We start from the raw sequence: 72,089 nt of genomic DNA on the forward strand, positions 1-72,089 counted from the left end.
CAAGCATGAGCGGGTGAGTCATGGATTTCAAACCTGGAGTAATCAAAGCAGAGGTTCTCCCACGAAGATGCGGGGCACTTGCTCAGCAAGGGAAGCATTACTTTTTTTTTTCTTTATGACCCAAGGCATCCCCCCATGCAATGCTGCACTCAGCCACCCCAGCACACACACTGGGGCCAGCGTGCTGGAGGGGACAAGAGCATGTGTGCGCACCTCTTTGGGCACAGGGGGAACATCACTGCAGCCTTTGAGTGGCTCAAACTACCTCTGCAACCATACCCTTAATAGCAGTGAGGAGTTTTTGTTCAGTTTTAAATACCACTCGTGACAGAAAGACTGCATGGATAGTCTGCAAGATTAATCTTCTGGTTGCATTTCTTTTTTGCAGAAGAAAGCTGAATCCAAGTTTCCAAGCACCTGCCACTATATTCATAGGCAAAGACCATGCACAACACAGAAGCATTATAGTTTTCTGGCACACAATTGCAAAATGCTTCAGAAGGCCAAACTTGACCTCTGTGTGGCCAGACACTGAGATTTTGCTTCAACCCAAGAATTTATTAAGACATGAAAATATTCCATCTTAACATAGTACACCTTGGTAGCATTTGAATACATATTTACAGATTTATTTGAACTTTTCTGAACTGCAATTCTACAACTGAGCAACATATCCATAAGTGTTTCATAAACTTCAAACACTTACATATTTATACATATAGTTTTTGCATATATATATAAAAAAATACTTCTGAAACTCAAGGACTGAGAATAGTCAAAAAGACATTATTGCTACATTTCCATATTTACAAAAAAAAAAAAAAAGAGCGTAAACCCATTCAAAACACCAAGCCATTGCAAAATAAGTTTCAAAATTCCCCAAATTATAAAAATATAAATTTCAAGAACGAAAAAACCTAAACCTCTTTCAGCTAAGTGTCCATAAAGTACCGAGACATCTATAATTATAATAACTAATTTGTCTACAGCTGCTCTGAAAGCCAACACATTACGAAATAGCTTTTATAGCATTAAACTGAAAATGCTCAACAAGTATGCATAAGAGTGCCTCCAAACAACTGGATTAACTTTGGAAAGGTGCAACAGTCTAAGTAAGTTCAGTGCAAATGGCTAATTTTTTACTTAACTCTGAAAAACAGATTCCTGTATCAATAAACCAAATGCACAGTCGTAGAAGGAGCGTGGTATTCAGCATAATCCAAAATATACTACCAATGTGTGTATTTACCTTGCATTTGGGCAATTAGTTACATATTTAAATTGCATGTAAACTCAACCAAAATTCTGGTAAAGTATAAATTACAGAGTGCTTAAGTGCATTGTAAATAAATAGGTACTTAACTAGTACTCTGCTTCTGACAAAGGCTTCTAGCAATGCCTTTGCTAATTTCTTGGGGACAGAAACAAACGAAGAAAAGAATTAGCACTGTTTCCAATGGGAAGAAAAGGGGTTGGAAGATACAGGAACACAACCCTGGGCTCAGCAGACACTGACCCCAGAACCCAGTTTGACAAGTCTGTCAAACAGGACTGAAATAATTATCTTTCTTTTACCCCATTTATGAATTCAGCATTTCCCCGTTAGGCTCTTCTTTGTTGTCATCTCTGGACGGGTACAGAAAGATGAAATTACTCAGGGTGAGGGAAAATAGCCCTTTCCAGTTAGCACTATCCAAGCCTGCCTGTGGGAAAGATTCACCTGGGTAGGACAAGATAAAGAAAGGGCCCCCAGGAGAGAAGTTTTTGCCTCTGTTTTTGCTTAGATAAGATGACTCGTTAAACGGCCTCTCCTCCAGACACAGTTTATGGGAAGCAGCCCTCCTCCTCCATATTGACCAACTCAGCAGGGCCAGCCTATCTTTGGTGAACACTTCTGGACATAACTATTACCAAAACAAGCATTGAAGCCCTCAGGCTCCCAAGACAGAGGGACAAGGGAACAGTTCAGACTCTGTAGTGGGGTGAGACCCAGTGATGGGCAGCTCCATCCCTGGTGGCGAACGGGCCAGTGAGAAGCAGTGGATACACCCACAGGAACCTCAGGATGGGTCTGCAAGGCTGATAGTGCAGGTAGAAAGTAAAAGATGAAGATCCACACTCCTCTGGTTCAAACCCGAGTTCCCGGTAATGTCAGTAGGCAGTGTTAAAGAGTCACAAACTGAGTGGCCATGATGAGCTCTATTTTGAAACCATAGCAACAAGAAAGGAGGGTCCCCATGGTTAGATGCCCAAAGCTGTATTTTGTGGGTAACTACTGTTTAGAAGCAGGCTCTGCAACAGGATGAAAAATTGACCAAGATTGACTAAGAACTTAGTGGTAGCTGACAGGATGAAGATACAGCCTCTAGCTACCTTAGCTAATTTTAATGCTAAAAATCACACCCCTTTGTGGATCTAATCCAGTAACCTTCCTAAATGTTTTAAACATGAGCTTAGATGCATATGTAGGAGTTAAGCATGGTAGACAAATCACTGGAAACCAATAACGTATTTTGTTGTGATTTTCCTTTGTTACCATTTCTACATAAAGCCCAGCTGTCTCCCGAAAGGTGTACTGCCCGATGGTAAATGCCTGGCACCTTACTCTGCAGACTAGAAATAAAAAGTATCTCAACTCAATGTGTTGATTGGCTTACTGCATACTGGGTGAAGAACCCAGATTTGGGACAACACCAGCAGCATTTGCTGCTGCGCAGACCAACTTTGGTGAGTTTGGAAGGATCTCTATCCTTTCACCTCTCTTGTCCAGACACATCCAGCGCTCCTACTAACCTGCGATACCCGACTGGGAAAGCTTCTCAGGCTTGGATGGACATGGAAAGGGGTTTGCAAAGCCATTAGCTTCATATTCATTTATTTCTTAAATTCAGCAAAACAAGATTTACTAGAAAATTACTGTATGCCTTTCAGGCACAGATCCAGAGAAGGATCACTGCACATTTTGTTTGATCTGCAGTTATCTTGTTCAACACCCTGGCTCAGGATTTCTTTTGTTGGTTGCTGTTTGTTTTTTTTTTTTTCTTCAGATCTGGCTCTCTACTGCAAATACACACAACATAGCAAAATATATACAGCTTCAGTTAACATTGCAATGATGCCTGTAACCGTGCTTAGCAGATTAAGTTTATGTGTAACAGTGTGTGGTAAAAGACAGTATTACAACAACATTTCAGCTACACAGTAGTAGTAGTGAGTAAAAGTAAGAGAAATTATTGAAGTCTTCCCTCTCTCACCCCCTGCACCAAACAGTTAATACATCTGGCCTCCTCTTCTTCCAGATGCCACTCAAACATCTTCACGTACCAGGAGAGGCTGAGTAGATGAAGCACTGCTACCCACCGAGTTAATCCTCACCGAATGATCTGGAGCATTTCCTTGACTGGAAGGTGGAGTTGAGAAGTTCGCATAAACCTGCAGAAGCCAAGGACATGTGTCAATGCTCAGCAGACTGCTCTCTTCATGCATGGGGAGCTCTCCTTTCCTAGCCTTTTCCACTGCGCACCACACACCACAGTGGAAGGTCTCCAGCTCAGGTGTTTCTTTGCAAATCTAAAGAGATTTTCAAAAGGTCTTGGGCTTAACTGCTCTGTTAAAGAGTTAAGAACCTCAGCCTCAGTTATTAACAACACCGCAGCTTCCAACTGCACACCAAATTTCAACTGAGCTTGAAAAAACATGGCTCAGGTTATTACTAAAATCCCCATGAAACTTCACTAATATTTCCCTCGCATTCGTGCTTTTGTTTAGTAATGTCTGTACCTGCCAAAAATATGCTACAGGATGCAATTGAACACCAGCAGCTTTCAGTTTCCTCTTTTCTCAAATTGTCAGGGAGCCATGTACTCTGTGCCCAAACAAGGCATCCAAAAGGTAAAAGGAAGCTTTATTTTTAAACCAGGTTTTAAACTTACTTTTTTAAACCCCAGTAACGCACAGTGTTCCAGCAAGAGAAAATTCAGGTTTCTAATGTGCCTCCAGTTTTTCTTTGGACTGTTCTGTCCAGTTACCCTCTCAGAAAAAGCTTTTACTAGGGAACTGTCAAAAGACCAGTGAACAGCTTGTCATGACTTACCTTCAAGGCTATATATAAATAAGGCTATGGGAAGCAAGTTAGAAGAGGCAGAAAAGCACTGAAAGCTCAATCACTTCACCCAGAAGGCTTTTTTACTAAAAGCTAAATATACTTCACTTTGGAGATATTTACTAGATTAATAAAATTTTTCTTAAATTAAGATAAGATTAATTTATGCAGTACCATTGCATTTTGTAACATTAAAACTGTTGTGCCAGGTCTATTTTGAGTGACAAACACCAACCAAGCAAAGAGTCTTCTCCAGCTGGTACGTTTTGGTTATGCCCTTAGACAGCTGATGTCTGATTACACAAATAAGTAGAAGTGAGTCACCCAGGCATCATTCCTACCACCCAAACCAATAGTACAAAGCTAAATAAAAATGATACTGGAAAATTAATGAAGCGCCCAGGCTCTATGCTCTTCACAGCTCTAGTCTGATATCTTGCTTGAAGCTGCTCTGACTCCAAAACAACTGATGATCCATAACTTACCCGGGGGGCATTATCTGAAAGCTGCTGCTCTATAAGCTGTACAATTTGTTTAAATGTGGGTCTCTGTAAAGGATCAGCATCCCAGCAACTCTTCATTATGTCATACCTGCAAAGAGACTGAAATTAAGTATTGCTCATGAAGAAATTCTTAGAGCTCTTATCTCACCTCCATTATTATTTGAAAGAAGTGTGTGAGCCAGTCCCACAGTTTACCTCCTTTAAATTATTTTTAAGAACAAAAATAATGCTGCTAACACCTGTGACAACAAAGGACTCACTACTAATGGGAGTCTCTGGACACAGTTTTATTTGACAGCTTGTTAACTGCCAATTCATTTACAAAACTTTGGATTAGGATGGCTCATAAAGAAGATCTGTAGTGCTCTTGCTGTCAGAAAGTACAGCACAAATGCCGATAATGTACAGTCTGGTGATACATCCCGCTGACTGTGTTATCTTAATTTAAAAGGTTTAATTATATTCTGTGATCTGTCAATAATTTATTGACATGGAGCAGATGTCATGACAAAGTGATCAGATGGTACAAGACGTGTATTTTCTTGCTTGTAACAACATAGGCATGTATTCTGCTAGTTAAGACTACATGAATTATTTAAAAACATGAAAAGAACTTGAAAAAAAGAAAAGGGGGCAGTGCAATGAGACTTAATGCAAGAATGGAAGCTTCCCTTCCTTTGCATCAGTGCTCATGTTTGATGATTTGAGGTGCTAGTTGCTCACTTACATTTCAGGTGGGGCACACTCAGGGCTGAACATCCTGTATCCCTCCTTGATCATTTTGTAGAACTTGGAGTCAACAGGCATCCCTGGATATGGGCTGCTTCCTGTTGAGAGATCACGTGAGCAACATGATTTCTGCATCTGGAGTAAAACCAAGATGAAAGAGAAATCCCCTGAAGTGCAGATCTTGAAGGAGCTTACCTAAAGAAAAGAGCTCCCAAAGCAATATCCCATAAGACCAGACGTCACTCTCAAAGGTGTAGACACAATTGAAAATACTTTCCGGTGCCATCCACTTCACAGGAAGACGAGCCTTTCCAGGGAAAAGGGAATAAACTCAGACAAAGGACATAAGGAATTCAAAATTTTCAAGATAAAGTTCACCTTTGCTACTTCTTACGTGCATTAGGTACTCCTTAAATCAAGAAACAGAAGTATCCAACCAAGAATGATAATCTCAGCATTTTAGAGTCTCCAAGTGCAGAATCGTTACTGATCCATCTTTCTCCAGCTCTACCAAACTCAAGCAATTCTTTGCACCCTGATTTTCTGTATAAGGTGTGATTCCTTCTGTTTTGTTTATAAGGAATGGCAGGAAGTCAGAGCAAAATAATATCTATGATCATGGCATGGTTCCTTAGGCAAATATGCAAGTCTGTTTCTATGGACTGGCTACCACAGGCACAGAGATGATATTCACATAGTCAAGGTCCTTCAAGGCTTTAATCAAGAGTTAAGACACCTACTTCAGCTCCTCTGTGTATCAGGACAAAAAAAAAATCACACGGAAGAAATATATATTGACATTTTTCTTAAGTTTCTGTGGGGACAGACAGCCCTTGAGAATGCTAACTGGAGTGCAGGAAAGGGCACAGAAAGCCTTTGGATTTGCTTCCACCTTCCTCTTCCTGCTTTGCCCTTTCCTTGCCTGACTGTAGGAGCCTGCCAGGCTTTTGCCCTTAGCAAAAGGAGCCTGCTGTGGAAGAAACTAGACCCCTTCCTTTTAAGTGGTCTTGCAACAATGTGTCCAAAGACATATTTCAACCATACTATAGAAAAGATCTTTGATGTCTTTTAAGGAAAGAAGACCCAACAGAAAAGGAGGTAAATAGAAGGGAAAATAAATGAGGTGGAGGAAAGGCAGCATTTGCTATGGGCTGGCTCACCAGAGAGGCAACCAGAGTTGTTTATTTCCTGAACAACACAGACAGCAAACACTCTTCTTGGCCAAGCCCCCAGCTGCTGTCAGCTGCACTGCCTCCCAGCAGCATCCACAGCAAGCAATGCCCAAGAAATCCTGGTCTGCTTTAAGATCAGCCCAGATGCAACTGGATGCCTCCTGCAGCCACTGCTTCCTCTCTCCCCAGGCAGCTGCAGCCTATCCTCCTCTGACCCTTTCAAACCCTATGTGAAATCCTATTGTCAGACAACTTAGGAAACTTACAGGGTAGCCTAGACATGTAAAACTTCATTACTTACTGCCCAATTCCCTCCTAAGCTGATGGTCTGCACTCCCCACTTCCAGGAGCCTGAAAGCAGCTTTCTCACACTAAATGCCACTCAGTATTTTGCCAGGACAGACATTCCTGAATTATTCTGCTCTTGTTGTTTCCTAACCTCAACTTTTAGGCACCCAGTGGCTGGTACCAACATTGGTTTTGAAGACAACCAATAAACCTGTCTCTCCTGTAGCCTAAAATAGGGATGCTGTAGGTACCTGGGACATAAGGGTCTGCTGGGTGCCAGCAGACCAGCAGAGGTATCTCAGATACCTGAGGTGCCATTGACTGACTGAGGTTAACTGAGTGTGGCAAACTGCTTTGGTGGGAAATGCACAGGTGTGGGATTTTCTCACTTCATCAGCTTGCCCAAAGCCAGGATGGTTAAGCTTCAGTTCATGGGTTGTCAAGTCCCTCACTAACAACCAGCCCCTGAGCACTCAGAGGGGCTGGGGAGGAGGGCTGTTGTGTTGAACATGGATCTTGTCTCCTTTGAAAAACTGTGCAAGTGAAATCACATGTACTCTGAAGGCAGTGGCTGCCTGTACATATCTGGCACTGACTTAAAACACTAATCCAGGCAGTGCAAATCTGTTTGAGGTGCAAAATACCTGTACTTTTTAGCACACTTCTCCAGCTTAGCCACAGACAAGCTCTATTTCTTTTGTAGTAGGGCTCCTTTTACTGCACTAGCACTTTGAAGGGGATTTCAAGTGCTGCCAAAGTAATCTGCATCACTTCAAAGTGTCTTTGTACCCCCTCCAGAGGTCTAGGAGGTTCTAGTGTTATTGGTACTCTTCTACATGGGAGATATGGACTTTTCTCATCAAAATATAGTATCTTGTTCTAACGCTGTTACAGAGTTCAAACTATAGCTGCAAGTTAAAGCTGTATTTTTTACACATACAAGGTTAAATTCTCTATATGGAATCAGAGAAAACCAAGGCTTAGTTAGATATCTAAAGATAAACTGTTTCAGAAATGGACAAATGTAGCAATGCTCAAGAAAAGTTTCAAAATAATTATTTTTAGGATTGGGGTACCAGACTATTTCAATGGCAAAACTAGCAATTACTCACAGAGCTGTAACTTTTAGTACATTCAGATATAACAGAAAGACTGGTTGCTATATTGGTACAGCAAAAACATCTCCAGTACAACATACATTCAGGCACCAGCCTGTTTTTTCTAGTATAACAACATGTGTATATGAAAGGTTTTGTCAGCGCACACATCTACATCAGGAACTGCCCCTTCTAACATTCCTGACAAGCATGGAAATATACCAAAATTAATAGAAATCTGTATTTCCATCCAAGAAAGAATTTTCTTTGCAAGGCAAGAGAACAAGAACTCCCCTAACTTAAAGCAGGTGGATAAAGCATCATATATACTTACATTTCCTTTGACCACATAATTTGAGTCATTCCTTATATCTCTTGCCAGGCCAAAGTCACAGATTTTTGTTATTCGACCATGAGTGAGAAGAATATTTCTTGCAGCCAGATCCCTATGAATGCACTAAATAACAAACAGACAAACAAACAAAGCTATTTTATAATATCCTTAATAGGCTGTTGCTTGGTTACATGTTTACTCAACTATATAACTTACTGCATTATGCATTTTATGGCAAGCTGAAAGTCGTAACAAAGCCATGTGTTAAGAAGATTACTCAGATGATTATAAACATCCTGGTGTAGTATCTTGACTATCATGACACTGATCCACACAGTTAAGGTTGTCTATGCGTTTAATTTAGAAAAGACCACTGGCAGTCACTTTGAATTTTCTAGTGTTTCACATTTGCAGTTGAATTTTAACAGACTTTTTCTCTGTATTTTTATCAAAAAATCACTGGCCTGTTTTCTAATGCAGGACAAATAAGGGGAAAATGTGGTTTATTTCTAAAATAATTCCAACCTTTTATTAAGGGTAAAGTGCTGAAAAGTTGAAAAGAGGGAAAAATATGGTAATAACTTCAAAGCACGCAAGTCTGGAAACTGAATCCCATTTCAGAAATACTCTGGAAATTTTCACATGCCAGTATCTTTCAATGAACAGTCATGCTTTCAGTGATGTAACTAGTTTATATTCCAGTTATCACCTGAGAAGTACTCATGTATTTGTAAGAGTAGCTCCAGAAGGATGCCTGAGTTTCCCAGCAATTGTGTTTTCTTCATATGTAACTGTGGAGTGTTTGTTACAGAATGGAGGTAATTCTCTAACAAAATTATCTCTTTTTCCATCTGGAAAGGACAGCACAAAGCTCCCACTTTACTGATGCCATAGAGTATAGATAACTATGAAGGCCATGGCTGTCTAAAATTAGATAAAGAGGGTTCAATTTTTCTTGTTTCCTTGAAATACAAAACTTCAGGAGTTCCCTATAATAAATTACTTAAAATATCAAGAATTATGCAGCTCAAACTCAGAAATCAACTGCAGGTTGCATAAGCAACCTTTTGCATGTGTACACAAGGAACTAGTTTTAATGACTGTGTCAAGGGACTCTCCTTCACCTCCCAATCCAACATATTCTTCACTTTGCATATGAAAATTAATGCACTGAAGCAGTGAAGTGAAGGAATGGCCAAGCATCCAGTATGTCGCTGCCTTGTTCCTCCAGCAACAGTGCAGTTTGCGCTGAACAAAAACTTTGTTAATTGGAGGAAGCCCTGTCTTGTGATTAAGGCACCGTGTGCTTAATAAGGGAATTATCCCCCCAGGACAGGCTCCTATCCCAACTCCCCCAGAGGCCTTCTAATGCCTCTGAGCCTTGACACACAAAGAAGTTGCAGAAGAGCAGATGGAAGTCTGTGCTGTGGGTCTGTGCGGGCCCTTGGTCCCCAAGGGCACAAGGCCATCTGAAGCACCTTATCCATCAGCCCACACTGCTCCTCTGCCTTTATTAGCTGGAGCTCAGAGTGCACACATACACAACTACCAGAGTTGTTGCACAGTGACATGTTAGCACAGCACAATTTAATCACGTGATAAAGCTGTTAATTCTATCTGCATTGCCAAAATGATACTGCACATTAGCACTTGACCTCATGGTGAGGTAGTGTTAGATTCATTATTGCCTTTGCTACTCAATGCCAAGGTGTCTGTTTCTATCAATGGAAAGACTGTAAAGAAAATGGTCATCAGGAATGATGCACATGGAATCCTGGGGCTATTCAGCAGCAAAATAAGAAGAAATACAGAATACGTGTGCTAAGCATTCAGTGTCCTGAATAGTGAAGAACACAGGAACCTGGTGAAAACCATTAAAATCTGTAATATATTGTGTTTGCCTCTCAGGCCTGGTTTGAAGCTGTTGATAGATGAAAAATAAACTAAAAGGTTTGGAAGGAGGAACAGTGGGGGGAAAAGGCAAGTGCAAGGGCAAATATTAACGTGGACTTCCTTTGTAGAAGAATTAGAGCCACATTTCCCCCTATTAGTACATCATAACAGGACTACCTTATTTTCCTTAAATTACCTAAGTTTATTTTTGTGCTTTAGCCACGGTGCACCTGTACAACCCTGTCTCTATCTTATTTACAAGGTTTAAATATTAAATTACATTTTTCCAATAAAATGTGAGCACAACCATAGGAAGATCATAATTATGCTAAACTTAAGACTTCTACTCATTATAAATCCCTTTCTGTTACGCAGTATCTCTACTTTGAAACCGGGCAAAATGTCTGTTATGCTCAGGGTATGACAAAGAAGATAATTTGTGGATTTATAGGCTGATTTTATCTTTCCAGAAAATGAAAAAACAAGACATACCCTGTGCATTAAGCCATACTGCTAAAAAAAAAAAAAAAGCTTACAATGTGATAGCTCCCCTGTTTAAGGCCGTAGCAAGTAGCAAGTTCACTGTTATTTAAAATTCATGCAAATAAATGGCTTTTCAGCTGCCTTCATCCTGCTCTTTAGTTTGTAAACTCTCCAGCAGTGCCACAATGAATAAATCCTAAACTCTACAGATTTCATTGTTTTTGAAAGCATCCACAGTTCTTTCATTAGTTCCATTTAATCCCCACACACCAGAGAAGCCTGAAGAAATAACTCCTCGCATTTCCTATGGGTTTCACTTTCTCCAAAGCCATCAGTTCTTATGAAACTACCTGGATGCTCCAGGAAATGAAGGGCTAAAGTTCAGAGTGGTTAGAGGCACCACACAAGCTAGGCAGGATTCAGCTGCACCTGCTGTCTCCCAGCACATGACATTGTCAATCAGTGAAGTCTGTGGTGCACCAAACACACTTCATTGCAATTCCTCTTTTCTGCCTCCTCTCTTGACATTTTTATGACTAGCTGCTGTTCACAAACAAGGCCACTGATGCTACTAGCCTGAACTGCAGACACACAGTAGCACTGCTTCAGGTTGACTGTGGTGCACCCTATATTCTGTTTTATGGGATATAAACCACAGCTTCTGACCAATCAGCACAATGCAGACCTCCAACACTAGCCGAAGCTTCAGGTATGAGAAGGAGCACATCAGCTGGCAATGCTTGTTGAAATAACGTGGAACATTTCAACATGCAGATAACATTAAAACACTGTAAGTGATGATGCCAAAAAAATCAGAAATCTACTGTTGAACTTTGACAAATTCTTAACTTACATTTTTGGAGGCAAGGAAGCTCATGCCTTTTGCCACCTGGTAAGAAAAACTTAGCAGATCTTCAACATCTAGTGCAAGTTCGTCATCTTCCAACATAGAAAGGCTAACATCCTGATCGATGTAGGATCCTATGCAATATAAATAACAACAGCTTTTGAGTAGACCAGGTATAATCATTTAGAAACAGATTTGTCTTACGTTAAACAGAACAGTGATCTTAATAAATGCCAAACTAGAGCCAGATAAACAGCCCACTGCCAAAAAGCGAAGAATAATCCTGATACTCCATTTAAATGTGGGGAAAAATCATGATGCTGTAATTTAGCATATCAGTCTTAAGCCTTCTCCTATCAGTTCAGGGGTTTTAACTGTCCCCATCCACAAGAGAAAAGCATGGTAAAAAAAAAAAATCTATTAAACCCTCCTCTCTGTACTCCCACCAGCAAAAAGAATTCTCCTTGTCACTGTACTCACCAGACTTCACTGGTCTTTTTTTATCAGGTTTTGGTGGGACTGAGTATGACACTCCTGGTTTCATGTCCATGTACTCATTGGCAACATCACTGTAGAGGCAGAAGATGAAATAAAACATCATTTAGTGAAAAAGGCCTCAGAAATGATTCAAACAAAAAGCCAAACCTACGCCAACCTTCTGAATATAATGCTTTACCAACAGTCGGTTGGAAACTTGCGGGTGTGTAACAAAGATAAGAAAAGGCCTGTACAGAAAGCAAGGTTTGTCAGTACAGCTATGAAAGGTCTCAGAGTTTGGACTTTGGCTCAGGTAAGCAAACAAAACCCTTCATAGGTATAATGTTTATACAGACCTCATTCTCTATAAATTAACATCCAAACGTTTCACAGGACCTGATAGTGCTTCCTTATTCGGCTTAGGCCAACTTCTACCAGAATATTTCAGCAGCTCAAGTAATTGAAATGCAGAAGACAAATGGTAAAAAAGGCTAAATTCAGAGATTCCCAGGTTCCAAAGGGGATTCGTATGTATTTTACAGAATCAGCTGAGGCTTGGGACAGCCATCTGCTACTTTTAAGTGTTCTTATTGCTATCTACAATACAAACGTAGGCATTTTCATACTATATGGTTTACAAATATACAGTTAAGCACCTTTAGAAATGATAGGTGTACTTTGGCATTTTTCACTTCATTGCCATTGGAACTCATGTACTTAGCCCTTCCTTAGCCAGAAATATCTGTTTAGCTTATGAATGATAAATGCAGCCACAGAGCTAACATGGAAAGGACTAATGAGATCACCAATAGCTTCAGTCACCACCACATACACATCTGAGGCATTTAGCAGCTGCAACTTTACAGTAAATACTAATGTGAGAATTTGGTAAATACTCTGCTGTTAATACCTCAGTTTACAAAATGTGCTGAAGCAGTGAGATTGAGGGCTGAAATGAGGGCACACCTCCACTGGCAAATCACAGATGCGTGTTGACCGCCTCAGGGGCCCTGATCTACCCGAGGCATCACCAGCTACCCATATGTTGCCCTAGCAAAACAGCTTCACCAGTACTACATCTGGCTGGGATAAAGGACTTTACCACCTCCTAAGGGTGTGCCTGGTTCTTCTGTGTCTGCCAACACAAAATAATGGGCCCCCTGGGGCAATAAACAGACTAAAAATAAAAATGGGCAGGTATTGTAACAGCCCCTAGGTTCGAGTAAGTTATGTCTCCCTCACTTTGCAAAGGGAAGCAGCAAGCAGGAAATCTGCTTGGAAACGTACTTGGAAAGAATGCTGGGCTTGTATCTAAAACAGAGTGGTTAAAAATATACAGATGAAGTTAACTGGAAAAAATCAAAGTACAAGAGCAATCTGAGAATCATGACATGGGTCGTGTCATCACAAAATCTAGTGAGCTATCAGTGGCAGCTTGCCTCTGATATGGTAAGGCTCTGGTTTAGTTTTTTAAGAAGTCATTTCTGAAGCCAGGAACTTAGAAGAGCTCAGAGTATTAACACCCCAACACTGGGGGAATTGTCATTCTGCTAGATGCCAGATGAGCACTGCCAGTGTTTAACAGGAACAACAAATACAAATATGTAAAGATTGGAGCCAAGGAGCTGCATGAGATAACTAAAGGAAATTTGATAAAGAAGTAGAACAGTGAGTGTATACAACCAACTGCACTCTGTTAGAATAAACCACTTGCTGTACTAATCGTCTCTTTAATTAAATTGTTTCTTTGCACAGCAAAGAATCTTCAAGGCCTGCTGCATGAAAGGTTTCTCCACATATCTTACCCCTGACAAACTTTGGTATCTCCTCCTTTCAATCCTCTAAAGAGAGAAGTTTATTTCATCAGGTTATACTTACGCTGCAGGCTCTGCCTGATGCAAAAGGTTCTCATAAACTGCTGTTTCTGTATGTTCTTCGTGTTTTGGACAAATGAATGAATCTCGTTTCCGCCTCAGAAAATTTAAAAGATCACCATAGCAGCAATATTCTGTAATGACCAGAGTGGGACCTGTAGATGTAGTTGAGTTTTAGAAAGCAGGTGAGTACTATTTTTAAAGCAGAAAACCTTACATAAAGAGAGCATTCAGCCAAGCAACAGGCTGGGCTATTAAAAATCACACTGCCTAGCACTGTCTAGGCTTGAAAAGTTATAGAAAAGTAACCCAGCATCTTTTCTTTCACAGATCAGCAACTATCGTCCAGCTAAAGCTGTGTTGCTCCCAGTTCATTCCCCCGTTCACCCACTTCAATAGCATTGCACTGTACAAAAATAAAACAAATAAGTCTTTTTCTCTTTCTTCATGTGATAATGTTTCTGGCCAGACACATCTGTTTGATTTTGCTCACTTCCTGGAGGAAGTTATTTGTTCCAAACGTAATTCAGGCTTCAAACATAAATCCTTTTGATTCACTTCTGTTTACAGAAGAGCTTCACACTCCTTCAGTAATGTTTTGGAAATGATGTAGAGTGTTATATTCTGCAGTATAATAGGAAAAATCATTCAATCAGAACAGCCTGCCGCGACAGAAAACTACATTGCACAAGGTCTTAGAATATTAAAATGAAATCAGAAAGGAGAATTAAGTCATCTCCAGCACGGATGTTTATAGATCAAATATACGTTTTCTGAGTGAATGACTCCAGCTCTAGGCCTTGAATATGTAATTACGCTACGTGCTGTTTCATCTATGCTGGGATACAATGATCTTAAAGGTCTTTTCCAACATAAATGATTCCATAATTCTAAGCAATCCTAACTGTAAGGTTATTCTGTACCCCCATTTCCTAACCTCACTAGTTTATTTCCATTTTTCTGCAGTTTAAAATTATAGCTTTTGTAATGGCAAAAGCAGTGTTTGTAGTGGGATTTTCTTACGGACACCACATTTTTTCAACTGAGGCAGACATGCAGTCAGGTCAGTGAGTCTACATTGTTGACTGCTTAAGCAAAATTATTTAATCCTATTTTTAAATCATTAAATGTGAAAGTGAGAAGTGTTTTGCCTCCATCTAAAACTGTGAATTTTTACAAGCTCCTTTAAAAAATCAAACAAAAACTTAAAGAGCAAATATTTGTGTAAGAAGCAACACCATCTTTCATATTAAATGCACATAGACTAAAAATACAGGACTGTATCACTCTGTATTGACACGGCAGCCTTTTTGTAGCTTTTGCTAATCAGGAAAACAAACTTATTAAGTTAATACTAAATATGAAACATTTGTTGTGCAATAGTTTATTTGGAAAATCCTCTTTCTCAGCTTTCTGCTGCTTAGAATTTGTAACTTCAGTGGTGCCTTAACAGGTATCTATACAGTTTATAAACAGAATTCTGGAAGACTATACAAGACAAGCCTGTTGACTTCACCTTGGATATTAACAAGGAACCCGTCCATATATCTTTTATTTGTTTCTGAGAACCAATGTGGTTGAGGAAATAACTTGCACTGTACATTTTGGCATGTCTCAGTGCACAATGGCTCACATAAAAGAGAGTAACAGCAACCTTCCTTTTTAGCTGCACCTACATGAGTCTCATCACTGCTTTTAGGATGAACCTAAAAATCTAGATTCAGGAACTCACAGGTGATAGTCATGATAATCTGCAACCTGCCTAACCTAGAAATGTATTTACAATTCCTGCGCTTAATGGCGCTGGATTATTCTTCACGAGGTTCTTCCTTCTGGCAATAAAAAAGAACAAAAATAATCAATAATCTGTTGATAACCCCACCTCCAATAGTGCAGGCTCCAAGGAGATTCACAATATTAATGTGGTTTCCAAGGTAACTCAGCACTTTAAGCTCTGACATCAAGGCTTCTCTTTCCGTTAAATGGGCACTTGCTGCAAGGCAAAGCACAGTGTTCAGTACATAACACACCGACCAGAAGGGAGTGAGGAAATATTGTACAGTATATTACAGCAACTTACGTTTCAACATCTTTACTGCTACTGTCATAGCAGCATCAGATTTAAATAGACCATAAGCTGTGGCTTCAACAACTTTTCCAAAAGCTCCAGCACCAAGGGTTTTACCTAGGAAAGCAAAACAAAATTCTCTGTAACAATTCAGAGCATTTCTTCCTGAAATGTTCAACATTTTATTTTATGACACCTAGGAAGCTATTACATATAGGCCTGCTTGCTTTTTGTCCCATGCTAAGTATAAGCAATTATCACTATTTGCATTACTGCACAACATCTTCTTGACAAAACCCTGCTGTGTTTGACCGAAATCTCATACTAGACCTGAAGGTTTCACATTGCAGATGAAGTTAAATAAATCTAAACCAACCAAAACTCAACCGGTTTCTAGGAAATTCCCATTTGTGATCATAAGGAAGTTGTGTTGGGTCTATGTAAACATAGTTGTTTCCATTTATTTCTTCAACAACTTTCCACTGAACTTCGTATTTCGGTTTCTGGAAAAGAAAGAGAACACCTGTCATGACCGAAGCCTCCACAGGCAGCTCACACATTTTCCTAGCACAGGCAGAGGGGCTTCTGATTTTACCTGCAAATATATGTACACCAGGATCATGACTATGATGCACATGAGTCCTGCAGCAACTCCAAATGCAATTAATAAAGGAGTGAAAAGGGTATGGGTGCGGATTTGTTCTGGAAAGAAAGAGAGAGAAAAATCTGCTTAAATACTGAACAATAAAAACTATATTAAAAAGATGCAGGTGAAAAACTTCCCTTGGTTCTTCCTTGTGAAACATAGTTTGGGGTTTTGACTTCCCCAGATGTGCTCCAGGTACATCAGAAAGATTCTCCTGACAGAGCTGTGGGGGACAGAGCTGGCACAGAAACCACCCTGTTTGTTGCTTTGGGAGTCTGAGCTCAATGTGGGAGGCGTGACACCAAGATTAATTAATGGATGGGCTTGGCATTATGTCAATCAAGTTAGGTAAAAGAAAGAAGCTAATTCTCTGAAGTCCTAATTTCATCTCTTTTCCCCCAGCTCAAACATGATCTTTACAGCACCATCTTCACAAGTAGAGGTTGTGCCAAGTAGTGAGGGAATATCATTCCAGTAAAACACATCTGCCCCAAATCTGGCTTATTTGTTTATATGTTATATCTGGGTGTAACAGAGGAAAAAGAAGCAGCAAAACATTTGATTTTGCAAAGAAGAGCACAGATTTGCGAACACATTTTGAGTCATCTATGTTCTAGTGCTTTTTTTTTCCTCCCACAAACCCACAAACACAAAACTCATAAGCCCTTTTGCAGCATGTTGTTGTTACTTCTTTTACAACAGCAAGACCCTAGGCTCCAGGCAAGTTCAGGACCACATTTTTCCTGATATTCTGTAAAAACATTTAAAAAATGCACTCTTGCCTTGAAAAAAGTGATGGCCTAAGTAGTCAAAACAGGTAAGGACAGGAAAAGGGAGAGAGAGAAGGAAAGCCAGTAGGATGCTGCAGGTGCTGCACTGACGGAAAAAAGCCCCTGTTACCTGCTGCACTGCAGATCTGGAGCTGTAAAATGGCAATACCACATTATTCATTGAAAAATTAAAGCAAAGCTTTGACAGCAGAACATGTAGCTCAGCCACAGTACCATAAACTTTCCTATGGCAAAGGTAAACCACTTAAAATCCTCTTACAGAAAGAGCTGAACGGCACCCATGTTTTATGGTCTCATTCACTCCAGCCGTTACCTTTAATAGCAAAATTGAAGAAAGCAGAGCTCCTGTCCCCATTGCTGGAGGCCTCGCAGCACACGGTGCCGGTGCTACTGAACATGCTGGCGTTGATGGTGCTTTCAACCAGGATTCGTTCAAATGAAGGCACTGATGAATTGGTGTAACCGACTTTGACATCCATGGGGGATAATGTTGGTGAATCATAACACCTGGAAGAAGCAATACGGACCATTAATTGCCATGCATTGTTACTTGGAATGCATGACAGGTCCTGCTGTTGAGCCAGGCAGTCACTGCCAGACCGTCAGACAAGGAAGTAGCACTGCTCTACAAAAGGATTCAGCTGAAGATCTTATCATCAAAACTTAGCTTACTCATGATTTCTCATTGTCTTCTACATAGTGATGGAACCAGATACATACACCAAAACTGACCTAACTGAACAGGATGAGGTCTTTGTGTTTGCTTTTGGCTAGAGATATCTACAGGTCTGTAAGCTCAGTATGGGTTTTCTACTGCTCAACCTACATCTCCAACTTTAGCTTCAACCAGTTATGTTCTCTTACCTACTCTTGAAAACTCTCCCTGAGCATCATTTCATTACAGCACAAAATATACATTACATACATACATTACCACCAAATTTATATGGCATCAGAAAACAGACAGTAGCTGCCTCCCTTTCCTTCCTAAGAAACCACCCATGAACTACTTAAAAGTCTGCATTCCTTTTTTATAATTAGCTGCAGTGTTTAAAATGTCACGTATTTACTACATGAGGGCACACAGAAGACAGTATTTTTAAAAATGGGGAAATAACAATTATTTTCAGCATAAAACACATTATGCAGATGGGAGACTCATGACTTGCTAGCATGAGATCTACAACCATTGTGGAAGTCAACAAATACCTCAAAACATACTGCACAAATGCTCACTTCACAGTGAACCTCTACAATCTTTTCAGAAACATGGTAACTAGACATGAGATTTTATTCATACAACTCCAGACTTCTTTAGTTGTCGTATGCTTCATGTGAATAGAAATCTAATTACCTTTTGTCTTGAAAAATTGTATCATTACACAATAAAACAAAAGATAACAGCCATATTCACAAGTGATTCTGTGATTGTAATTCTGTGAAATTGCATACAGAAAATGTGTCACTTGGAGCCAAACCAATACAAGCCTTAGCTAGCTTACAGCAGGGCAAAAGTTTGGCTTTTTCTTTTCTGCAGCAAAAAATGTTGGTAATTTTCCTTTCAAGGATGGAATTCAAAGGGGAATAATGAACCGTACCCCTACCTTCCCCTCAAACCACTTCAAATAAAGCAATGATGAAAATTATGAAAACAGTGACGCAATGTTTGAATGTAACTGTTACAGAGTAATTTTATATTCTTTATTTTTAATTATAAATAAAGTGTGCTACACCTAGAGTAACGTGTGGAGACTCTGGTTACTTAACTCACCTCTGCTCGGTTCCTGGGCAGAAATACCAGTATATGGTGGGGGCTGGGAATCCAGCTGCTACACACTGAAGAATACCATTGCTAAGTATATCCAAAGTGAGAATCTCTGGTTTTGCTGTAATAAATACAAAGGAGAGGTAAATTTTAGGGGAACCCAGCATTTGCATTGCCACTTGCTCTTCATCCCAGCAACTTGTGTGCATCATCATCCATGAAATCGCTCAGTTGAACGGAGCTTTGCATATTCAAGGGTGTCTAGGTCTGAACTGGTGTCCTGCAAGCACTGACGATCTGTGATAACACCAGTTCTGAATGCCTGGGCTGGACTTCAGGAGAACACCTTTCCTCCACTGACTATTTGAAAAGATCATCTACATTGCTACCAAAATGCTGGACTGCCTGACTCTCTGAAACATTGCCCACAAAGGAAGCTAATATTTGGCCGAATATATTAGCTTTCCAAAGGATAATTAATGATTGTTTTGGTATTTTAGAAAGCAATCTGGCCAGCTGATGCATCCCACGGTGTCCTACACCAGAGCTGGTCCTGCACTTGGTTCAGGAGCTGCTGTCTCAAGTATGGCAGGAAACTAGAGAGATCAGATGGCCTTTACAGTCATTACTTCAATGGCACAGGCTTTCAGCTTAGGGCACCACTAACAACAGCAAGATTTATTTATTGGAGAAAACTGAATTAGAGGCCTTGTTTTCCATAACTATCTTTGCTCTCCTGCAAAATTACCCCCAAAAAAAGTTAATGAAAAAAAAAGACTATATACCAAAGATGCTGCTCACCTGACAGGTACAAGTTAAAAGTCCATTATCAGTTCAAATAACTTTACAGAAATGTAAGATGAACTGCTAATACTCTAGAAAGTTGTGAAGCTCTATAGACTACAGTTGGAAGACAGATTTATTTCAGATAAAATCCACGTACAAAGACTGCACAGTGTTAATTTTTAATGAATATTCTACTTGCTGATTAAATTGGAGGCAATAAAGCACACATATTCTCAATCACATAGCATCTCTTCATGACTCATGTTACAGGAACCGAATGTTCTTTCATTTCTAAATCTGCATGTTGTGTTTTATGCAAACCACCAAGAACCAAACATTGTTGCAAAACGTTGAGATAGATTTTCAGCATTACTCATTTGGTGAGGAGCTTTCTGAGAGCACACAGCATCTCACCCAGCCTTAGTGCTCACAGATAGACATAATTCACATTGCTGAAACTCCTACAAAAATGGTTGGATTGTGAAATTATAATTAGATAATCTGCTACCCATGTGAAACCCATTTGTTTAGGCATATATTATGTTTTGGGCAATGTTACAATGCAACGTAACACAACAAATGAGATCAATTAAAAGTCAAGTATAAGAGAAAAAGGAACATTAAACCCCAGAAAAAAACATCGTGGCAGATTTGGGCTGCATCTAACACTCTGAGTAAGGAAAAATAAAATGCCTCTATTAGTTGGGCTTTTTTTCTACAGTAAAATAACAGCACAATAAAAGCCTGTCTACAGAGCCACAAGACCAGGAGGACTAATCCTGCAGCAGCGGAGGGAGCTGAGACACTGTGGATGGTTAATGCTTCCAGCAGCCAGGCAGTGAGTCCAGCCCTAGTGCTATGGGATGCTGAGCTGCAGAAGCTTCCTGAAAGCAGCTGCCCTGAGAGCAGCTCTACCCATGAGGTCCCCGGTGAAGCACTTATGCAATGATTAGTGTGATCTGCCTCTCCTCAGGCCTCCCGGGCTCAGAGAAATTGAGGGATGCATTTCACTTGCAGCAGCAAAGAGCCCCCCAAGCCAGTACCCAAGGGGGCAGAGGTGGCTGCTGCTCCCACGCCCCCGGGGCTGTGCCGTTTGCTGCCTCGGGCCACGCGCCATGTCTCAGCACCTGCACCCGTCTGGAGCCAGAGCCTCTTCCTCACCCACCAGCACAGGGGGCGCCGGAGCAAAGATGGGCTCGATTTGAGAAACAGATGCCAAGCTGTCACTGAGCATCTCCTTTTTAAAAGAGATTTTATGGTGCTAGATTTTATGACTTTCACTGCCTAATTACCCCTGGTAGCAGACAGGCTCCTCCTAATGACTAGACTTTGCTTAATGTTTCAGCTTTAACCCTTTAAGTATTTAAAGTTTCGTTACATTACTTGGTATACATACAGATAGCCTACCATAACCAGTCACTAGATGTCTTTAACTTCTAATTTCACTACGTTTATCAACTGCTTTTCAGCTTTAATGAACGTTGATTCTGAATACAGCAAAAAGGATTTCTGAGTGGTCACTCCTATTTTAACTCAATACTCTTATGCATTTGCTTTCTATTGCTGATTTCCTTTTCTTCATCATTAAAAAAGTAAACACCTAAAAAGCAATATTTAATAAGTATTGTCTGTCATTGCAGTCAAAGAGAGAAAGCTTTCCTCCTAATGGCATATTTTCTGATTGGAACAAATCTGTTTATATTACCCCAGTGACTCCTCATTTGTTCACTCCAATGACAGAAAAACTGCTGAGCTTGGCTTCACGTGATCTGTAACACCATGACCAGTTTTCTCTGCAGCTTGAGCCCAAATTCACGCATAGCTAATATTTTGTTGAGTATAATTAAGCCCACATACTATTTTGCACTAAACTCAGATACTAGTTGAAAGATTCCTCCCCTAATAGCTAGATGCATTGTACCTTGCTACTCTGGAGATTTCTACAATATCTTAATTGTAACTCAGTTCAGCAGACTGCTTGTCAAGTTGTAATATTCTTTCTGGCTCCTAATTTCAGAGTTGCTTCCTTCCTTACTTCATGTCACACTTACTATGACTGACTACATTTTTTTTAAGCAATTTAGTATTGTTTCAGATTAGCATATGCGATTGCTAAATGTGTTTAAATCCAAGGCAAGTATTTCTGCGCAGGGTTTTTTAAGTCTTTCAGCAAATGCTTCAGCATTGATTTTTGTTTACGTGAAGACATTCTCCTGATTATGAATCCTGTTTTACCTGTTTGATTACTTTCTGCTGATTACTCGTCCAAGCCAGACGTGTAAACATCACGAGCTACATCCCAGCAATTTATGTGAAATCCCCGCTGACAACGATGTCAGGTCAGGACACACCATTAGATAAGGATCTGTCCCACCCACACATGACTCACAATATCAAATAATATGATAGGCTGTCATGAAATTTGTGTTTCATACCTAAATGATCAGCCTCTTACAAGCCACTGAAAACATGAGGCTATTTTTCTTTTAAAAAAACCCTAGATGGATCAATTTATTTCACCTCTTCTTTTCAAAATTAAAAAGTATTTGCAGGACCTTAGCTAAAAAGACAAAAGAAACTCTGGAGTCAAGTGTATCAAATCCATCTGCTTCTGCAATATGTGCAGTCCACCCAGGGCCACAGTGCATGGTAACCTGGGCTCTGCTGAGACAGCTTTAAAGTCTTTATTGAATCCCAAGGCTGACCTTGGGTTTTTCAGCTTTTGTCAAGCAGCAGATTCCTCAAAAGTGGCAACACGGACCTCAGCATCAAGAAATGACACCTTGCGACAACAAAACTGTGGGGTTTTTGTTGTTGTTGTTTTTTGTTGGTTTGTTGTGTTTTTTTGTTTGGTTTGGTTTTTAAGTGACTGCACTCAGACTGCTCCCAAGTAGTCTGCAGAGCCTGGGGAGGCCCATGAGCAACCCCTCATTTCAAGCCTGTGTGTGACACTGCAAGTCAGAAAACACCACCCAGCCTCATCTGAACTGATTACTCCACGGGTGACCTGCAATTTCTCCCCTTCCCTCCCAGAAATAAAACTTCTGGCTCAGTATTTTGCTCTGCTAATCTGTAAAATAGTAGAGTTGTCCCTCATGACTGTAACCCACATTCATCGACAGCGGCAAAGGACAGCTGAGGTCACCAGTGCCCCCATCTCAGAAATCACAGCTGGGAAATGGAAAAGGCACAAGAATGTAAATGACAATATTCACAGATGAAGGAAGAAATGCCATGTTCTGAAAGAAGCCCAAGTGACATTTCTAGTCCCAAACTATGGCATAGCTAATAGTGATGCTACAAATGTTGGCTTTCAGTGATAATAAGAAGAATTCAGAAATTAGTATCTAGGATTTTGTGCATTCATGGAAGTTTCAACAGTCCTCTACATTAGGCTATGCCCATAGAAGGACACATTGCTACTGAAGCATAGCAGCAACACAGAACTGTACTTGCAGCACATTCATTCACTTTTTATACAGTTCCTCCTGCTGGGCTTAAAGGCATCACTATCTACCTCGCCTTAGGTTCTCCAATCTGCCTGCAGTCCCCTTCTGGCTTAATTTTCCTTAAGCTTGGCCTTTAGCAGCTGCCAGTATTTGTCTGCTGAGAGCATGAAATTCTCTACCAGGATGGCTCTGCTGTGAAGGACAGGGCTCCCTGAAGGTTTCATTGAATTAATTTTGAAGTTTAGCTTTTGTCTTCAAGAATGTTGTTTGGAACTGAGATTGACACTCTTTTTTAAAAACCGTGTCCCAAAGATGACAGCACACGTGTTTGCAAAGCTATGCAGATTTCCCTAAAACAATGGAGATCTGTATTTTATTATTCAGAAGTATTTAGATGCCAAAAGGCACAAGTGGATAATTCTCCTGACAGGCTTTCAAACTCTGCATCCAATTCAAACAAATAAAGACAATTAATATCTTAACTTGGCTGCCAAAAATGCAAATTATAATCCCTGTATATCCTGCCCCACCTTAAATTATCAAAGGTTTATGGTACACGCTCACTTTTGAGATTGTCTTTCTGGGTGCTACAGATTTTTTCCTGTATAAACAATCTATCTGCTCCCCAGTAATCTCTGGAATATGCTTGCTAGAATGGAGGGTCACACTGGATAGTAGGTGGATTTGTGTAAGTTCTCTGCACTTTTATATCTTGACATTTAAATAGTTTTCCACCATGTGCTTCACTTCAGAAAGCCTCTCATATGCTGAACTGCACTGTGACATCTTGTGCATACATTATGTTGTATAAAATACAATGACTGTGATAATGAAATATTTCAGACTGTTCACTTTACTTACTTTTCACATAGACATTAAATGTTACAGAGGAGCTGGCATCAGAATTGGACACAAAAAATGTGTAAATGCCTCCTTCTGTTCCTTTTAATCGGGTAAGGTGAAGTTCACTTGTGTAACTGTAAAGAAAAAAAAAAGCATTACTGATGCTCACAACTTGCAGTGAAAAGGGGATTGCTGTATGGAAGCTAAGGAGTGAATTATTAGAGTGTAGTATTTGTCTGCATACACTGTCCATGCCAACACTCTTATCTTGCGTTACTTTGCAAAGTAGCATCCAGAAGTTTTGCCCCTTCTAACACCCAGATGCATGCCTGCATCACAGCTGAGCACCAGACTTGGACCCTGTGCATGCATCCCCGCCTGCTCTTTTCTCACCGAGAAGGGCACCCAGATCCACAAACCACACCACACATGCTAGGTCCTACACTAGATTTTTGGAGGACCAGTGCCCAGGAGAGAACAGTGCACAGTGAAATAAAAGCATAAGCTTTTGTCAAGAGCACTGGGCTCTACTGTGATAGTGGAGGGAGTCTCTACACATAAACAACTTTGCATTCTTAGTTTTGCTTTATTGGGCAGGAATGGCATCTTGTAGGCGTGTTGTGAGCTTATGGCCCACCAGTCCTCAGATGGTGCATTTAGTTCAACACTATTCCAAATCTAGGTTAGCAGACTTTGCACCAGTCACTGTGATAAGCCACATGGACCATGAGATCTTACATAATTACAATTTTCCCACCATTTACACTTCCATCTTTCCTGAGCAGACACTACTTTGCTGTTCGAAAGTGAAACTGATAGCACTTACAACCATCCGCATTACCTGTTATTGCTCACAGTCTTGAACTTGACATAATGGTCTGATGAATTCTGTAATGTTTCGTTCATGTACATCCAGACTTCTTCCTTGGGTTTTGGATATGCCTCATATTCAACTGTTAGATTTCCATTTTGTCCTGCATTTATATCTATTGTGGTATTCATTGTTGCAAACAAACGCACAAATCCTTTAGCTGATGGCATAAGAGGAGAAGAAAAACAATTTCAGGGCCATTTAGAAGATTGTCAGTACTCTAACCACACTTAGACTACTTCAATACCTAGTGATCAAACATCCAACTGTGAAAGAGGAAGCCTTATCTCCAAAGCAGAACTTGAACCCTCACCTGCCAAAACCAAAGCTAGTAGTTATATATAGCAATGAGGCACAGGACTTAAAGCAGCCTTTAGTGCCCTAACAGAAATAATTCCATCTTCTGGTGATAAACAGCCTCTATTTGCTTTTGGAAAAATGCAAGCATGTGCTTGCCTCTACTCAAGTATTTACATTTTTCCAGAAATCAGAGTCACTAAGAGTATAGTACAAAAGAAACACTATGCAAAAAGCAGGAGAAATTGGTAATTTATTACAATAGAGTATTTAAGGTTACTTTGTCAAGTGTAATTAAGAATGACGTTACAATGAAGCTATTAAGAACTGTAATTAGAGAAAAATGTGCTAAGTTCACAGGCCTGGATACCAATTGTCTTAAACTAAGGCTTTTCTGTTTATCTACTGCTGGGTCTTAATCTTCTGTCTGGCAGATACCATTTATCATTGAGCAGTTCCATTCCAAAATATCATGTGGAGCAGCATCTTTACTGCAGTGGTTTTGATTTCATTAATAAACTCATCAGTTTCAGGATTATTCACTTTGAAAAGGCAAATTTTTCAGTCCTATTACGCAAATTCACATGGGAATTACCAGTCTGACAGGCAGATTGCAATTACAAGGAAACACATTTACTGAGAGAGCTTGAATGTAGATGAAAAGTCAATCTCGGATCTCTGCTTCTTTCCACTTTCTAGTAATCAAACTGTTGTGGCCAGCTGGGCACCTGAGCTCAGGAAAACCAGAGCCAGCAGGGCTTGGTGAAAGCATATGGAGCTGCCAGAGCACTTGACAGCTGCTTCAGAGAAGAAAGGATGAAGTAAACTCACAGCAGGCAGGTATGCTCTAAAATGCTCCCCACCATGAGAAGAGAGAAAATGTTTTAAATCCGGAAAGTGAAGATTTTAGCTCCTTTGCACAGCTTTTTTCCATTTTCTCTATAAACACAGGATCCCCAATGCAACCTAGACTCAAAATTGGACCCAAAAGCCAATAAAATTGTATGCTTGTGCTATTGGTCCCTGAAATGCAGTTCTAGAAACTGTTTACAGTTAGATAAATTAACTGTTTAAAAAAGTAATCAGGAAACTTAACAAAAAACTCCATTATTTATTGTAAATCTTTTGGCTAACATTAAAGCCATAGGGATTTAGGATCTGACACAGCCCCAGGATCTCTCCTGTACACACCACATACCACTTGCCAGGACCCTGGGAGTTGGCACAGTTCAGGTAAGTATAGTCAGTTTGACAATGAACGGGGAAAGGCATTCAGGAGACAGAGTTTATTTGCTTTTAAGTCAAATGTGAGAGGGTGAGGATATAAAACTATCTCAAAAAGGAAATATTCCAGCTTTTCTCTGGCACTTTTTATTAAATACAAACTTTGTATTTTACTAAAGACAAACTTGTTATTTTATTTTCTACTTTTTATAATGCTGTGCTTTATTTTAGTCCCCTGACCTTCCGAAAAAAAATCCTTTTTCAAGCCACATTTGCATACGTAGTAGTCCTAAGAAATTCTGTAGTTATGAATTTTCTTCCTCGTATAATAAAAGCTTTCATATTGTTCCCCTTGGGGAAAAGATTTTCTTGCATATTTCACACTGTTTCACTCTTTAACATATTAATTTAGTATCTCCTGTAAAAAAAAAAGAGAAAAAAATGAAACCCTTCCCATCATCATGAACCCTACCCTCTCCAATGGTGGAGTTAAGTTAATGGCACTCAAACTCCTGCCACTCTGCTGAAGATCTGACCTGCATAGGTCAAACACTTCTGCTTCTAAGCTACCAGGGGAAGCAAAACAAGCAATGTTGCAGGAGTATCTGTGCAACAGAAAAACAGATTTGAAAAGGAAGAAAGATCTGAGGCTACACTTCCCTCAGTTACTACACCCTTCAATGGTGAGGAACTGAAACAGTTATAGCCAACTCCGCAAACTTCTTCAGAATTACCTTATGAACTACACCAGCATGCCCTTAATTGTCATCAATTTATCAAATTAGCAAGTTTTGGCAGCTTTAAAATTCAAAAGGCACTGTGTGTCACCCAAGTTAATACATCACAGATTCTAAATGAGTCTGTTACTAAACAAGAGGATGGAGGGAGTTCGCTCACTGCTAAGGGACATAAGCCAAAACCTGTGGAAGTGATGGATAGTGGATTTACCGTGGGAGTGAACTCCAAAACGATTTCATGCTGTCTATGCAGACTGCAGTGCTCCTCATGGCATTATTTTAAACAGAGGTACCTATACAGCTTCTATGCAAAAGCAACACTGATGTCAGCAAAATTTCCTGTGCTTGGAAGGCTCATGCTGACAAATCACTTAAGCATAGGGACAGTATCAGGCAAAGGTAAATCACTTGCTTTGTTAAGACTGGATTAAATTTAAAATTAAACCAGGAAGGATGAGACAAACCAGAGAGAAGAATTGGGTGGTTGTTTCAATAGCACATCCCAATAAGATACAAAGGGTTGTAGAAATAAAAGTAGCCATACACACCACATTTCCTGAGCCATCCCATATGGTACCTGTCAGCAATAACCTTTTAATAAAACAACTTTACTCATTGAGCTTTGGGGGGAAGGACAGAGAAGGAATGGAAGGCTCCCCAGTGTTCTCACTTTCCACCTCCCACTCTTAAGAAACGTTAAGATGTTTAGAATAACTATTTACCTAGTGCTTTCAAGGTTACTGTGGCATTTGTTTTTCCAAAAGGGTTTCCTGCTTCACATGTGAATTCTCCAGAATCATTAACTCCCACTGAACGGATGTTCAATGTTAATTTCCTTTCGTATCCATAATCACCCAAATTTCTGCTATTGCTTGTAACAATCTGTCGGTAAAAAAACAATTAACATCTGAAACACTGTGTATGCAGCATCTTTGCTAGATAAATTAAAAATAGAAGTAATTATAACTTTGCCATATTAATATTAATAACTTTAAACCGGAATAATAAGCCAGCACAACAAACCTGTCACTAGAATCTCTCCATGCAAAACAAGTGTGTGATCAGCTGTCTTTGGGAGATAATGTCCTCTCCTAAGTTCTGCTCCCTCCCCTTATTATTTTTCTTTTCCTCCTCAAGCTCCACAGTAAGGCAAGAATACACGTGTGTGTGTTCATTACTCCGAGATAGCCAAACAGAAGAGACCAGCCCACGACACAAAGCTGAAACTCTTACTTCTTCAAATATTTCAGTCATACAGAGAAAAGGGTGTTAATCCCAAGGCTAAACCCAGCTCACTCTGGTTAAGTTTCTAATGCTGAGGAAGATGAGGAAGTGACAGAAGGTTTTATTTGCAAAATGACCACTGGGTCCTGACTTTCCCAACACTCAGAGCTGCAGTGATCATAAAAAGTCATCGCAGTGCTGAAGCGTGGCTCACCACTCAAGTGATGCCTAAAAATCACTAAACCCTCTACTTGTTGCAGGGCTTCCCAGTGAATGACAAGGGAGAATTTAAGGTGTTTCAGCTTCATTTTAAACCGGGTTGCTGCACGCCCTGAGTCCACAGCATTTCCTTGCAGACACACTGCAGAGAAACCTGCTGACAGCAGGCTTTACACAGCATCCTTCCTCTGGTACCCACTCTGATTCTTGGTCCATAGCAATCCAGATTTATTAATCCTAAAGGTAGCTGGAAACTTAATTCTCTTTTCAAAGCATTAAAAACATCATGATCCTGTGCCTACGTATGCACAGAAAAAAAGACATGCTTTGAGCTGTAAACTTCTGTGAGAATGCCCAGTGTGGTTGGAAAGAATGATAAATTTACATTGGTTAATCCAGATGCAGACGTGGACATGTTAGGATTTTCTGGTGAGATTATTTCAACTCTTGGAGGTTTCAAGAGCTTCTAGATAAATCTCATCTTCTCAGTGCAATTTTGGTTCCCCCTGAGTTATAATAATCACAAACAGAAGTTTGTTTTGTGTTGATGTGCTTGCTCTTAACAAGTCTCCTGATTTTCAGAAGTGGTGATAATTTCAGTAATTTTTTTTTTTTTTTTCATCTCTGCTATTCAGGACAAAATGTAATTCTGCATCAATTTAAGCATTAATTTTCTTTATTCTGTTTCAGTACAAAAATTAATTTGATGGTCAATGTTGAAAAGATAGTATCCCTTGTTATTTACCAGAAAGGAGAGAAAGGTCAAACTTATTTGGCCAAAAATACTTTCATTGTGGCTCTTACTCATAAAATGAAAAGTAATAAAGTACAAAAACTTAAGGGAAGTCCCTGATTTCATCACACTGTGACAAAGAAAAGGGAGGAGAATGAGAAAAAAAAATTCACTTCTTAAATGAAGGACATGCAATTGACCTTGGCACAGGACCAAAAGCCCCATCTGCATGTCCCACGCTGCCTTCATGTCATTTAGACCTCCTCAGCCTTTGGAGCTGTGAGGTGGGATTTCTGGAGCAGCAAGCACTTAGTGGGAGCAGCTCTTCCAGAGCTGGCAGATTAGCTAAGGATGGCATGGCCAGCCCCAGGGAACAAGTCTCACATTCACTGTCTGCCTGAGGAGATGTGATTTATCCAACTTCACAGCAGCCTTTTAAAAAATTTTTTTTCATACACATGGACTGTGAATTACGTATTCTGGTCACTAGCATTAGCAGTAGAATATCAGCCAATTGTCATGGGAGTGTATATGGCACGAGTTTCTAATAGGTCTCCACAAGGGCTTTTCATTCATTTGAATTTCAGGGTGTACCCCGAAGACCAGGAAGTGTCCCTAAGAACAAGCCAGTGCCTGCTGCTTGTTTCAAGGGCAAAGCTGGCAGACCGAGGGAGGGTCTCTCTCTGCCCCTCCCCTGTCTGCAGAATAGCTGTGCTGCTGGTAACAAACTCTCCTGGAGCACTTAGCCTGCCAATAATTCAATTTGGTGATGCCAGGCAGTAACTTCATCTATTACTACAGACAGAAGCCAGTTCACTGGTTCATTTTTCAGAACCTTCCCAGTTAGTGAGGCACACCACATAATTTAAATGAATTAATCATTCCTGCGAACACTTACTACTATTCCTGTCACATACAAGCCCATGGTAATTAGCAGGTATTTTACTGTTAATGATAACGACTAGAATATGTAATCTGCAGTCCATGTGTTGATATTTGCAGCTCCCATTGATTGCAATGTGATGTGTAGGCACTCTGTGCTTCCGTATTTAGGCAGCCCAACAGAGGTCACCTAAAATTCACATTGAAGAGCCTGACTTTAATTTCTGTTTGGGAAGAAAAGCCCCTGCAGATGCTTTTCTTCCCAGTCATCCAAATGGGTACAAGATAGTTGATAGCCCATGACCAGTTTGTGGGGTCTGGGACCACTGGAAATGCAGCAAATCCAAAAAGATATATAGCATCAGGTAACCAAATCAAGCACATGAATGTCTACAGCGAGACCGTGTGCAGAGCTGAGGCGGACGTGATACAGTTAAAGAAACTCACCCCACTTCTGCGAGAAACCCAACTAGCTTGTACGCTACTATCCACATCCGTGATGATGCATGTAACTTCAAATTCTTCCCCTTCTTTGAGAAGCTCGTAGCTTTTGGATAAGGTGATGACAGGAAGAGTTTTGTGAACTGGAAAACAATTTAGAAGTGTGTTACTCTTCAGTAGCTTCAGAGCTTCCAAGGGAGGATAAAAATCAACAGACATTAACTTTCCAATAAAATTTCAGGTCTCTGAGAGGTATTCAAATTTCTTTAATGCATTACACAGTTGTTCCTTTACAACAAGCACATTTCTGCTTCAGTCTCCCTTCAAACTATGTTTAAAGTTAGATAATACTTGGTAGAATGTAGCAACTTGCACGATGAAACTTGAACTATGCTGAATCATCAATGAAACAATTCATTCCATGACAGCTATTAAAAAGTTGCACTCTGGAACCAAACACACAGTGAGGATCAGCCACGGAAAAATTGCAGCCTAGCATTAACTGCAGCTTTTATTTACAAATAACTACAACTAAAATGAAGGATAGTCCAACGGGTCCCTGAAAAGCCCCTGGTGGTCAGCCTAGGAAGGACAAGTACAGCTCAAGGACTTAAGAACACCTGCTTCTGAAAGCACCACAGCCTCTGCTCACAGTGATGGCTCACAAAGGCAGCTGGAGCCAAGAGCCTGGACAAGTTAATCACCCAAGAGGTCGGTGGTTACAAGCTGCCATGGGCTAGCTGTGCCCCTGTTCTGCTTTGGGGTGTCTTTTGTCAACAGTCAAGTATGTTTGAGGACTACATGTCTCTTATCTTTGCAAAGCTCTTCAGCTCTTCCTCTGTTCACTCCAAAGTTTGTTTTTCTGTCTTCCTCATCCTGTCTTCAAATTTTCCTCATTTATGAGACTCCAGTGAACTTCTCACTACAACTTTTATGCAGGAAGACACAGCTTCAAACCGTGAATGCAACATATATCAGATAAGGCCTTCCAGATTCTCTTCCTGCCTCTGACACAGGCTCTGTACTTGCCTTAGGTAATTTATACAAAACTTAGGAAAATGTGACTCTTTCAGCCATTTGTACTTTAACAACATTTTCCTCAAGTTGCTGTAAGTGGCTATGAAAGAGAACAAAGAAACGTTTGCTCTCTTCAGATTTAAAGGCTCATACGAAAATCCCCCACAGCTTTCAACAGTACCTAAGAGACAGGAGGAAGCTGGTGCAGAAGGAATGCTGTGTTCTCACCCACCAGAAACATCTATGGACAATTAAAAAAAAGCCATAAAGCCTTAAAGCCCCTCATTGTTTTGAGAAGAGCAGGACGTAGACACTCCCTGTGCTATCATAGTGTATAGTATGCCTGCAAAGCACCCTGTTTCATGAATGCCTCTTCTGTCTTTCTGCATCAGAACTTCAGGCCTGGGGATTTGAGTGCCATGGTTATGATTACAGAGACATTACCCACCCAAAGGGTCTCCAATGCACTAAATCCAAGGAGAAATAGGGAGTTTTACCCAGTGAACTTGCTAAGGACTGAACAGCGCAGTAATTACAGCACTGATGATGACAATGCTGCTTTGCTGCTGATGGCTTCCAGCAGATGCCTCCACTTAATACACACTTGCCTACAGACAGGGAATGCAGGCACAGCACCAAGGATCCACCAGCCACCTACAGCTGCCCACCATCAGTGGGACACTGGCAATGGGTGCCAGGTCAGCACCCTCTCATCGGAACTCAGCAGTTTATGGTGCAAGTACAGACTTTTATTCCATAAAAAAAAAAAATATTAAAAAATGAATAGTCCAGTAATACAACTTGCACTCTGCTATGTCAGATAAATGTCTGTTATGTCCATCAATTGCTCTCCTTCTTTGGATGTAACAGAAAAAATTGCTGGAAAAAAAACTTGTTGCAGAACAAACAACAGAGACAGCACGAACAGACTTGATTTTTGTCATCAAAGGAGAATGCCAGAGATGTCTGAACTGATTAAACTGTTCTCTTTTCTCATAAATTGAAATTTAGTATTAATTAAAATTCACTATATCAGAGTTGCCAAATCACTGGGAAAAAGGCTTTTGCACTTTGTCACAGAAAACTTTACACTTGAGAGGGCCCCTGCTGCCCATCCCCTGCCCCACCACTGGGGAGCATGGCACAGGGCTTTCACACAGCCCCCACCGCAGAGCAAACACACACCTCATCACACCACAGGGCAGCCCTCCTTCACCAGCACAAGGGGCCATGCTGGCCTGCCCTCAGCTCCCAACACCTGGCATGGAAGAGGCAGCAGTGCAAAGCACCCAGACCCCTGGCCCCAGCTCTCCACCTCCTCCTCCCGCCACAGCCCCCCCAGCACAGCTGGCATGGGGCATCTCCAAAAGCTCAAAGCCAACCAACACAGCCCCTACCAACACTCTCCTTCCAGCAACAAAGACCCTCCGGGACCCTTGGGCCACGTGAGCAGCAGCACGCCTGCCGCCAGCAGAAACTCCTGGCACACAACCCTGCCTGTGCATGGACAGGGGATGTTCCCTCCCCAGGCCTCACTGCAGTCTCCGCATCACACACTGGCCTCGGCAGGGACACGCTCCCACGGCGGCCATGGGTTCCTTCATCTCAAAAGCACAAGAGCTACCTGGAGAACAAACTCATTCCCCTGCCCCTGAAGAAATGCCAAGCCAGCCTGGCTTGCTGAACCGCTTCCCCCACTTCTCTACTGGGTATTTCTACAGTGGATTAATCACACACAGGGTGGCCGTGTGTGTGACCAAAATGCCCAGACAAAGCCAGACAACTGTACTGTACAGCACAGCCAGACGTTGGGCTTCTCCTCCTTCCCAAACCCACTTAACCACCCAACCTTTGAACACAATGGCATGTGGAGGTCAAATCTAGGATATGACCAACAGGTTTGCAGAGCTAAGTGGTCCATCTGGCAGGCCAGCCACAAGGCACTCCTCATCATGATCTGGGCACATGGTTGCTCTTGTGACCATCCTCACTCATGGAGACAAACAAGGGCCCTCTTCTCCCCCAAGCTGCGTCTCTCCACTGAATCCCTCTTCTTTAATGCCATAGATCAGTTCCTCCTACTGTTATTTGTGGACAACAGGCATGTGAGTCACGCACCCAAACCTCCAGCTTGCCTGCGCAAACCTCTTCAAACCTCAGGGCACTGGTTTGTCCTCAAAGTTTAACAGCACAACCCACACTCTTAGAATTGTGCAAAAAAAGCACCTGGAAATCACCGGGAACAGAAAATAACAGCGATCATGGCTAAACCTGCTCAGCACATCCACAAGCCAAGTGTCACCAGAGGAACCTGTGCTGCAACACAACTTGCCCAGTGCAAGCCTTCTAAGCCCACCACACTCCTTTGGACAGACTGTAGAGGCTACAGGCACCACAGAGCAATCCCATGGTGTGCAAACACCTTTGGCTTTGAGTAAGTGAAGACTTCAAAAGCCTCCAGAGAAGACCACCACATCCGGCCTCCCCATTACAAGGTCAGGACACAAGGTGAGGCTTCACAGAACTTCTCACCAGCTTCTGCGAGGTGAAGGGTAAAATCAGGTGCTTGACAAGAAGGCAAAAATCCTGTGTTACCTGGCCTCACATTCAGGAAAATGTGCTCCGATATTTTCTCGACTCCATTGTGCTTGGCCAAGCACTGGTAGCAGCCCTTAAATGACCTCTGTACATTCTTGATGATGATGCCTTTCTGGGGATTGGGAATGAAAGTCATATTTTTGGGGAGAGGTTTGCCGTCACATTTTCTCAGTGTGAAATTTGAAACATCTGGATCTGTTAGTGGGCACACCAGCAGGATGTCACTGTCTTCTTTTCCGTAGATCAGAGAATCAACAAGGAAGAGCACGTTTGGATCTGTGAAGAAACGCAAAGACCCGTCAGAGAAGCTGACATTGCATAGGGAACATCTGATGACCCTAACTCTGCAATTGAGCACTTATATCAAAGGAATTTTTACATTCAGCCAGTAAAACTCAGTATTACCCAAATTGTGTTTACCAAGAGACACTAAATTTTGTCCTAGAAGAGCAGCACAACAGGGAATGTGCAGTAGCATTAAATAGCAGACACACTAAAGAATCATGTGCACTAAAAATAATCTTACTGCTTTTTATGAGGCAGGCATATTGAGAGATGGAGCATTCTGCTACAGAGATGGAGTTGTTACTTTTTTTCCTTGTTTAGCTCCAAAATATCCCCTCTCCAGCCCCAACAACAGAGAACAGATTTTCACAGACCATTAAAAGTAATTTGCTTTTAGCCAGTGGCAGGGCTGTAAGGTTTCATGCCCACAGGAGGACTTTGAAGAAATTTATGAGCAAATGTAAGTTGAAAAGCACCTAAATTATGGTTTTCACTTCTGTAAAATACACAATCTAAATGAACACACATTACCACCAGAGGAAGCACCAAACAACTTCTCTCTCTCTCTCCTCTCTGGGAAAGCAGGGGTTATTTTTAGCCTCCTTAGAAAAAAAAATGGGCATACAAACAGCCTATCTGATTGAAAAATCATCATGCAATCTTTCACAAGGTAACTTTTCTAAAGCATTTCATCTCAGCCAACCACAGCCCACAAACATACAGTACTTTGAACACATCTACAAGCAAAGTTGAATCCCATGACAGGTGATGACCTTGAAATGCTAAGAACCTGGCCATTAATAGTAAGCACAAAAATAAGGGTGGTATGGTGACAAACATTCTGTAAAAGCTTATTTCAGCTCCCATCTGCCCCCTCTACAGAGTAGCATCAATTAGAAATGCAGAAACAGAGGGAAAAGTTTTATTTCTTTTTTGCAAACTGTCTTCATACAACCTGAATTCTTAGAGATCAACAAACCATGGCTTAACAAGGAAGACACACAGAATTTGGTTAAGATGACAGACAACGTAAATTTGGTTTAAGTCAAGGAATACTAGGCTAGAAATAAAGCATGGGACATTTACATAAGCAATTAGGAAATGCTAAATCAAAAGGTGCTTATCACTGAACAGAGAAGTTACTGACTGGTTTCCAGCTCAGAGTTAGGGTGTAATTTTAACCTCATTTGTTACTGCTGCCCAAGAAGCCGTCACAAGCCAAAAGCTTTCAAGCGTCAGTCTAGAACTAGAGGATGGAGACTACTAACACATAAAAAAAATAAAGCATATCTGAAACAGAATCGACATGTGATGTTTTGCACATGGAGATACTTAGAGAAATGCTATGAATAGCTGCCACTCCTGAGCCAGAAGAGCATGGACTAAAAGAGCTCATCTAAATGTTCCTGCTGACAGAGACTTAACTGATTGGTTTCCTCTACATCCACTTTTTCTCCAATATGGACAGAACCAAGACACCCTCACTATGCAGAAAGTATGGCTCTCCACGGAAAAAAAAAAAACAACAACAAAACAAAACAAAACAAAACAAAAAAACCCACAGTTTTGAAAATAGAAGAAAGGAACAAAGACCCATTTCACTAACATCTGAAATTGCATGGAAGGCCTTGGCTAGGGTAAGCAGAATTGCTGATGTGCTCCTGTCCCATCTTCCATCACTCTCTGGAAGGGAGACATCATGGGGAGAAGATATTAAATGATTCACTGTAGGGAATTCAGGTACAAAGAAGCTGCTCAAGGGCATGTTCTTCCCTTCACTGCTTTCCAACCCAGTTACATTTTGGGTAGCACCTGCTTTCTGGACATACCTGAGGTTTCCAACACAAGATACAGTGGTGCTTATCATTGCTCACATCTGAAAAGACCTGAGATCAAATTCGAGGTATTTTTCTCTCTTATGTAGGTGCCTGAACTTTCTTGATCCTCCTCACTAAATTTCTTTGGATACGGACACAAAATCCTTCTACAGGAGTAGACAAACTACCAACACAGGTATTTTCTGCCAAAGCAGGAAGGTGAAAGAGGTAAGTGTCTACAATCTGTCAGCACGATGTCATTCTTAGTCACCAAAGAATAGAAAATTTTGTTTTAGTAGATGGACATAAGAGATAAACAGCTGCCACCATTTTATGTGCCACTTGGGATGGCACAGGATCGAGGTTCTTGGTCCTCTTCTCTCTTCATTCCCACTTTTACAAAGAGAAAGCATACACGGTGCTTCTGGTAACGCCACAAAGCAGCTAAGCTCATAGTAGCATCTTTAAGGTGACACAAGATGTCACCAAGCCATAGCCTATTGCAAAATCATGGCTAACACATACTTATTTTACTTCCAGGAACTTGTCAAAGTAAAGCCTGCCCACTTTTCACACTATTAACGTGAAGAAATAAACAATATGTTGCATGAGGGCCAAACAACTTATATGATGCTTTGGTAATCATGCTCAGTGGGAGTGCTGCCTGCTATCCTGAGGTGAAGGAGTCCCTCAATAATAGAAGGCACAAACATCTCAATGAACACACTTGTCCGCGGTAATTAACACGACCTTCAGGAAAAGAGTCATGACAGAAAAAAATCAACAATGTTCATCAAATATAGGTAAAATCCATGCCAGACTTACTTTAGTCATGGTCTCAGAGAAACACAGAATGTCAAGAAAATGCATCCATGTAGCTACACCGCTATTTGGACAATTCAGGAGTGGCTAAAGGAGTGCTCTTTCATTGTGTGGCCACTATGTCAGGTATCTTCCCTTGGAAAAATATTCTTTGCTGTGCTGGTATCTCCCTGACTTGGAGAACAACACTGCAGTAATTCTCAAAGGATTGGCAGGTTGAGAGGAGGCTCTCTGAGACAAGCCCTGTTGGACGAGGAATACCGCCTCTTAAAAAGTGGGTGCTGTAGGGACATTTTTTCATCAACAGGGAAGAAAGACCACCAGACCTATGTGAAGGAGAAGCTAAGTAATTGTCTCCTTTTAAAAGGAAAGGGAAAGCCATGGTAAACTATCAGCTGATGATGCCACAGATCAGGAGCCAACAAAAGAAAGGAAAAAATCTGAAGAAAACACGGCACAAAGAAGAAGGGTAATAAAGGATTGCAAAAATGTGTCCGAGTAGAGGCACTTCTTTCCCATCTGAGAGGCTTCTGGTCACTCACAAGGTAGATCAGAGCTGGAGGCAGAGGAATCATTGCTGCCTGCTGGATTAAGCCTGAGAGTGCAGGCTTAAAAAGCCAAATTCTTTAGCTAACTGCCTCAATAGATCAAGACCTCGGGACAAAACCTTACATGACTCCATACTGATGGATAGCATGGAATTAAAAAGACATTTCTACACACTGCTTGCTTCCTCACAGTACAACTGACTCATACAACTGATCCAGGTCACTTAGCTAGCTTCTAGAAAGAGCACTCAAGTATATTGCACTGCAAAATAACAGGGATGCAAAGACAAACTCATCTGGAACTTTGGTCTAGTGAGAGAGGCCATTGCAAGCAACGGTGGGAGTGAGTTTTCTTTCTACTGGTCAGGAAAGAAGATTTATTCTGTCGGACTGTGTTTACCCACTGTACCTCAGATTCCTTCCCTCCTCCAGCATTTACTGTCCTACTATTTCAGGACTATGAATGAGAAGGGGGAGCAAAAATAATGCCTTCATTGATATTTACCTTTAACAAAAACATAAAAAGAGTTGACAACATTCTCTTTACTTTTGCATATATATCTGCCTATGTCTCTGACTGTTGTGTTTTTGGTGTACCACTCTTTCTCATTGGAACTCCTTGCTTTCGCCAATGGGTTTGAGTTCTGGAAATGCCAAGTCACAGGTCCCTCCTTGTTGCACCTCAGCCTTAGTTCCTCCCCTTTATTCACAACCAGTGAAGATTCTTCAGGGTGCAGTGAACCACCTGGAAAAAAAAACAACAAACCAACAAACAAAATAAGAAGCAGAAAATACAATGCCTGTCAACACAACACTGTTTCGGGGGGGTTTTTTCTGTAACAAAATTGTTATAGTTGTATATGTGCAGTTAATATTTTGGGAGTTATTTCTTAAAAATACTAAGCTGCAAAGGCACTGTACAATTCTGTAGCCATCTTCTGGCTTGTAAAACCTTCAGTCCACAAAGCAAATAACCATTGCAGATGGAAACTTGCCTTTAAAGAAACATTTGTAATTAGCTTCAGATGCACCAGTTTCTGCAATGGTTTGGATTTTGAACGGTAACAGACCCAATCTATTTAAAAATTAAATTCAAGAACATATGAGCCTGATTCTACATAGCAGCACTTTTAATCATTCTTTGTCATTTACTCAGAATGTTGCCAAGAACTAAAGTTTACTTGCTCAACAGTCATCTCTTTTAAACTGCTCTCATGTATTCAGAAGCTCCACTCACTCTCTTAGAAGTGTCCAGTCTAATGAAGGCAGCAGTACATGGTTTCCATGCTTATTCACTTCTTTAGATTAAGTGCTAATTTGTAATTTCTTACCTCCAAATAATTTCATGCAAAATATTCTTCAAGCTTCCCACCCAGTGCTACCAAATTAGTTTCACTGAAGCATGAATCTCACAGTCACCAGAGCTGCTCTAAATGATCTCTTAGCTTCTTTTTCACTGAATGCAGCATAACACAACTTTTAAAAATTTTAAGAAAATAAAGCCATGTAAAATGAGCAGCTTCGACTCACAATTACCAACCACTTCCCAACTTACACTGCATACTTGGAGAAAGAAGCACATTCAGGCTTCTCTGGCTTCACTACTAAGGTAAGTCAAGCAGTAGATTGCTGATTGGCACACCTCTGATATTAAAGTCTTAGTGAACCTACAAAATGGGAGTTCACAACCAAAAATGCAGAGAGATTCTTACTACTATGAACCTACTGAATAAGAATTGGGGTGGTCTTGCAGGAACAAATCCTTCCCCTGACAGAGTAGCTGTTCAGTGCTACAAGTAATCCTTAGCTTACAATAACTGTGCTGTTAGTTGATGTCCCTCTCATGTGAAGCACAGTTGTACAAGACTGTACAACATCCATATGTAGTAGCAGAGTCATGCCACTGAAAATACTATTTGCATGCAAAAAAACCACTCTGCAGCTCTGTTCAGAGGCTGAATTTCCCTACCCACACAGATAACAACAGACGCTCAAGCAAAACAATTGGATAATTAGTTGGAATGAGGTTATATCCTCCAGACTTAATTCACTCATCTCACAGCTTTAGTTGTTCTTAAGGTATTTACTGGGTTAAGATCAGGTCAGGTAACTCTTCTTCCTGACAAATCCACCACAGAGTAGGAAGCAAAGGACAGATAGAGTACCTGCAGGGCCTAATTACTTCGTTTATGGTCTGGGTTTTGGAGTGAGCTCCTGTTCTCTCTGCATCTCCCTTGGATTAAAATGTGTTTATCACTGCTAAACCCAACAGGAAGCCATTTTTCCAGTGCCACCAGAAATTTTCCGCATGAGGTCTACTACCCTGCATATACACTTCTGTGACTGAATGCATAAAAAATCACTCTAGAAATAATAATTGCTAGAAAAATGCAGAAAAAAGTCCCCTTTTAATTTCATGTCTGCTACCTCACAGTACAGGTGTGAGCCAATGATTTGATACTGCAGAACAAACAAGAAGAGTGAAAGTCCAAGGTCTCAGAAGCACAGTTCCCAGCCAGCAGTGGCTGGGCAGGCAGGAGAGCTGGAAAAACACTTTGCCCTGGACATGCCTTGCCTGACAGCAGGTTACAGGCAAGGAAATCTCTGATTTGCAAACCCCTCACATCAGAGCTAGCAACTTTTGGCACCTGAGAAGGCAGAGGGCAAAGACCTTCATATGGACATCTTTGGAAGACTTCTCTGCTTGCTTCTCACAAATTATAGGGTGCTTCAAGTAACAAATGAGTTGCATAAAATAGCAGAAATGCAGTGTGGTATACCCAATCTGGCTCTAGGTGCTCACATGAGTGAAGGAAGGCTGGGAAAGAAGAGCAGGACACCCTTCACTGCCATTACTCCTTGCCTGCAGAAAACAAATTCTCAGCCTGGGCCCTGCCAGGAAACATGCATATGTGGCCGGGCTGGGACGGCCGCTGCTGCCCATCCCCTGCCCCACCACTGGGGAGCATGGCACAGGGCTTTCGCACAGCCCCCACCGCAGAGCAAACACACACCTCATCACACCACAGGGCAGCCCTCCTTCACCAGCACAAGGGGCCATGCTGGTGCTGGCCTGCCCTCAGCTCCCAACACCTGGCATGGAAGAGGCAGCAGTGCAAAGCACCCAGACCCCTGGCCCCAGCTCTCCACCTCCTCCTCCCGCCACAGCCCCCCCAGCACAGCTGGCATGGGGCATCTCCAAAAGCTCAAAGCCAACCAACACAGCCCCTACCAACACTCTCCTTCCAGCAACAAAGACCCTCCGGGACCCTTGGGCCACGTGAGCAGCAGCACGCCTGCAGCCAGCAGAAACTCCTGGCACACAACCCTGCCTGTGCATGGACAGGGGATGTTCCCTCCCCAGGCCTCACTGCAGTCTCCGCATCACACACTGGCCTCGGCAGGGACACGCTCCCACGGCGGCCATGGGTTCCTTCATCTCAAAAGCACAAGAGCTACCTGGAGAACAAACTCACTCCCCTGCCCCTGAAGAAATGCCAAGCCAGCCTGGCTTGCTGAACCGCTTCCCCCACTTCTCTACTGGGTATTTCTACAGTGGATTAATCACACACAGGGTGGCCGTGTGTGTGACCAAAATGCCCAGACAAAGCCAGACAACTGTACTGTACAGCACAGCCAGACGTTGGGCTTCTCCTCCTTCCCAAACCCACCTAACCACCCAACCTTTGAACACAATGGCATGTGAAGGTCAAATCTAGGGTATCACCAACAGGTTTGCAGAGGAAAGAAACACATTGGAGATAGCAGTGCATAGATTAATGTCTTAACTGACCTACTAAATGAGTGTGGATCTGTCAAACCCTACACATCGCTGCCATGTGTGCACATGCTGACAGGTGCTGGAGCAACAAACCCTTCCCCTTCCCAAGCTGGCTCTGTAGTCCCACAAATAACCATTGCCACCTGTCCCTCTAACACATAGCACCGTACTGCACAGTTGGACTGGATGTATACTGTGCTCAGCTTTGGGCCCCTCACTACAGGAAGGACATTTTGGTGCTGGAGCATATCCAAAGAAGGGCATCGAAACTGGTGAAAAGCCTAGAGTACAAGTCTTACAAGAAGCACGTGAGGGAACTGGGGTTATTTAGTCTGGAGAAAAGGAGGCTGAGGGCAGACCTTACCACTCTCTACTACTACCTGAAAGGAGGCTGTAGAAAGGTTTGTGTCAGTCTCCTCTCCGAAATAACAAGCAACAAATCAAGAGCAAATGGCCTCAAGTTGTGCAAGGGGAGGTTTAAGATTGGATATTAGGAGAAAATTATTTACTGAATGGGTTGTGAGGTACCCAGGGAAGTGGTGGAGACACCACCCCTGAAAGTATTTAAAAGACATGTAGATGTGGTACTCAGGAACATGATTTAGTGGTGGACTTGGCAGTGCTGGATGGTTGGGCTAAATGATCTTCAGGGTCTTTTCCAACCTGAATGATTCTATGATTCTGTAATAGCCATGCCTAAGCTGAGGGGGAACATTTCTCAAAAACAGAAAGCACACTCTGCAGCTCTGTGCAGAGGCTGAATTTCCCTACCCACACAGATAACAACAGACGCTCAAGCAAAACAATTGGATAATTAGTTGGGATGAGGTTATATACTCCAGACTTAATTCACTCATCTCACAGCTTTAGTTGTTCTTAAGGTATTTACTGTATTACGACCAGGTCAATCCACCACAGAGTAGGAAGCAAAGGACAGTCAGACCACCTGCAGGGTCTAACGACTTGGTTTATGGTCTGGGTTTTGGAGTGAGCTCCTGTTCTCTCACTGTCTCCCTCAGAAGATTTATTTATCACTGCTAAACCCAACAGGCAGTCCACCAGTGCCTGTTTATCCAGGACCAACAGAAATTTTCCATGAGGTCCACTAATCCTTTACATAAACTCGCATGACTGAACATATAAACAAGCATCCCAGAAATAATAATTGCCAGAAAGATAAAAAACATTATTTAATATTTTTATGCAATATTTGTGACTTCTACCTACTCTTTCACCTGGAACTCATCCTACCCATTCAGGTTAGGAGTTCAAAATTTTGGAATGTTTACTACCAGGACTATCTAGCAAGACGTTGGAAAGTTTTGCAAGGTGGTAAACCACACAGCAGACCATGACTCCATCCAGAGGCACAAGAAATACATCAGGTACTGGAGCTGGAGAAAGAAAGGTGAAGAGGGAACAAACACACTGTGGTATTCCACAACAAAAGCCACAATATTCCAGTTGAAAGAATCTTGCCATGGTTCCTTTTATGCAGCTTACAAATTTTCAGCAAAACAATTTATAAATTGAATTAATGTCTTGTGCAAAGGATTCACACAATGTAAAGGGTTTTTTGTTGCCTTCTGAAAATAAAGTATCTTCAAGAAATGCATGGCAGTGTAAAGCCTACAGGTTGTAAATGCAAGGACTATCAGATGTCCTTGGTATTATGCACCTAAATATTGTCTGTCTTTTAAAAATGAATTAAAACAGCATCTATAAAGATGGGAATTATTTTGTATCTTCTTTTTGGAGGAATAATTAAGTAACAGAAATCAGAGTGTTTAACCAGCAATTTGTAATCCAGTGTACTAATCCCTACAGCATGTGTCCATCTGCTATCTCTTGATCTGTTCTCAGACTGCTAACGCCTCATATCTGAGACTGCCCCATTTGTACCACACCTGAGACAGGATGGTGCTCTTCCAGGCCCACTGTTGCTCTTGTGCATCCAGTAACACCAATTATAAGCATGTAACCCTAACCATGACACTAATAATTCAGGAATCAATTGTGCTGGTAGGATATATGCAAGGGATGGTAAGACATCTCCAAGTGCCAAACCCCACAGGATATGCTGGCTGTTGTCTCCTCCCAGGGCTCCATGTTCACACCAGACAGCAACATGACTTTTCCAGTCACCAGCAAGATTCTAAACGCTCTGAGCAACAGGAAGGAGGAACACATCATTCTGTCTTCACTGATGATTTTCAGGTGTGGGTATGCATCTTTATGCTGTTATCTGACTCATACCAGCGGATGTCCTCACTGTTTCTCTACCTCCTCACATGTTGGAAAAGGAGGTGGACAAGTACTTCAATATTCAGCTGAGTGTCCCACCTCAGTGAAGCCCATCTGACTGCAAGGACCCCACAGGATCAGAAAAAGAGAGGAGACTCATCCTCTGCAGCCATGGATCCTGTGGGCTAGTGGGGGCAGATGATTCCATTTCAGGTCACAGACTGGATCCCACTGCGAAACATCCAACACTCCCCATACACTGCACAGCCAGGGTACTACAGTGGGGTTCTGGATGACCCTCTAGAGTTGTCCTCAAGGGCAACTAGAAGGTAGCTATTGTATGTTAACAAAATATGTCAATAATGAAAAATATGTAATAATTAATAATACAAAAAAGCCCCATAAAATAAACTGCAAAGGTCAGAGTTGGACAGCCCAAGATCCAATTTGGATGTTCTAAATGTGTGCCCCACATATGAAAACAGTCACTTCCACTACCCTGTCTTCTCCTTGTAACATAACAAAATTGAGTTAAAAACTATAGTGCTGGGATCATTTGTGACCAAGGTTGTGTATGTGACAAAAGAAGCAGAATATATTAATATATGACAAGCAGCTTCCTAAGCCCTAAAAATGAAAGGATAGGGAGGAATGAGGGGGAGTACATCAGTTGTGACTTCTGCATGCAGAAGGAACATCTGGAAAACCAGACTGGAGGAATTAGAAAACGAAACAGCTTCTAGATAATACTGATAGGAAATGCAGGTCAAATTGCAGGGATATGATTAAGGACAGCAGAATGTTCCTGTAACAATTAAGGGATGTGCAAACAAAAAAAATCTTTGGCTAAGGAGTGTACCATCTTGGGAAAAAAAATAAAATATGGTTTATGCTGGAGCTTTTCAGCCTCAGCCAGAACACTGCTGTAGCACAGAAAAGCACATCAGGTGCAAGGCCACATCATGCTCACAAGCAACTGGGGACCATCTCCAGCTGCCAAGCAAACAAAAGACATGGGACTGCCATTAAATAAGATGAAGAATCAAGCGCTGTGGATTTTATTCTCAGCTCTGCCACAGATTTCCTGCAGAACCTTAAGTTCAACAGGTTAGTCCCTCTGTGGCCATTTCCTCTTTCAACTCTTATCTAAACTTTAAAAGGAAGAAGTTTGTGTCAATTCTATAACACAAAAGATTGCTTTAAGAGAAACAAAACAAAGCAAAACCCCGTGCCTTATCCCAACCCCTTCCATGTTAAACTTGTGTCAAGCATCTCCCAAAACAGGGGAACAGAGCTGCTTCACAGTACAGCCCCAGCCTGATCACATCCAGTATCAGGCTCTCTGCCAGCAGGTTCATTGCTACCCAGCAAGAGCAAATCCCTCTGCCTGCTTCTTCCAGGGTTAGGATGCACTGTAAGGGAACAGCAGGCTCTTCTGAGCTTCTGCCTCTTCCCCTTGTCATTGTTCACAACCTTCAGAGTCATCAGCAGTCCTCAAGTAAGCTCCACAAACACTGCACAATGAAAACAACAACCTGACCATGACCTGATCCTGACCATGATTTCTAAACCAGTTGAACGTTTTTTCTATGACAAATGCACTGAACAGCTAAACTTCAAGGGACAGAGTGTCCGCAAATTTTGTGCAAGATTGTGGTGATTGCATACAGCTGGAGAGACTGCTTTCTTTTCAGTGCGTGTTCATCCTAGGCACTGGGCTCACTTCAAGGACTATCACACAGACGTCACTCACCGCATTTTTCAGTTTCTCATCTACAGCAACATAAGAGAGCAGAAGCAAGAGATAGGCTTTATCAGTTAAAGTAGTGGCACTGTTGTAGATGCAATGGTCTGGGGATATCAGCACAAGATGGCTTGCAGGGAGGTAATATCCTCTTTCAGCATACCCAGCACTGCTGGAAAAATGAACATGTTTTCAGACACACAAATCTCCTGCAGGTCTGAAAGAAAAGCAGAAGTCCTAGACAGCAGCCTGCCCAGTCTTCCTTACAATATTAGTTGGTCTAATTGAAGAGTATCGCCTTTCCAACTCTGTCACTTATTTGTTAAAGCCACTATGACACTTGACATATGCTGTGATGGAGATTCATGTAAGATATTTTCAATTATATTTTCTTTGTCCTGCCATTTCATGCCCCAAAGAAACAAATAAAGTGTCAAACTCACATGTTAATCACACTGAAACAACTTTAATTTACTTTGATGTAAAAAATTGCCCAGATTTTTCAAAGGAGAGATGCTATCATGTGCTTACTTGGTTTGTTCCACTTCACTAAACAGACACTCTCCCTTATGCTAGATGAAAAGTTCTAGCAATGGCAAATGTCAATTTTAAATTATTTGATCTGAAAGCTAGATCAGCTCCCATTTCAGCTAGGCTGCAGGGGAAAACAAGGCTAGCATTACAGCCCCGTACTTCACAGAAACCATCCATGCCAACACTCATGCTAGTGTCTTCCTCAAAGACACAGACCAAAAAAAAAAACTAAGATGTGATTGCCCCCTGCAAGCATCACAGACTCTTAGCATATGTGCCACAGTGCCACAAACCCTCACTGGTAGAAATGCTGACTGGTTCCTCTGCTCCAGCTTCACCTTGGAGACTGAAAAATAACTGCCACTAGGCATGTATTACAGGGTCTACACTGATTAGGCTTCCCTTCAGAACTAAGTGGTTTGTTTCTAACCCATCTAACAGAGTCAGTGATATCTGCTGACCAACAAACTCTTCACTGCTGGGTGTTTCCCATGCAGAAATGCAGAGCTCCCATGCTTATGCCTGCTCTGAAGTTTTGGATCCTCAGAGGCTGTATGTTACTACGCAGAAAACCAGCAGAGAGGATTAGTGGGGTCTTTGGCATTTACCCAGCTGCATGAGGGCAACCACTGTCTTCCCACCCAGCCTTCCCCCTTCTCGCAGACCCTTCACCCTGAGCGGCAAGAGGACAGAAAAAGGGCACTGTGGAGAGCAGATGGTGGGAGCTCACCAGCCCAACACTCAAAGGCACAGCTGAACCATCTCCATCTGGAGGCAGCATAAAGGAGAAATGAGTACCCCTCAACACAAAGAGCAAGTGTGGAGTCAGCCAGTCAACTTCCACCCACGGCAAAACCCAAGAGAGGAAGTGGAAGGAGAGTGGAACGAAGGTTATCTTTATCATCATGAGTGTGGAGAACCACAGAGGCAGCTGGACCTTGGCTGTGGCTGTGAGACACCCCATCTTTGCAGTGACACCCCACAGGAAGCTTTTGGATTGCTCCTACCTGGATCTGTCTCACCAAACAACTCACACCCTAAGAGGGCACTCCAAAATACAAGCAAGAGGCACTTGGTGGTTACCCCCTGCAGAGAAAAAAGCTTGGGTGAATGAGGAGACATCCAGCTACACCTGAAGAGAGATTATGTACCCCTCCAAACAAGATGTGGTTAATCACAAACAGCCAGCATCAGAGGCAGGTGGCAAGAAGGCAAATCCAGCCAGCTCTCTAGCCCACACACATCCCACTCTCAAAGAGACATTCACAGGATCTTCAGGCAGGACAAGCATGAGCATCTGGGTTTGATCCCCTGCTTGTGGGTGGAAGCCAGCAGGCCCTCCTGCAGAGGGTCTTGTCGCAGCAATTAGCAATGTAGCTAATTGTACGTGGCTTCCTTATTTCAGAAGCAGGCTTAGCAGAGCAGATGCTGCACATGACCTCCAAATAAAATATGAGAGCTACCCTATATATCCCAGTGCAACTGTCCCTCAAGGCACGGGCTGGGGGAAGTAACTGCACATCCCAGAGGCAGCAACACACCTTCCTCATCCCCCAGCTGCTTTATTTTCCTTTGCTAGGGTGAGGAAACTCCAGCCATACCAACTGGCCACCTTTCCAGCCTACCAAGCAGCTTGCCCTTTTTGACCAGCCCACCTCCCTCTGCCAATACAGCTAACTCAGGCATTTATCAAAGGCAGACATGTAGCTGAATATAATTCTAGTTTAGCACACATACTAAATGGCCACAGTAGGATCAAGTGATCTTGAAACACTATAAGCAACAACCTATTCTAGGTGAGCAATTCATTTTATCACAGCACGTTGACATACTTATGCCTAAACTTCCCGTCGCAGAATCAACACGCAATGTGCTAATGAACAAAACCAAGCCCAAAGCATGACTGACCTATCAGGTTTTTTGCAACTAGAATGTTCTAAGCTTAAAACAAGTACCTGCTAATTCTTATTAAAAGAAAAACAGACAGATAAATATATATGTATGTAAACACACATAAGTAGGATTTGCAAACAAAGAGCAACTGTTTGTCACAACATTTGGCAGTGTTGAGATTCATACATTTAGACTGATTCTTACTTACCGAATTATTGCCATTTTCCCCTCTAATTTCCAAAATTACTTATTAACCAGCTGTTCCCACAGTTACTTTTATCAGCTGTTAGACACACAAATAAACAAATTATAAAGTAAGGATGGAGAACGGTTAGAAGGAATGAAAACTCGCTCTAATGCACAGTATATTCAAATTCAGCTGTCATTCATCCAGCCTGTTCCTTTAATGGCTTTTTCGTCTCGCTTCTCTTTGCTGACATTTATATTAAAAGGTGCAGAATCTTTCAACTTCCATTTTGAACGAATGTTCCTTGTAATGAACAACATGGGCTTGAAAGCATGTTTTCTGAAATGCAGTGAAAAGGTAGTTTTAATGAAGTGAACTGAGAAAACTGGAGAACAGTAAATCGTTTTGCAATCTGAATTAATGCTTATTTGGAAAAGGCTCAACTGAGGAAGGAGATGTTAGACCTTTTGGCAATGTGAATTCTAATTATTTCAAGTCTTGGCAGTAATTTTATCAAACAGTAGCAATTTCATTAAAAGGTGCATTGGTAATCATCTACATAAGGCCTCCAGAGGAGAAATATGCCAATAATTGCATAATTATGTTATCATTGCTCTTATGATGGACCACATTAAATACCACAAAGAGGAGCATGGCTTTTTACTTTCTCTAGATATTTAGTTCAGCATTTTTTTCCTAGAAGATTACAGCAATAAACAAGACTTTCAGATTACTAAACATGTTCAACAAATTTTGCAGAAAAGGCACACTTATCTTTTACGTCCAGGTTACTTCACATTGTCTTTTCTGTCACTGAAATAACTGACAGATTCATGAGAAAAATGCTGCTTTTTGTAATAAGTTAACTAAAGCATTTATATAGTTCTTTTACTGAAATACAGGTCATTGCATCATATGTTAAGCATGCACATGGTACACAGATCCATTTAAGAAGCAGGTTTTGGATTATTTCTGTATTTCTCCACATAAATTAGTGTTAACTATTCAGTGATTTTTAATAAGCCAGCAGGAGGTTGGGTTTCCTTTGTATAACTCATGTACAAACTTTGCTGCTAATTAGGATGTTGTTAAAAAAATTATTGTAATTATTGTAAAATCTAATTAACCCATTTCTTATGTGCTAGTGTTGAAGAAGTATCTCTGCACATGCATTCTGAAACCACGACTAAGAACAAGTTCCAGAGAATTCATCAGCAGGTTCTGCAGAACCTACTAGGGTAAACAGATCTCACCTCAGGTAATCAAGCTAAGACCCAGAGAGATCTGTCACTGATGTTGTCTTGAAAGTAACCCGAATACAGAGACACAGATATTTTTCTGACAACCCAGTTTTATTTCCACAGTCTTCTTCTGCCAAGGAGATACAGAACTCGGCCATTCAACCTAATCTCCAATGTCAGCAGAAGTCCCACCTAAATATTTTGCTTGCAGACTGTACTGTATTTCCTAGTTTACTAACAAGACTTATCAAAAATTGCACATACATGGCATATCTGTAGATAGCTGCTTATTTAAAGAGTTGGTTCTCCTTCCTACCCCAGGACAGACATACAAGAGCACACGGTGCTGTGAGCACTGAGTACCTTCCTAAGCAGGGAATCCCATTTCAGCACCATGTCTGATGGTATCTGGTTTACAGGGGACCAGAAATGCAGGGTTTACTTCTGCTCCTTCCATTTGACCTCTTTTATTATGCCGCATACCTCAGATCTTAGGTATGATGATATTAGCATTACTGCAAAGTCAGCAATTTTATGTATAATACCTGGAAGTCAGACGTGCTATGGAATAGGAAACCTCAACAGCTTGTGTTACAATGAGCACTACTGGGAGGAAGCTTTTCTTTTGTTGAAGATCACAGAATTTCTTTTCAAAGTTAGAAAGTTATGCTCATCTAGGCATAGAAAGGACTTCCATGCTGTATAAAATAGCAAACGAAGAATTAGGCAGAAAAGCTAAAGAAAATAATTGCGCAGTCACTGAGCAGCAGAAACTGAACGCCTCAGTACCAGGTCTTAGGGCAGAAGAGCATCTATGTCAGCCAAACTGAACCATTTCAGGCAAAAAGACCATATTAAGCTGAAGATTTAATTTAATATAACATTAACAGTAAAAACACAGCATTTTTATAATGCCCTTTTTCCTTTTAAAACTTAAAAATAGACAACACTTGTCCTAAAAATGCAACAACATCATTTAAACTTTATACCTCCTCTAATCATTACCAAAAAATAAAGGTAAAAAAACTTATCCAAGCTGCACATTTGCTGCCAACATTTTAAATATAATCACATTATTGAATTTGTGGAAGTCTGTAGCTGTGCACCTCTCGGCAGGTGTGCTGCAGTAATAAAACAGCCTTTGGCATCTGCAGTTTCCTAGCAGGTGCAGGGAAAATATTTTTTTTCATTTCAGTTCATTCAGTACAACTCAAATAAGCAACTAGTCCATTCAAAGAGGACCTACTGATCAGAAGTTGAAAAAAACCAACAAACTACGAATGTTTCCTTCCATTGCCATTCTAAGAATTAGAAAAGGATGAAATGAACTAGTTATACAATTTTTACAGCACAGTGAGTAGAAACCACCAGTTTTGACTACAGATAGGCCTTTCAACATTAATTCTTTATTTCAAAACATTTCTCAATGAGTTTTTTCTTCTGAATTGGCTGGCTTCTATGTGGTGATATTTATCTAACGGAAGAACATTTCAGAATCTTTGTTTCCTTCACTGTAATCAATGCAAATCATCAGTAAAAAATCAATTATCTAATACAAGAAATGTCAACACTTTCTGTTTTCATACTAAAACACACATGTACAGAATAAGTGTATATACAACAAGCAACATAATTGCTTAAATACAGGCACAGTGATTAATCAAAGTATAACATTAAATGCAAAGGCTATATTTAATTAAAACTCTATCTCAGTGGTAATAAAGGAGGTTAAACCTTTCTTTACAAAATGATTAAGTACAAATGCAAAACAGTTAAAATGAGGCTTACTGTTGGCTGATTTAAATCATTATTAAAATCAGATTTACAATGCTTTGAATCAAACTGAAGCACATTACACAGGGAGGCAACTATTTTTTTAAAACCTGGAAGTGCTGCACTTCTTAGATGGAGTCAGATGTCAATTTCACACAATGTATTTGGAGGAAATGCAAACAAGCTGGAGAAGGCTATGAAGAAAAAGAGGAGCAGGAGTTATAAAAGATGCACCAAGGGAAAATGCTGAAAAAGGTTTATCATGGAAAAGAGAAGTCAAAGATGTGATATCAATTGTCACTGCGCAAAATGTTATCATAAAGAGGATGGTGACCACCAGTCCACTATACCTACCAGAGCAGGTGAAAAAAAAAAAGGATGGAATTAAGCAACCAATAAGGGAGATTAGGTTAGGGGAAGTTCTTGACCTTTAACAACTAGTTGTGTACTAGGAAAAACCGATGGTAGACTCTGCACCACAAGTCTGCCTTAGAGCAGGTTAGACAAAAGTCCACCTGGGAAGATCTGCTCCATCTGACCTTGGAAGGGAGCAGAGGACAAACCTGACGACTGCTGCAGGTTTCCTCCAGCCTTTCTCTTACAGCTCTGTAGGAGGTTCCCAAGACTTGCAGTGTCTCTATGACACCTAGCTATGGGAGGCAGGTGAATTTTGTGAGAAAGTCAGATTTCATTCAGCTGAGGATGAAGCTTCCGGTCCTGCGGGCTGCGGACAAAACCTTCAACACATGACTTCAGTGCAGCCATTAACTCCTGAACAAAAAACAGATTAAGAGAGCCAAATGCAAGTTTTTAATCTCGTTATACCCTTCAGCAGGAACCTAGTTAGTTTTGCATGACCTCGGTAATGTGAATACCCAAACCAGTTCTGTTACACAGCTCATCCAAAGCTCATCCTCCTCTGAAACTTGCAGGCTCTGAATGACAGGTTATAACCAACAAGTTTGATTTCTTTTTCCAGTGCTGCTTTTGTACATAATTTTTCTTTAAAAGAAGTCTACTCCATTTCATGAGGAGCATGTTCACCCAGCATGAGCAGAGGAGCATTATTTAACTTAAGACAAATACTGATGGGAAAAGAAAGGCAATGAAGGACTAACCTGGCATTTGCCAAGGTTCCATAGAACCTGTAGGAGATGCATTTCTGACTCTCAAATTTCCCTGATGTGGTTTTCATCTCTTCTTAACTTAAATCAGTCCATGCATCCTCTTTACCACTTAGATTTACAACCGTTGAGCAGCAAATTCTTGTTTGTATCAGATATTCAATGATTATGTTACATGATTACAGACTCAACTGTCAAATGACACTTAAAATCATAGACACTTAACATCGCCAGCCCCCACAATGGCAAAACCCCTTTAACTGATAATTTTACTAAATTATGCCTCTTTTTAGTTACAATTTCAAGGAATGATCGATATGGAGCAGCCCATGAGTTGCATAGCACGGTAGCAATGTTAGAAACATTTACATGTCTGTAAGAGATAATCTGAAGATAATATAAATAAGAACCTTACGTGCTGCACAAAAGAATTCTGTTGTGACATGAAAAAGATCATTAAAAATCCATTCAAAGGTATATCTGAAAACCTGTGTTTTCAGAATAAATCAATATAATCGCCCAGAGTAAATCCGCTGAGAGATTAACATTAACTGTGCCTTCTAATTGGTATACCCTAGAAAACAGGAGTCTCCTTCTCCCTTCAAACAGATGTTTACGCTCCCCTTACACTTTTATCACTAACAGCAGCAATCTTGGCTGGTGGACAAACAATACACTTCAGTTGCCATTAGGTCTGGCAACCAGCCAAGGTGACTACTCATATGCGTAAAATTACGTTCACTTCTGACTATTTTCAGGATTCATTGTTAAAGAGGGTCCTTTTGGAAAAAAACTCTTCTAGTTTCCTAAAAGTCACTGGAAAAGCCAAGCGCAATACTTCTTGCAGCAAAATAATCCAGAAAAGTAATAACTTTTATGTCAAGTACTAGCAATTTGTATGTGCATCCTCTTCAGATTTTTTATAACAAATGTCTGAAAGATTTAACACACTGAAATATGTATCACCCCTTTGATAAGCTGCCTTTAGCATCAGCCCTCCCCTTTCACCTAAGGTTACAATGAGCACTTTAAGATGTATAAAGGCTGAAGAGACTCAAATGGGGAAGCCGAAGTTTCAAAAGGACAGAAACAACTGCAAGTTGCTTTTTGTGCAGGGGAATATTCAGAAGGACATTCAGAAATTATAAAAAGGTAAAGTTTTACACTTAAAGTGAGAGGGTACTTACAGTAAATGCAATGCATTAGGATATTAGACCTCATTTCCTCTAGCCATTCTCTGAACAGCTGAAAGAGACTTAAGGAAATGAGTCAAAATCCTGGAAGATGTTTGTACTAGATGAAAAAGAAAACAACATCTGTAAAATCATGTGTCACAGAGCAGGACAATATGCAATGCTTTATCTCTGCAATGGCATTCATCTTCATGGACAGAGAAAAAGCTGAAAAGTGGCTTAACCTTGAGCAATTACTGCCTCTCTTCTACAAGATTGATATGAGATTAGATCAGTTGTCATGTATTGTAGATAAACATATATGTTGTTGAAACTCTTTGATGCTGTGCAGTTCTAGTTTCACCCAGAATTTGTTATTCCTCACCTTCAGATGACATCAGAGTGCTAAGTAAAAGTTCAGGATAGAAAGCAGCTTTCCTTCAAGCTACAAATGCGTAATATTTGGTATTTAGTTTGACAGCTCCAGATATGCCTTAAAAATCCTTCAAATAGCTTGCACTAACAACAAATTATAGTTCAGACAGAAATCCAAAGAATATAGATGTATCATTAGAGTCTCTCAAAACAGACCAGAGAGAGAAAAGGGTAAGCTTCACTATGAAAAACTCCTACCAACTGCAACATGACTCAGATGTTCTTTCTAAAACCTGTCCTAGCTGGTGTTTATATGTGCTAAAGACATATCCTTTCCAATTCCACCTGTGTCCTGGTGCAACATGTCCCTGCTGGAGGTGACTCAGGATCCTTTGATCAATCCAGGCACCTGCAAAGCAGTGTTACCATTTGGACAATCTGTGACACATTTCTGGGAGGGCTGAAGCGAGGTGAGAAGCCCACGGAGAGCCGGTATAACCCAGTAGTACTACAGCTGCAGTTACCTGTTGACAAGAGGCTCTCCCTTGCAAAATGAGCACATGGAAATGCCTCCAGTCTCTGTGAATGGTACTTAAATGGGATGCAAATGGAAGTCTCACTTCTTGCCAAATTTATCACATTCTTTATTACACAGCCTGAAGAAAAATCACTTACGCACTTGCTGGCAGAGGGTTCCCAGTTGTAACGGAAGGAAAAAGAGTTGAGTATTGAGCAATCTTTGACATTTCCATTCTGCTCCTGGCAGTGGCCTTGGGCCATGTTTCTGTGCAGGACAATCTGCACTGCTGCAGGGGAGGGCAACAAAGGAGCAGAGAGCAGAGATGGAAACAGGGAGGGCAGGATACTCAGTTTGTGGGGGGTCAAGGCAGTGGTTGAATGACCAGCAATCAGTATCCTCATCAAGTTCTATCTTCCTCCTTCGAGTCTCCTCCCTCCCAGCTGACAGGTAGTAGGAAGCATTGTGAAAACAGACATTCTTCCCTCTGGGCACAGGGAGAGCCTCCTATTACTCTGCAGCTGACTGAAAAGAAAGGCCATATTGATGGCTGCTGAAAGGAACGATGTCCAGTGTTCCATGACCACAGGATGTAAATGCTAGAGAGACTGACAGAGTACTGCGGTGGGGGACAAGGCGAGCCTCAGGGGAGGACAGGAGAGGCACCAAAAAATGACTGTTCCAGAATATTGCATAAAATGAGGACTAGTCAACCCCAAATGGAAGCAAAATTGGAAGAGCATGTTAGGATGCAAGAAAAACAAAAAGTAGGAAGGGGTTGTGGAGAGATTAATGGTTTGCCCTCCAAGAAACTACATTAAGCTCCGTTTTCTATATCCTCCTTCCCGATTTGCAACAAAAGGAAGAAGCTCTTGACTAAAGGCCAAAGAAAGATACTTTATATAAATCTGTATACCCATAAACAACTGGATGGGTCTGAACAGGGACTGTGTGGGAGCATCCAATCCAGGTGTCTGCACTGAGATCAGCTCTGTCCTGCCCGTCACTTCTGACGACCCTTGTGCTCCTGCCAGAACACGAGCCACCACTCTGATACCTACCTCCTCCAGCACAAAACTAGCCCTGAATTTTCTTCAATCTGATGCATACACATACCCAAACACAGTTGTCTTTTGAAACAGCAATTCATTCAGTGTTTTTTTGTCTACACAAGCTTGATGTGCCCAGGGTGAAATGTCACCCACAAGTAAATGCCTGAACCCAGAACCAAAGGAAGGATCACGAGAAAGGTTCCTTTCTTGTCTCTCCAGTACTCTGGAGCCTGCATCTCATGACTTCCAGAAGATGCTGCCAGGCTGACCTGTTTCTCAAGCTTTCCTCAAGGACAAACTAAGCGTATGATGCATAACCCTCAAGTGCAGGCAAGAAATACATGAAGGAAGTTGGTGGGTATTAATAAATTCAACCTTTTTACAGTATATTTCAAGGAATAACCCATGAGTAGAAGAGTTTCCCACCCCTGTGGCATCAGCACTGGCATTTTGCAGACATATGTCTTTCTAAATAAGAAAGTCCAAACCATCAGATATCACACTCTAGTTCAGATTCCCAATAAAACAAAAGGGATCAAACCCAAAACGTTACATTAACAAAAACGTTAATATATCAGCTACTGGCCCCCCTCACATCCCAAAGCAAAGTGCTTAAAACGAAGAAGCGTAAATTGTCGCTGCTGGTAGTTCCCGTTATTTCAGTTTGGTCTGCTCGCAGCAGGAGAGCAGCGGGGCCCCCCGGGCTGCGCTCGCACGGAGCTCCGCAGGGCTCCTCTCTTGGTGGCAGCAGACGATACACACCTAGCACCACTGCTTGCTCGGAGAGAAGCAGCAAAGTGACCTTTCGCGTTACCTGCTTTCAGACCTGGGTGCACAGGGCCCAGATGCCCCCTGGGTGCAACCCCTCAAACACTAGCAGCGACCTCCTTACGCCACCTTCCCCCTGGCCCTCCAAATGCTTCTTACGCCTACAAACCGAGCTGCACGGCAACTCCGAAAGCCATATGCAAAGTTGCCCAGCACTGCAGCCAGATGCTGTATTTAAAATCACCGGTCCTGTGCACTAGGGCTGTGAGGTTAGCCAAGGAAACCCTCTGTTATCAAGGAAGTGGAAAGGAACCTTTGAATTTACACCAGACACACCAAAGTTCTAGCACTGATGGACCGCTCGAAAGCCCGAGCGGCACAGCTTGCTCTTCTTCTCTTCAACACAGAGGATCGGCAGCGCCAGAGCAGACCGGTTCTGAACGCTGGTCCCGGGGCGAGCCGCCTGTCCAGCCTCTCCGGGCCGCGGGGCACCGACCCGCCGGCGGGGGAAGCGGGACACCGAGCCGATCCCCCCCGCCTGGGAAGGCTTCACCTTCGCTGGGGAGCACCGGACACCTGACGGCGGCGGCTCGTTCCCTGCCTATTGTTCCACGAGCACTTAACCGCGGGGACATTTTGTACCGATTACCAGATAGTTTATTGTCAAAACAGTCCGGTCCGGGGAGATGGGGCGGGGGTGCTCCCGGCCGGCTCCTCTCTCAGCCCCGTAAAACCGCGCACTGCAAACAAAGGACTTTTTCTCTTTTTTTTCTTTTTTTTTCTCTTTTTTTTTTTTTTCTTTTTCTTTTTTTCCCCCGGCGGGGCTTCCCGCAAAGGTGATTCCAGGGCAAACGGCGGACTGGCGCCGCGACCCCCGGCACGGCGCTGCCCCCGCCGAAGAGGCCGCCGAAGTTTTTCCTCCGCAGCCGCCCGCGCCTGCCCTAGCCCCGCCGCCCCGCGGGGCTCCGCGCCCGCCCGCGCCCGCGGCTCCCACCTGCGGGGAAGAGGCTCAGCAGCAGCAGCACGGCGTGCGCCAGCTCCCGGGCGAGGTACGCGCCCTCCATGCCGCCGCCGCCGCCCCCCGAGCCCGGCGCGGCTGCCGCTCCCACCGCCCGGCGCTCAGAGATGCCCGACCCCCGCGGGAGGGATGCGGAGTACAGCGAGTACGGCGAGAGCCCGGCCCCGCCGCGCCGCCGCCGGCTCCGCCTCCGCCGCCCGCCCCGCGCCGCGCTACGCGGCCCCTCGCGGCGCCCTGCGCGCCCCCGCCCCGCCGCCTCGGCGATGGGCGCAGGTGAGGCGCTCCCTCCGTGTCTTCTTCGCCGCGCTGGGCGTCTCAAGTTTGCCTCGGTGAAGCATGGCATAAAGACCTCCAATACCCCCCAAAATGAAATAATGACCAAAAAGAGGGAAACCCCAGGGGCCGAACGTGCACGCAGCGCTGCCCCGGAGAAGAGCTCCCCGTCCTCGCAGGGAAGCCATGCGGGGCACCAGCAAGCGCTGCGAGGAGGGGTCGGGGCTGTGGGGCTGGGTAAGCCCAGGAGGCAGCGTGGCGGGCTGGGCACGGGTCCTGGAAGCAGAGGAGCATCCCTCAAAGGGCAGGTGCAAGGCCATTTGGCTCCCTCACTTAAAACTCTTGGAGAATCTGCACGCAGCAGAGTCTATGTGCACCAAAGGAAACGTTTCTGCCCTGGCCCGCAGCGCTGAGTTCTCAAACTGCTCGCTGTGGGCTGTCACCTACTTAAGGGTCAGTCAGAGAAACACAAGCGAGATGTAAAAGTATGTTCTGTGACACAAAAGGAAGGATTGAAAGAACTGAGTGGTTTGGTGGGGAAAAGACAAAGCTGACAGGGAGCTTAAATATGGAAAAGGTTCTCACAAAGAGGATTGTGAGCAATTGTTTTGAACGTCCCTCAAGGGCAAGATAAAAAGTGATCCGTTTAGTTCACAGAAAAAAAAAAAAAAAAAAAAAGCGCTTAAATATTAGGAACGCACTTGAAAAGAGTAAGGAGAATTTAGTCTACAAATACTTTATGGAGAACTGGTTGTGCAATCCGACAGAGAGCTTTTTAAACAACAATGAGAAAACTGACAAGGAGGATCTGGGAGTCCTTGCTTCTGTAGCTACAGAGCCATGGAGCTTCTCTTCAGGAAGAGATAATACACGCTATTGAAACGTCCTGTTTTTAATACTACTTTGTCAGGCGTGCCACATGCTGTGAGGTGACAGAAAGGTATTTAGGTGACCAAGGCAAAGGAGTCGCCCATGCATTCACCAGCTGTGCTTTGCCCAGGTACCCAGAGGTAGCACCTTAGTAGGCAGGTAGGGGAAGGACACACAGACTGTCAGAAAATCTGTAACAACACTTCTGGATGTACAGAGAGATGTAGGGGACACATGGCTAAACCTTCACCCATGGGAAAGCATAAATATAGATAGACTTCTTGAAACGTGTTGGTACAGATCAGAAAAGTTATTGAAGGTAAATTATGCCCTTTTTTTGTGGTTTGTTTTTTTTTACCTTCATCTTTTCTTTTTCACTCCTGTCAGATTTTTTGCAAGGTTAATAGCACTGTCCCATATGGTCCAGCACGAGATGAAAGTCTTGTCTTATATGTTTAAAATGGCTCTTTCCATTTCTTTACTCTTTCATCTCTGACAGTCAGTCTCTTTTGATGGGTGAATCCTTCCTCTGCTGCAAAATGGAATACATTTATGCAGCACACCAACCATTTCAAAATCAAACATAATTTTTAAATCATATTTTTCAGGTGCTAGCCTCATCAAATTAACTCTAGGGAGAGAAAAAAAAAATAGCTAAAACACTTCATTTTTTAGTGCACTCCATATTTTCCAGGTGACTTTGGGTTTCATTTTTGCAAAAGAAAAAAAGATAGTTGGATTTTTTTAATATATAAATACTCGGAGCATTTACGATTTAATTTCTTAAAGATGCAAAGGCATCATACAACATGCTACAAGAGGTTTCCACTGAAACATTACCAAGGAACATGTGATGTTGTTGTGACAGGTTTCTCCCTGTTCTTCTTGATTAGTGCTCTTTCATTTAGTGACCTGCCTTTATGTCCTGCACATCCGTGATCACATGAAGCCAAACTCCACATGGCCCTGCATCATGTGCCTCATTTTCACAAGCATTAGCTGAATGCTAGACATCTCAAAACCAGAGTGGCAACAATATTCTCCATGTACATGGCCTGGCTATAAATAGCTACAGTAAGTAGGAAACAAAGGTGAATTGGTTTTAACCTTGACACTTCATTTATTTTTAATAATCATAATGATAAGCACCGTTGCCCTTTCCGCCTCTGTCCAACTTATTGCACTGAATGCTGTAAGTTCTCTCATCCATATTCTGTTTGAATTATGGAAGAAAAAGAAAGTTTCTCAAGTAATGGAGGATTCTCTTTGGTCTTTTTTCTACCTTTGTCCAAAATATGTGAATTTACTCCAAAATGAGCCTCCTCTGCATATGCAGCCGGCCTCAGATGTTCCTCTCTGCAGTTGTCACTGTGGTACTGTGGCAGCATGTCAGGACAGGTAATGCCATCTTTCCTCATCATCTGCTGGAACCAGCTTGCAACAGGTTGACATTTGTTTGTGCAGCAGGGGAAAGAGAAAGATCCACAGTCTGGAGACAAATTATGTGAATTTGGAGATAAGAATATAAGCTTGGAGAAATATATAAAAGCCTGTGTTTGTAAATCTCACTTCATTTTTAAATCCTTGAAGTCATTTCTTGTTTATGGACCAGCTCCTTTGAATAGTCAATTCAAAAGATTGCTTTTACACAGCCATGGGACTGCTTACTGGAGTGAACATAGAATAGATCGATAATATTGGTAAGATTAAGCTAATGTCATTGAACAACTAGTGTCCTAATGAAGGACTTGTTATTTCTTTATCTGAATGAAAATGCATTTGGAAATTAGCTAGCTTGATGGCTTCAAACAGTTGATTTGTCAGGGCTGTGAAGACCTTTTTATTCTAAATCTTTTCAGCATAAATAATTCATGGGATCTATTTTATCTATGGCACAACATATCTAATGAGAAGAGAGGAAGATACCCTTCTGATACAGCCAATCAGTACCAGCTAGAATCCCTCCTGATAAACCCTCTGATAAGAACTTTTGCTATAAGGTTATACTTTCCTTTTTCTGAATTGTAAATTGATAGGTCTTAGTCTGGAGCATCACTGTTCCATATAAACTGGCAACCCCAGCCAGCCAGCTCCAGAATTAGCTCCTCGGTGATTCCTGAAGGCTTTGAGAAATTGCGAGAGTTTGAAACGTCTATTGATTTACCAATGTTGTTGTAAAATCTATCTAATCATAGGCATTAAAGTTTGGGTTTTTTAAGTGAAATGTGGTTAAGTTTCTGCCTTGTGCGTTAATGTAAAACCATTTCTGAAGTGTGGCTGTCAGGAATGTCTTAGGACCACAATGCCAAAAATATATACTCAGCACTCTGCTGTATCCTAATTTTCATCAAAAAACATAACTTTGAATTTTCTGAGCCTCTTTTTTTTATTAATAGGAAAAAAAACCCAACCCTCTGAAATCTGCTGGTCTAAACTGTTTGTACAAAAAGGTATCATCCAGCTGGACCCATTTTCTAGAAGTCTTGATATTTCAGAATGACCAATTGCATTTAGTTTTATTAATTCTCAATATTCTGCATCCTCACACTGACATGTAAGGGTGGGTGAGTGGAGAGAACTGGTAGTATTTGATAGGTGTACATCTTAAGACTTCATTGTTAGGATTTTAATGTCTTCCATGCAGTTTAACTGAATAAACTTTTGCTATTTTTAGCAGGAATTAAACTAAAATTAATGCAGATCAAATGGACACCTTTATCTCATTTCCCACTGGAATATGAGCCTTCAAATTGAATCCGTTCAGTCTTACTGAAGTGGGAGGTGTCTCTTATTCCCTTTTAATCCAATTTTGTGAAATACTCACAAAATCCCATTGTGCCCATGATCTTAAATCAGCACTGCTATCCTACTTAATTAAAGAGTTTTCCAGCATCAAATGTCAAGAACTGAGATATAATCACCATTGAAGCTTGAAATATATGCTGGTTTTAAAGACCTCTCATATTATCACATGTATAGCACACTATTGTAAAAACTGTCTTATCAGTATAAGCTAAAGTGGAAAATAAAAGACTCTAATCTTCTTGATAGCATTTTTTGTTAGTTTATAGCATACGATCTTACTAAGAAAAGAGATTTGTCTTTATGAGCTGCCAAGTATGGTTCTTGCCTTTATCATATGCTGCTTTATTTGCACAGGCCGTTGTTGAGAGCTGGCTCCATGCAGCAAGCTGAATGTTCTCAAGTGTTGTTTTGTCTTCCCTCATTTTGTTACTGTTTTTTTGTTTGATTGGTTGATTTGTTGGTTTGGGGGGGGTTTTGGGTTGTTTGGGTTTTTTTTGTTCTGTTTGTTTGGTTGTTTTTAAATGAGTTTAACATAACAAAATAATTGTGGAGAAACAGCTGAAGTGGCTTCCTCAAAAGTGTTCTCCTTTCCCAGCTCACTGCGCTTCCCGTCCTTCCCTGGCTTTCCCACACATGGCAGCTTTGGGCTCCAGAGCCTCGTCCTCACCCTTTCTGCCCACTCCCACAGGATGTTAATGCCTTGGTTTCTAAAAACATATCCAGACTCTGCATCTCGTGACAAGAACTAGCTTTGCTTTGCCATTCATAAAGAGTCCTTCTGTGTTTTCTCACAGTGCTTTGCCGTATCTGAATCTAAATAAATGGCTAGAGAGGGGTTTTGTCAGTTTTTTTTTCTTCTGAGGTGATTAAAGCCACATGAGATCCAATTGACTAATTTGGCATTTTTCTTAAACTGCACTATTTTGTGGTTGAATTTGGAGATCAAATAAGAAGAAAACTAAAACAAAAGCAAAAGCACCCCCTTTACTGAGATGATATATGTCAAAATTGTGATGTGGAGAACAGGATGGTTATTTTGTCTACATTCCCTGGGTAGATCAGCTGAAAATCTTGTTTGTTTTGTCACATTTTGCTTGTCGCATTGCCTCTTGGTGTCTTTCTTTAACCTATTTTAATTTATCATGATTTAGGTGTGTCAGCAATTGCTTGGATCCTTTTTAGCCCTGCAAGATATCTTCAAAGTTCTTTAACTCTGTTTTTGTTTACATCTTTGTGTAGTTTGCAGAAATGTGTTAGTTCCCCTTTATTCAGGTTTAGAACTTGTTGCTAACCTGGGTTGTACTTTATCCCTGAGTGGCCTCTCTTGACTCCTCCTGCCAGTGCTTCTCTCACATGTCTGGCCTGAAGCACTCAGTCTTTGTCAGGGGAGCATCATATGAGCCTCCTGCTCTCTGCCGGTCCCATCCACAGTGCCCACTCTGCTCATCTCCTTGTACAGAGCAAGAAAGATTTGTCACAACCCTGCCACCTCATCTGGAACAAGGATATTGGTGTCTGGCCTTAAAATCACTGTTATTTGTTAGAATTCAAGCATTTCAGAGAAGACAGTTCTTAAACAGGCTGCATATGTGACCCATGAATCCTGGTCTCCCTGTCTTCTGCTCTGCAAAGCATGTGTCAGTTTCTGCTCAGTTTTGTACATTTCCCAGAATGGCCATGGACAATCCAACCCCTTGGACACCAAAGCACTTAGTTACCCTGTCTGTTTTTAAGCAGGTCACTCGCAGCTTCAGTAAAGCCAGACTTGGAGTTTGCTGCAGATGGATGAAGTATCTCCAGAGCTCACAGCTTCTCTGTTGCCTCACACTTCTGCCCCTGCAACTTTTTGAGTAACCCCTGCTAAATTAAAATGCTGTAGGTGTTGCAGCCCTTCTGTATGGGGTAGGTAACCCTTACCAAGGCAAAGCTGAAGTGTCTTAGGGGACTGCACAGCAGGTAGTTACATATTTATGTTTTCATTGCAATCTATCTTCACAGTTCTTAGTAACCAGAAGTCTCTAAGAGATTATTTTCCTATCAGTCTTATTCCACTTTCATACAGCTATCTTGTACTGCCAGAGGCCTTTGGGGCTTTTTTTTTTCAACTATGTATATTTGCTAATGCAGTGTGTATTTTAATCCTGAAGATCCCCTTCATGCTGATAGATGGGAGAAAAAACATAAACACTGCTGGAAGAATAAAGGGCACTCAAGGGTACCTCTCATTAGGAAGGCCATGCCCATTGCATTTATTGTCCAATCCTCTTTTTTTTTTTCACCTGTAGAAGTGTTTTTCAGTCTTTTTGACAAGAATTTTCAAACTGAGATGGTGCAATCACCTTTGGATATTTCCATATGTAGCCTGTTGCATAGTGTAAATGAGTTTTTGCAGACACTTTCAACCACCTTGCTGATGGATGCTGGCTGCCTGGCATCCTGGGAAGACCTGGGATTGCACCTTGATAATTTGCTGTTTGATGACTTAGTTTGTCCAGGCTGGATAGCCAGAAATAAACAGTTCATAAAGTTGCCCAGGAATAAAGAAAATAGTATTGGTTCTTTTGAGACAGATGTTGTACAGCTTGCTGGTATTAATGAAATAATCTAGCTTTAAAAAGCTTGTGAATTTGGACCTGAAGAGGCAATATTCTATTAAATGAGATGGCTACTTCTCCTTTTTCCTCCTCGTATTCTGAGTTTAAGCACTTTTACAGGGACCATATCTGTTTAGTATGCTCAAATTCAGTCATATGGGTTTTAAGCTATGTTTTCTGGCATCCTTTTCTTATTTTATCTCCTTTCTTTGATGGAGTTGATATTTAAATCATGTGCAATGTTTATCTAGGTATTTCTGCACATTTTTCTCCACATATTTGTCTAATATTCAATATAAACCACTGCATTATTGTAAAAAATGTATTTTAAAAACTGTATCTGTTTTTGTGCTGGTATGTTCAGCAGGTTCTCTCTTGTATGTTGTTTCTGCTTCTGAATTCAAGAGCACTGCTGGCAAGCCCCTGATCCTAGCTGCTGATCCTGCATAAAGCCAGGCTCTGGCTTCTGTACAGCTTCCCGCACTCAGAGGATGCTGTTATTAGGGGGTAAGCTCCAGCAGCTGCACCAAGGTGCATTCTCAGAGCTCACCAGCTCTTTGCTCCTGCAGTGGAAAAGGCCTGCTTTCAACTCTGCCTGTCTTAGATCTTGCAGACGCTTATATCTCAAAGCCTCCCTTCCCTGCCCCAGGATCCTTAATAAACTGCCTATAGAGCCATCATCCAGGCAGCGAGTGATAGATAGGCAGTGGCCTTTGGGGAGGGAGCAGTTATCACCTGGCAGCACACAAGACCAGTTTAGGACAGGGAAGTGTCCAACTGAAACTGAGATTTGGGCTTCTTTGGGGTTCACATAGGAAATTACGGAGCATCCCTTTGCCGTCTGCTGCTTATTGAAAATAATGGAAATGTAAATGTCACATTTACAGTTTAGAAGGCCTAATTGCTGAGGACTTTCTTGCTGAGAGGATTTGCATCCACTGAGATAAAGCTTTCGCAGCTGATAGCCTGGATTCTATATTTGCCTCCATCCTGAACTACTCCTGTGTCATTCAGGCCTATGTTTGTCATCTCAGTTTGCAAGACACAGGCCATGAAATAGGCTTAGGAGAGTCCTGACCCTTCTGTCCCTAATTCTGTTCCCTGCTGTGGCACTTTAACATACAGTTCTTCGTTTTGCTGCCATAGCTATTTTAAAGAACCACAGAAAAGGTTGTTTTTCACCCGTAATCTAGTCCATGATCTGTTTTACTGTGTGGTTTTGCAAACAGGTCTACTGCCAAACTAAGGGAGGAAAAGCAATGAGAATGAGCAGTGAGAAGGAACTTAGGCTGGCCTGCTGCCAAAGCCAGCACCTCACAAAAGCAAACCCTTTTATTCTACAGGAGCCAGCCTTTAAATACCAAAGTAAATGCCATTATACCTCTATCTGAAGCCAGGTGTGAAGGTACTTACAGGCGATTTCCCCATTGTAGATGGAAACCTAAATAGCCAGGGTGGTTTAAACAATGCAAAGCAGCAGCCAGCTCCTCCTAGGAGTGGTTATCTCAGAGCTATTTCCCCTGCCTCATGTCAGCTGGCCAATTGTTCTGTGCCCAGTCCATGCTGCCTTTATTTATCCTTATATTAAATGTTATACAAGATGTCAGTTATAGGTACAATCTGTTAAATGCATGATCTCTGATGTGTTACCAGCCCTCTCTGTACAGCCTACATATGGCCCATTGTTAACACAGATGTCAGCCCAGGAACAGCTTGCTTATCTTGCTGCACCTCGGAGAGCAGGGCAGCTCTTCCCTCCCAGCATTCACTTGAGTTCATGTGTCACAAGCTGATCATTTGTTTGGGGCTTTGGGGATGAAATTAGTATAGCAATTAGGATGTGGCTGTGGCAAACATCCACTCATTAGTCTATGACAAGGTGCACTGGATTTATGGCAGTGACAAGAAGTCAAAATAATACGGTAGGGTAGCTCCTTTCAAAGGCAAATTTAACAGGTGCTGTTTGCTGAATCTGAGTCAGAGTCTCAACCTGGGGTTACATCTTGGGGCATTATTATCTGTAGAACCTCAATGCTGTAATGATGCCAATAATTCTCACTGCACAGCCACTGTATGGCTGATAAAAATATGCAGAAAATGTTGTAAATACTATTTAGAATTCCTCTTTCATCTTCTTTCACAGATGATTTCTCAGTTTCTCTAACACAATCATATGATGAAGCATGTGTTATTTTGACCCTTGAAAGCCTGGAAGAACATATTCGAATTCCTTCAGAAATCTTTCTGCAAACAAACACTGGTGATATCCAGAACTAGCAATACATCACAGGCCTTGAGTTAAAATTTGGGTGATATTATCAGCCACTGATAAAATAGAAAACTGCAGCCTATGTTCAAAGTGGTAACAGGGTCCTGGATCATCGTGTCAAATACCCATTCATTTGCATTTGTGTCATTGCTGTGTGGTCAACTACCTTCGACAAAATGTTATTGATTGATATCTCATTGAGCTTTGCTTCTCTTAGTTCTTTAATGAAGACAGGTTCCCTACTGAAATGAGCCAGCTGAGGCTGACATTCACCCAGGTATAAGCGAAATGACTAGGTGCTGTCTATATCCACTGCAGAAGTGCAGGCACATCTGGAGTGATAATCACCCAACCTGGTGCAGGTGGGATGAATAAGTCTCATTGATGAGACAATCATGTCTCCATAATGACATGAACGGAGATGTCATTCCCTTCCTCAGAGGGAACATTTAGATTAGACAACTATCTCATATTTAAGTGGCTGAAATAATATGAAAGTTGCATATGCTGTTTAGTCTCCAAAGTTTATAGGTAATTCCTTTAGATGCCGAAAAACAATAAGGTAGATGAATAGTTTCCTCTGTAAATAAATCCAAAGCTGAACAAAGTATTTTGACATAGATATTCACTCACAAGCACAGATCTGCCTAGATCTTGCCTCACTACCAGCCATATTTCATATCACTTTGCTGTTCTCAGCTGTGAATGGCACAGCCTTAAAGCAGGTTTGCAGGTCTCCTTGCTCAGTGGGAAAAAAGGACCCTGCAGCTGCTGTGTGGCTGTAGGATTTGGGAAGTATTGCTATAATACAAAAAAGGGAGACAGAGGACAGGCTTGCTTAAATCAAGACCATTGTCAAGGATGTGCATTGTGGACTGCAGCCCATGCAGTTGTGTTCTAGGTCTTGTTTCTTAGAAGATACAGCTTCCAGCCACTGCCTCTGATAAACTTTTCAATTCCTTTAGCCAGACTGTTGTTCCATATAGATTTTTAAATGTCCTTCTACCAAAGATGTTTGAGATAAATTGCAGCTCCTTTATCACAGATGTACTGAAGGAGACACAGGGAATGCCATTTTCAGCTCATTTGCACTGACTCTCCCAATCCCGGAGCATCCCTAAGCAGGATGACCACTTTGGGCATGAGAAAGGGAGGGACTGGAAGTGGCTCCCCAAACAGTCAAAAATGGTATGGGATTACTATTCCTTCTGCTGCAGCAAGGATCTGGCCTCAGGAAGCTCTGCACAACAAACAGGCAGCATTACATGTTTTGAAAATTAATTTCCATCTGGCACCAGCTCTTGAGTGTTCTCCAACATAACCCCAAAACTCTCACATTTGTGTCAGCTCACTGGCAGGCTGGGAGCAGAGCCTTAGTGCTGCTACTTGTGCCTTGTCTGCATTATCGTCTTGGCAGAGGGTACTACCAGAAAGCTGTTGACCCTGGGCTGTATGACCTATGTATGCTGATGTCACTACATTGAATAGCATCACTGTAAGTAAAGCTGTGTTGGAAGGACCATGGAAATGAACCATTTGTGCACAAATTGCTGGTAGACTTTAGTATGTTCTCAGGTATGATGACTCCGAAAAGACTCAACCTAGGGTTATGTTTTCCGCAGAAGACTTTGATTCATATTCATGCACAGCCTTCTTTCACTATTTGATTGATTGCAGCTAGACAAAAAAGAAGGTGTTTCCTAACTCTGTTTTAGCCAAGTATGCAACAGTATCTCAATTTTAACAGCAAGCGTATCTTTAGAGGCCATCTTTTTGTTAAGCAAATTATTATAGATTTTGCCCAATCTATAAAAGAGCAGTTCCACCGTTTTTCTGATTCTCTTTTATGATAATCTGAACATTTATAAGACAAGATATCGTTTAGAAGTTCAAAATAGAATCATATTTTTGGACCGTGACATCAGTTTTTATGCCATTTCACTCTATTTTGAGCTACAATTAAAAGTTCTTTTTTAAACAAACTGTAACTAATTTCTGTGCTGAATTTAACCAGGCAGCAAGGAATGTTTTTACTTTTAACTAGAATGTCATTAAACACAAGACATGCAAGTACAATGTGGAATTGTAAGACATCTCTGGAAAAAAAATAAAAAAATAAAAAATTGACTGCAAAGTCTTTGTCTACTCTAGAAGTGGGGTTTTTTTGGTTAGAGAAATGCCATCCAGCCCTCATGAGGAGTCACTGCTTGCACTAAAATAAAGTGATTTCCCACTATAACTTGTTCCAGTTTTCTGAAAAGAAGCATCAATACCAAGAACAATTTTGCCAGCCCAGCAGCATTTGCAAGCATGACTGTGTTGCTGAGAGCTGTGTATTATTGACTCCTCCTTGACATCATTATTTCAGCCAGAATTCTGGATCCGGCTTAATGCTGTGGTTAGCAGCTTAAACCAACAGAATTAACATGGAAGTGGTGTTCATTTTTACACAGAGAAACAGCATGCAGAACATTTTCAACAAGATTTGTTTTCTTGTAGAATATGGTTTGTAAATAGACTATTGCTGCAGTTATTTTTATAAAACTAGATGCTGGGACTAAATTCCTTTTCAATATGCCTTTAAAGGGCCACACATTGCATATATATAAACATTATCTATAACTTCGCTATTTCTTCAGTCATATCATTGTTCCCCGAGAATAAAATCCATGGCAAAATATGAGGTCATGAAAAACTACCTGCTTTTTGGGTTTGTTAGACAAAGGAATAGCATGACCGTTGTCTTTTGCTGTGCCAGGCACTGCAGTTTTCACACACAGCTAGTACAGAAAGGTTAAACTGCACTTAGCTATAATCCTCCAAAAATTGTGCAGATTTCTCAGCCATTGATGACCCAGGTCAAAAATTCAGCCCTTGTGGATATATTGTCTTTGGCATGAGGCTTAGACCTCAGGGCCCAAAAAAAGGTTAAGCATTGATCTCCATCCCCCCAGGTGGTATTAAAGAACAGGAGCATTACCTGTGACCCAGGGCAAGGCTGTAGTATCTGGGACTTTGATGTCTCTGGCACTAGTTGATTAAAGACTGGATATGAGCAAAGTGAGAGGCACATGACTGTGCTTGGTTAGCTGTAGAAAGAGTCAAATATTCAAAGTCTAAAATTATAGTCTTAGATCTCTACCTATAATACTACTATCCACAACTCATAGGGAGGCTCACAGGAACATTCACCTTTCTCTTGCATTTCTCTAGGTCCCCATAGCTGCTGCTGCAGGAAGATTTCCCTTCCCAGGTCTGTCTCAGAGGGACATGTTCTCTGGTCTTTCACTTTACTGATAGTTAGAACCTTTGCATTCCTCTCCTCCACCTGCTGCCTCATTTTACGGTGATTTTTCTTGTTTCCACCCTCTCCTTTCTCATTCCCAGCCTCCCATCTGCCTCTCCAGCCTCTTCTCCTGTCCCACTGCCTCACTGACAATAATAACTTTCAAAAGCTAAAAGAGGTGAGGACTTTTCCCAGGTTATTTCAGCTCCTGATAAACAGAAACAATCAAGATAGGATGCTACCATGAGGGGAATCTGAGAGACTGCTCCCCATCCTGACTTGGAGTGTACATCCAAGTAGGAGAAAGTAAATCCCTCTCTTGCCAACTATTCCTAGCAAATCTGTATCTGTGCTAACCCTAGGAAGTCGCTCCCAGACACATATGAATTGCCATCTTTGACCTGTTTCCTATCTGTTGAGAGAAGGGGACTTCCCCAATTTCTTTTTGGTTGCTTTCATCTTTTCTTTTCTTTTTTTTTTTTTTGGCTTCTATACTTATTATAAATAAGAATTTCCTAATTATTTCTGATCTAACCCTTTAAAAGTGTCACCTGATGATTACACACTAAGGAAATGAAAGAAAGATGCATTTGTGAACTGATCTGGTCACCCTCAGGCTTTGAAGTGGGAAAAATTTAGGTCTAGGCAATCCATTTCTGATGTAAATGTTTCAGTCATATATCTGGAGCCCTCATTAGCAAAGCAATCTGTCATAGGCTCTCCATATATGAGATGCTTTATGCCCTTGTTCTGTGAAGAAACAGTTGTAAACACAGGAGGTGAATAGTAAATTGAGGCACTGAAAACATCACTAATAATGTTCATTAACAGCAAGATAACTGCTTTTTTTTTGCTTCATTTTTTTTTAATGTAAAAGGGAAGTAGAGAGATTTGGTTTTATTGATATCTGTAAGATAAAAAAAACCAAAACAGCTATTAAGTCTCCAGATAAATATATTTCCTTGCAACACACGATGTGTAATTCCATAAAAGAAAACACACAGACATAAACTGCAAAATGCTTGGGGGTGTTTTTAACTTATCAGCAAAAGAAAAAGGGGAAATAAGTATAAATGTCACAGAAGCTATATCTAAAATTAGGAAAGCATGCATTGTGTTTAAAGCTTATGGATAATGTGCTAAAGATTAAGTTGCATGCTAATAACACACAGCACATATTTTAAAGTGGTAACACAGAAATTGGATGAAAAGGACAAGAAAAAATTTAGTAACAATGTAAATTATGATCATATTAATGTAGATCTGTATCTGGTGCTATTCCTGCTAGCATTTTCGGGAGGCTATTAATTAAGAAACTGTGACATTAGTCCCACTTTTCTAAATTACAAGCAAAACCCAAGGCCGCAATTTTGTGTGAGAAGGATTTACCCTCTGTAAAATCCCACTGGACACATTAGAGAGACAAAGTTTACTCAAACTGATGTCAGACTATAGAAATAATTATTCTAGCAGCTACACTTCTTGCTGATGCATTTTGGTAGCATTGTTTCATTGTTAATATCATAGGACAGATTTGCGGGAGCTTCCCCATGGGAATCCTACTGCAACCTCAAATATTAGCATAAACAGCTGAGTTTCTGCCAGGTTTGGTGACCCTGCAAAGAGCGGCTGCAAGCTCACTCGAGCTTGGAATGCAGCACTGTCCTGTAAATGGCTTGCTGATCATTTGTCCTGGCCTTTTGTACCCTTGGTGCAAGGTTGGAATAAAGGAACCTAATAATTACATCTGTTCCTCCAGACGTGATGACAGAGCCTGTGGGCAGGCTTATTGCTTGAATCTCATTTGCTCAAATTGATTTAAATTTTATGGGGTCCCTTAAATGAGAAGGACCAGTGGCTGCTGCCAGGTACATAGATGCCTACATGGAAAGGTGGCAGTAATTACTTTGTACGTGTCAACCATGCAGGGTCTTCCCTTATTTTTCTCTTAACTCCTGCAACAGAAAGGCCATGATTTGAAATAATTTTCATGATTCCTAGACAGAAACTACAGAGACTATTTCCAAAAGCCCTTCTTGTAGCTTCAGCACGGGTAGATCTGTGTGATGCTCCACAAGGCTGGGCTCTGGCCTTCTGAGCCTGGACAGTTAAGGCAGCATTTGTTCCAACACAGGACCTGGGAGAAGCTTGGTTAGCTTCCAGATTCCTACATTTTATACCTATTAAGCTGTCATACATCTGGGGCAGCTCAATGCTGCAGAATATATTTCCTACAGAAACGTTTGTAAAGAAACTTAAAGTTACCTTTCTCCTCTGCTTGTCTGGAAGAGGCACAGAACTTCTGGTTCAAACACATCCAGCATCATAACATGCTAGGGAAGATCTTCTGGGCATTCACAGCTTCTTCAGGCACTATCTGTCATATTTGGATTCAGATATACTGTAATTTATTAACTTTCCCTCTGCATATATTGTGTGCCTCCAGCAGACCTGGTTTTGAAGGAAAACTTCTTAATGTGGTTTTGCAGGATGCTTTTGCAGACATTTTTTAAAGTAGTAAGAGTTTAAAAAGGAAGTGATTTTGAAGGAAAAGGTGGGAGAAAAGTGAAATTGCTGCAAAGTTCAAAATGTTTCCAGCAATTACTAGCAGTTGTCTTCAAACAGTTGTTGAGCCTTCACAATACAGATTTTCAGATATATTTGTTTATGACTGAGGTTTACTGTATAAAGCAAATAATATAGCAAT

The 72,089-nt window shown here is 41.5% G+C and overlaps 1 protein-coding gene across 1 annotated transcript; it reads right to left on the reverse strand.

Annotated features, from left to right (window-relative positions):
• Window positions 1-588: 588 nt before the first annotated feature.
• Window positions 589-57,338, reverse strand: KIT (KIT proto-oncogene, receptor tyrosine kinase). Its single transcript, XM_051619400.1, has 21 exons — window positions 57,262-57,338; window positions 38,368-38,607; window positions 34,388-34,666; window positions 30,782-30,918; window positions 27,999-28,158; window positions 24,989-25,178; window positions 24,166-24,281; window positions 19,076-19,190; window positions 17,618-17,811; window positions 16,463-16,569; window positions 16,244-16,370; window positions 15,880-15,984; window positions 15,682-15,792; window positions 13,804-13,954; window positions 11,929-12,017; window positions 11,455-11,582; window positions 8,226-8,348; window positions 5,530-5,641; window positions 5,333-5,432; window positions 4,588-4,693; window positions 589-3,432 (listed from the first exon to the last, which is right to left on the reverse strand). Exons 1-21 carry the CDS (start codon window positions 57,329-57,331, stop codon window positions 3,307-3,309), a joined length of 2,886 nt encoding a protein of 961 aa, XP_051475360.1. The 5' UTR covers window positions 57,332-57,338; the 3' UTR covers window positions 589-3,306.
• Window positions 57,339-72,089: the final 14,751 nt, after the last annotated feature.

Source organism: Apus apus, chromosome 4, assembly GCF_020740795.1.
Source record: "Apus apus isolate bApuApu2 chromosome 4, bApuApu2.pri.cur, whole genome shotgun sequence".
NCBI lineage: Eukaryota > Metazoa > Chordata > Aves > Apodiformes > Apodidae > Apus > Apus apus.

Excerpts from the sequence above, each read along its gene's own strand:
- KIT (XM_051619400.1), bottom strand. The coding sequence starts at position 57,331 with ATGGAGGGCGCGTACCTCGCCCGGGAGCTGGCGCACGCCGTGCTGCTG. Across the intron at positions 38,608-57,261 it reads GCTGAGCCTCTTCCCCGCAG|GTGGTTCACTGCACCCTGAA; the intron begins GTGGGAGCCGCG and ends TTTTTTTTCCAG. Across the intron at positions 12,018-13,803 it reads CATCAGGCAGAGCCTGCAGC|TGATGTTGCCAATGAGTACA; the intron begins GTAAGTATAACC and ends CTGCCTCTACAG.